This window comes from Xyrauchen texanus, chromosome 34, assembly GCF_025860055.1.
Source record: "Xyrauchen texanus isolate HMW12.3.18 chromosome 34, RBS_HiC_50CHRs, whole genome shotgun sequence".
Classification (NCBI taxonomy): Eukaryota; Metazoa; Chordata; class Actinopteri; order Cypriniformes; family Catostomidae; genus Xyrauchen; species Xyrauchen texanus.
In genome coordinates, this window is record NC_068309.1 from 32153140 (window position 1) to 32225228 (window position 72089).

A 72089-nucleotide genomic window follows, 5' to 3' on the forward strand; every position below is an offset into this window, starting at 1 on the left:
AAATACGAAGGACAAGCACATCACAATGCTTAATGCCGAGCCCTGAACTAACCTAAAAGCTCATTTAAAACTTAACCATCCCATCCAGTTTTCCGAACTGGGAAATATCCCGCAGATGGAGAGCAGCGTTCCAACTTAAATTTTTGTGACATTCCAATTTTAATGTCTGAATGTTCTTATGAGTTAAGTTCATTGCTCTTTGAAAGGGTGTATTTGCAGTATTATGCTATTATGTTATCATTATATCAGTGTAGGGCTGCAACTAATGATTATTTTGATAATCGAATTCATCTACGATTATTAGAAAGATTATGTGACTATTCTGCGATTATTGCAACGATTAATCATGAGCTCTTAACCGATTATTCAGATTGTGCCTCGACTTAAAAGGTTGTATTAAACGTGCTTACTAACAATAAAGACAAAATCATCTTTTAAAAATACCTCTAAATGACATTCACTGAATTAAAGGGAAAAAAATTATTTTTATTAAGTTGAATTCAGTAAAGAAATTCACAGCAAAAAATCCTATTGTTATCAAGTATTTGTCTTGTTTTCCATTTAAAAATTTAAAAATCCTTAAAACAAGATACATTTACTTGAGAAGCAACATATAAGATATTTAGACTTGCTTTAAGAGAATGTATCTTAAATATAAGTGTATTTAGAATATTAATGCATTTTTTCACTTGGTTAAACTTCTGCGAATGCAGTAAAGACAATATATACTTATATTCAAGATATATTCTCTAAAATTCTAAATATCTTATATGCTGCTTCTCAGGTGAATGTATCTTTTTTTAAAGGATTTTTAATTATTTTAAAATATTTATATTTTTATATTATATTCAACATTCTCAGATAAAAATGTTCTTCTGCAGTATAGTTCCTAAAGTAAATGTACAATGTTTTAAATTAGTTTTAAATATTTTTATTGGAAAACAAGCCAAAACAAATCAAACACGTATTTTATTGCAGTGTATAATGTTAATAAAGCTTTGTATTGCCAATTATCTTCACGATAAGAAATGCACAGTGACACATATATTGTGATTCAATAAATCACGAGCCATCACGTTATAATCTAGCTGCATTAAGTGTACACGCTCGAGGGACGAGCGTCCCCGCGACAGTGTTCATTAGCCGTGTGCAGTTTCAATCTCTCCCCCTTAGATCGGGACATTCACACAACTCATAGAAGAGGCGCTGAACACAGAGAAATGCCAGTTTCAGAGTTTGTAGTTCTTTACATGATCTGCTTCCCTATTAATTGAACTTTAATAAAGCTATAATGCATTCAATATAACGAATCGGTTACCTTACGTAACCTCGGTTCTCTCTAGAAGAGGGAACGAGTATTGCGTAAGTTAGCTTACGCTACGGGAAAGATTAATCTTTTCTGAGATATTGAAGCCAAAAAATTATCCTTAATTTTGTATCCATTGTCAACGCAGTGCAGCAACTGCATACCTTGAGCGGGCTAGCTAGCGAGCTCATAGGTTGCTCTGCGGCAACTGCTGCAGCCTATAGACGAACTTGAGTGAACTTGCGTCCAATGACAGGCGCCCGCGCCGTCACTGCATCAAAGCCCGCCAAAATGGGCGTGGCAAGAGTGCATATAAGCGTAAGTTCAGTAGGCTGGAACCCTGGTTTTCATTGAATGAAGCGAAAATCGCTGCGTGGCGCGAAGCACGGCCGGCTACGCAATACTCGTTCCCTCTTCTAGAGAGAACCGAGGTTACGTAAGGTAACCGATTCGTTCTCTTCACGAGAGGTTCTCTCGTATGCGTAAGCTAGCTTACGCTACGGGAACCCATTGTCAACGCCGTCGCGCCAAGCATCCACTGCATGAGCCCCGGGGTGGGGGGACCCGGGGAGCCCTTGTGAGTGGGGAAATAACATTTGGCCGGCAAGAGTGCGGGCCAGTGTGTGTGTAATACATAAGCACATAGTGGGAAGGAAAAGACAGAGCGGCGGTGCCGGTCTGTGTGGAATGTGTCCCATCAGTGCAGCTCACCAGGGGAGCTGTAGCGTATTAAACCGCTAGTAGTTTCGCCTGCAGGGCGGGCACTTCCAGATTGTAAAATCTGACAAAGGTGGAGGGGGAAGCACAGCCCGCTGCCACACATATGTCGTGAATGGAAATCCTGCTGGACCATGCCCACGAGGAGGCCATGCCTCTAGTGGAGTGAGCCCTAATGCCTAACGGGCATGGCAGGTCTTTTGACGCATACGCGGCAGCAATAGCGTCCACTATCCATCTAGACAGTGTCTGTTTCGAGGCGGCGAAACCTTTGGTGCGCCCTCCGAACGAAACGAAAAGCTGCTCAGAGCGTCTGAAAGAGGTGGAGCGCGCAGTATACAATCTCAGTGCTCTGACTGGGCAAAGGAGATTGGCGTCGCATTCGCTATCGGATGCTGGCAGCGCCGATAGGGAAATAATTTGTGCTCTGAAAGGAGTACCGATCACCTTGGGGACATAGCCGTGTCTAGGCTTTAAAATGACCTTGGAGTCACTTGGTCCAAACTCAAGACACGCAGCGCTGACAGACAGCGCGTGAAGGTCTCCCACACGTTTAACTGATGACAGGGCAGTCAGAAAAACGGTTTTGAGTGAAAGGTTATTTCAAATCCACGGATTGAAGCGGTTCGAAAGGGGAGGCTTTCATAGCTTCGAGAACTACGGAAAGATCCCAGATAGGAACTGAAGGGGGGCGCGGGGGGTTCATCCTTCTAGCTCCCCTGAGGATGCAGATGACCAGCTTGTTTTTTCCCAGTGACTGGCCGTGCAGGGGTTCAGCGAACGCCGCGATGGCCGCCACGTACACTTTGAGCGTGGATGGGGATCTGCCCTAATCCAGCAACTTTTGTAAAAACACGAGCAGCGACGACACCCCACATGTCCGTGGGTCCAGGTCTCTGTCGGTGCACCATTTTGAAAACACAGACCATTTGGACACATAGAGTCTTCTCGTGGAAGGGGCTCTAGCGTGTATGATAGTGTTTATTACTCCTTCTGGCAAAGCGACGGGTAGTCGTTGATCACCCACGCGTGCAGTGCCCAGCGCTCTGGGTGGGGATGCCAGATCGTGCCGCGAGCTTGAGAGAGGAGATCTGCTCTCACTGGAATGGGCCACGGGGCTGTCAGTGACAGCTGCGTAAGCTCCGGGAACCATGTCTGATTCTCCCAGCGCGGGGCTATGAGGAGCACCGAGTGACGCGTTTCCCTGATCCTCTGTATTACCTGTGGCAATAGCGAGACGGGAGGGAAGGCGTAAAGCGGGCGGTTGGGCCAGTCCTGGGCCAGCGCGTCCTCGCTTTTCGAGAAAAATACTGGGCAGTGAGAGTTCTCTTCTGACGCAAAGAGGTCTATCTCTGCTCTGCCGAATATGCTCCATAACTTCTGGACTGTTTGAGCGTGCAGGGACCAGTCCCCTGGGGAAATATTGTCTCTGGACAGTCTGTCTGGGCCGTCATTCAGGTGGCCTGGCACGTGCGTCGCCCTCAGCGAGCGCAGGTGGCACTGGGACCAACTCAGTATGCGTTTTGTCAGATGGAAGAGGTTCCTGGATCTGACACCGCCCTGACGGTTTAGATAGGATACCACAGATCTGTTGTCTGAACGGACCAGGACGTGGTGACCCTGAATGACCGGGAGGAAGTGCACGAGCGCGTACTCGACCGCTATCATTTCCAGACAATTTATGTGAAGGAGCTTTTCCTGAACTGACCATAGGCCAAAAACCGGAGAGCCCTCGCGAGACCGCTCCCAACCCGTGTTGGACGCGTCTGTCGAGATGACTTTTCGGCGAGATACAGCTCCCATCATCACTCCCCGCTGATACCATTCGGCCACTGCCCAGGGCTGCAGAGCTGAGATACAGGTCTGAGTCACTCTGATCGGCTGGCGACCCGTGGCCCAAGCCCGGCGAGACGCTGGGTGTTTAGCCAATGCTGAAGCGGGCGATGCACAGTAAGCCCAGCTGAAGTACTGCTGCGGCTGAGGCCATGTAACCTAGCATTCTCTGAAATTTTTTCAGAGGCGTGAGGCTGTTCATCTGAAAGGACGCGGCTAGTCGCTGAACACGGCGCCGCTGTGTAGATAAGCGAGCCGTCATCGCCATGGAGTCTAGTTCTATTCCAAGGAAGGAAATTGCCTGACTGGGCTGTAGTGAGCTCTTGGTCCAATTGACTGCAAGACCCAAACTGTTCAGATGACTGAGGAGAACTGTCCTGTGAGACAGAAGCTCCGTATGTGACTGTGCCAAAATCAGCCAATCGTCCAAATAGTTCAGAATTCGCAAGCCCTGACTCCGCAGGGGTGCGAGCGCCGCATCCATGCACTTCGTGAAAGTACGGGTGCTAAAGACAGGCCGAACGGAAGGACGGTGTATTGATAAACCTGGCCGTCGAAGGCGAATCTCAAGAATGGCCTGTGACGGGGATTTATCTGAATCTCAAAGTAGGCATCTTTCAGATCGAGAGAAATAAACCAGTCCCCCTGGCGCACATGCGCGAGGAGTTTCCTGATTTTAAGCATTTTGAACAGTCTTTTTGCGAGCACCTTGTTCAAAACCCTGAGATCTAATATTGGTCTGAGGCCGCCGTCTTTCTTGGGGACAAGAAAATAACAGCTGTAAAACCCCGACTCGCTCAGAGAAGGTGGCACTCTCTCTATGGCCCTTTTGCACAGAAGGTTTGCTATTTCTGAAGGAAGCATGCAGGCTGCTTCCGTGTTCACAGTAGTTTCGAGCCGCGCTCTGAAGCGGGGAGGGCGGCGATCGAACTGTAGCAAATAACCCTGTTTTATTGTGCTTAACACCCATTTGGATATCCCTGGGATAGCTTTCCACGCTTTGAAGCGTAACGCTAGAGGGTGAATGGCCAAGTCACCCTGATTGCCGCACACAGCAAGCTGAACAGAATGTGTGAGCGCGCTTACTGTGCTTATGCATGACTGCTCGCAGACAGCAGGGACAGGCTGTTCTGTGAGTGACTTCCCGATTGAAGTGAATGGGGAAAGAGTCACATCTGTGAAGTGATGCACGAGCATAGTCACGGGCATGGGACTTACATACAGAGAGGTGTTTGCTGGCCGTGTGACAGAGCGGGCAGAGAAGGGGCGCGCGCACGGATTTGTGGGCGCGTTTATTGACTCTAACACTCGAGCTGGCTGTGCCTGCTTTATGTGAGTGGGCTCTGATAGGGACACGGGAAGTGTAATGCTTGTGTGTAAGGGGTGAACACTGGATTGTGGGCACATTTTCTACACATAAGGCATGTTTGCTTTTCACAAGATTTCTTTGGGTCGCCGTGAAAACGGCATTTGAGTGCAGGCAAGTGGGCAGTATCACCGGCTTGTTGGCTGCTGAATCCACCAGTGCAGTAGCCTGAGAGAAGGGGACTGACAGGGGGCGAAGCTTTGACGGTGGTCCGGCCGCGGCGGGACTGAGCCGTCGTTTCCTTAACAAAGCTAGGAGGACTTCGGTTGCTCAGGTTTCAACGCAATCTTAGGCCGAGGCCCGCGGGGGGGGCGGCGGTCTGCGGCGGCTGTCTGAGCGCGTTCTAGGGCGGCCGCCCTGTCGACGCTGAGAAGTCTGGCTTTGCTGAGCTGGGCGCTGTGAAGAGGCTCGTGCAGGAGGCTGGTCACGTGGGCGGCCTGCAGAGGAGCTAGTGCGACGAGGCAGGAAGAGATTCATGGCTTGGGTGGCTTTCTGGACTTCCGAAAAACGGTCAACAATGCCACTCACCGCGGAACCGAAGAGACCGGACGGAGAGAGCGGCGCGTTGAGGAACGTGGAGCGCTCGGCTTCTCCCATATCGGCTAGTGTTAGCCATAGGTGTCTCTCGGTCACAGTCAGCGCGGCCATGCACTTCCCTAGGGCTTGAGCTGCAGCTTTGGTGGCGCAAAGGGCGAGATCCGTCACGCTCCTTAGATCTGAAACAGCCTCTGGGTGCCTGCCTTTCTCATCCCATTCTCGGAGAAGGTCCGCTTGGAGGATCTGTAAAACGGCCATGGAACGCAGAGCAGATGCGGCTTGGCCGGCGGCGGCATAGGCGTGGCCAACACAGGCGGAAGTAGTTCTGCAGGCCTTAGACGGGAGCACTGGCTTAGACCGCCATCTCGCGGAGGGCGGGCAAAGGTGTGCTGCTACCGAATCCTCGACCGGGGGGATGGAAGAGTAGCCACTCTCGGTGGCGCCATCCACCAGAGCAAGAGAGGTGGAGACGTGGGATCGGTTCCTGGCCGAGAGAGGCGCGTTCCACGATTTAGAGAGCTCGGCGTGGAGTTCCGGCAGGAAGGGCGTGGCCCGGGCGACGGCTCTGAAGAAAGCAGCCGTCGAGTCTGTTGGGAGCCTGCTCAGAGGGCGGTGACCACTCGAGCCCGAGGCGGTCAATAGCATGTGTGAGGAGGCGCGTTAGTTCTTCCTCGACTCCGGCGCGGGTCCTGCTGGATTCCTGGGCCGAGGAGGAGGCTTGGGAGCCTGACCACTCCTCGCTGTCCGAAGCCATTATGGAACAGCAGCCCTTATCCTCCGCCTCGTCATCCGAGATGGCAACAGTGCGGCCGATCGGCGGCAACTGCACGTCCCGGGAGGGCGGGGAGGGTGAAAGCGAGGCTCGAGGGAGAGGCGCCGGCGAGGTAGTCGCTTCTAACACCGGTTCCGGCAGCCTTTGGGAGCGGCGCTTCTTTCTGCGCGGCGAAACGAAAGGCGGCACGGCGGCTTCGGTTTTGAGTGCTTCGAGTCGAGCCCGCAGGGTCGACATCGGAAGCTCCTCGCAGAGGTCGCATCCGCCGTCAGCGAGGGCGAGCTCTGCATGTTCCAGTCCCAGGCAGAGAGCGCAGATGAGGTGGCGGTCTCCGGCGCTGAGAGGGGCGCCGCATGAGGCGCAGGTGGTGCGAGGCATCTTAAAAAAGACGCTCGTTGCTCTTTTTGTGAAGTTCGCTGAGGAACTTGCTTGCTCTAAAAAGGATACGTCGCCGGATGGCGTAGCTCGCAGGACGGCTGAAGGTGGCGAAGACGGCCGGCTTCTTCGAGCGCTGTCCAAGCTTGCTAGATGCCCCTCGAACGGCGACGTGGCTTCTGCAGTTCAGAGATGCGAAGAGCTTCGCTGAATAGATGAAAATCAGGGTTCCAGCCTACGAACTTACGCTTATATGCACTCTAGCCACGGCCATTTTGGCGGGCTTTGATGCATTGGACGCAAGTTCACTCAAGTTCGTCTATAGGCTGCAGCAGTTGCCGCAGAGCAACCTATGAGCTCGCTAGCTAGCCCGCTCAAGGTATGCAGTTGCTGCACTGCGTTGACAATGGATACAAAATTAAGGATAATTTTTTGGCTTCAATATCTCAGAAAAGATGAATCTTTCCCGTAGTGTAAGCTAGCTTACGCAATACGAGAGGACCTCTCGTAAGAGAACTGCATTTAAGATGTAACACAGGGGTGTTTCCTTTAAAGAACTCCAGCTCCACTTATTCCACAACGAGAGTGCTTCTGTATTTACTTATTTTGTATTTTGTACAATTTCCTCATACTTTGCGATCTAAATCACCTGAAGCTGTTTGGAAAGTTTAGAGTGCTGGACTGTGATCTGTGTAATTCTTCCTCTCCTCAGTCAGTCGTGAACTGCAGTGCTGCTCTTGCGTGTCGTCATTAGAGTTTCATATGATCTCATGTTACGTTTAATGAGATCAAATGACTATTCGATAATGCAAATTTTTGTCGACAATTTCTTATTTCGTTGTCGATCACGTCGACTAATCGTTTCAGCCCTATATCAGTGGCATGAAATGGTCTTAAAATGACCAGCGTTTATCGCTATTATTTCTGGGACAATATATTGTCCAACAGAAGTAGTCATCGTGACAGGCCAATCCGCACCTTAAAACATCTGTCAACCAATCATAATCAAGCTGTGGCAGTTCAATGGAAAGGTGGAGGTGAGAACCGGCTTGATAATATAAATAATAGTTTATTTGGTAAACTGAAGCAAAAGACAAACACACACATGACGGACATCTCTCTCTTGTCACACCACCGTCTGCCATCGGCCTTTATCCCTCTCAGAGGCTTAATTAGCCTGATAAGGGACCGGGTGTGTATAATCACGACACGGCCCCGCCCTCCGCCCTGCCACACAAGCATTCAACAGACCTGTGCTATAAGCGATATTAACTTCTTGTTTATGGAGCTGTCGTATAAATGTATAAACTCCCTATCATGCTGTTGTACTGAATATCACAGCCATGCTGAAATAAATAGTCCAGCAGTCTGAATTAAAAATCCCTTTTTTTCATATGATAATTGATTTTTTTAACAATAACATAAACTTTTAAAAACAAACAAGTGGCAGGGCTGAGGGCGGGGCCGGGTCGTGATTATACAGACCCGGTTCCTTATCAGGCTAGTTTATTATTAAAATATTATTTATATTATCAAGCCGGTTCTCGCCTCCTCCTTTCCATCGGCCTTTATCCCTCTCAGAGGCTTAATTAGCCTGATAAGGGACTCCCCAAAACATGGACCTTATATGGCCCCCAGCTGAACAATTTGTTTCTTCTTCTTGGGGAAAATAATAGAGAGAAGGCTACGTCTGGTCCAGCCAGTCCTTAAACGTCTGAGCAGTTAGCTCAGAACAGAGGTGTAGGGGACCTCTTCATGCCTGCCAGTGTATTGGGGATAGTTACGCGACGGCATGCTGCGCTGGCTACGAGTCACACAGATTTCTGCCCGTCTCACACTGCCAGTCTGCGTAACCCGGTTAAGTGGCGTTCTCCATTGGGACCCCTAGTGTCAACTCATCTACACAACGTAGAGTGAGTGACAGAAAGGGAACGTCTCGGTTACTGATGTAACCTCCGTTCCCTGATGGAGGGAACAAGACGTTGTGTCCCTCTTGCCACAACACTGAACTAACCACTGAATTGGCCAGGTCTTTGGCTCGGCTCCTCAGTGTGAAACCTGAATGTGTGTTGGCAAGCGACACTCCTTTTATTCCTGTATGTCCAGGGGAGTGGCATGCAAATCCCACATGCCAATTCCCATTCCCATTTTCTCAAAGATCAGAGATGTCTGGGCTCCCAAGATTGACCCCAAGTGTCAACTCATCGACACAACCTCCATCAGGGAACGGAGGATACATCAGTAACCGAGACGTTGCGTTTTGCATTTTCCCTATGCCGACATTACGCTGTTAGTATGGAGAAAAGTTTACATATTTAGCTTGGCCAGCAGGAGTGCATTTATACTTGACCGAGTTTTGGGGTGGTTTGAGTGATTTAATTTATTTCCGTCTCAAATCCATCTTGGAGGGCATTTACACTTGTTCTTTTCATAATAGGATAGCAGTCAGGTGACCAAGTTTAAAAACTCCCACAGTTTTAACTCTTTTTTTGGTTTTTGTATAGCTGACTCTATATATGTAAGATGTGATATGAGAAACTATTTTAACTCAGATAAAATAACATAACTTTTTCCTGAGATAAATGTGTGCTAATTAGGGCACAGTAGGTGTTGATGTACTTTGAGCCTGTCAAGTGGCAGGGTTTCTGTGCAGAAGTTTTTCCAAGCCTTAATGTTTTATTCACAATTTAAACCGAATCATGTGAAGTTCTCTCAGATTTATGGAAGGTGATATCAGTAGAGACAGGCAGTACAAGACACAGTGGATCTTTTCTTCAATTTGGTGGGAGGGAGAAGCAGTGTGTAACAAATTGTTTCATCATCTAAAAACTGCCCTTTTGCACTGCACACATTTTTTACCCACCTAATCCGTTTTTCCCTTTTTCTCATCTCTCATAGGTTCTTCTTAGCGAGGTCTAAAATCCAATGGAATACTGAACATGCTTGCCTTTTTTTTGCTTCAATGGATGTATATATGGATATATATATATATATATACATACAGCGTCTGCTGTGCTGGGTAGATTACTTCTGAATTGTAATCTGGTACTTATTATAAATTACATGCCTAAAATTGTAGTCAGTAACATATCCCTTGGATTACATTTTTAAGATAAAATAATCAGATTGATTTTGAATTACTTTTGAATTATTCTGACCAACAATAATTCTAGTTTATTTGATGTCACATGCATTTGAGTTGGAAAGGCTTGTACCATTTTGATAATGTTGCTTAAATGCATTAAAGGAAAAATACTTAATGGATCAAAATATTAGAATTTATTTGATTTTGTGTGTGTTTACTCGCTATTTGTCTGTTTCTGAGTGAAATAAAAAGACTTGAAATGTTCTTCCCTGGAAATTTTTGCATTACAAATGGCATCCATATGTGGTAACAAATCAGACTAGTAATATATGTGAATTAACTTAAAATAAAAAAAGTTTGCAAAAGCACATTCATGTACATTTTTGAAGCAAAGTGCAAAGCAATTAGCAAAATTAAACTAACTTTACCACACTGATGCAAACGGTTTGTCATTTATGTGTGGATTACTGCTCAATCTTCAGTGTAATTATGGCTGGTGTCTAGTATCAGGTTTGTATGTGCAATTTACTGTCTTTGCCTGATTAATATATAATCATGTAATCCATAAAAAGTAACTGTACTCTGATTCTGAGTATTTTTAATATAATTAAATATAATTACAAGTACCTTATTTTTGTAATATCATTACGTAATTCATAGTACATTTAATCTGTCACTACCCAGCACTGAGCATCTGTCTGATGCAGATGTACATTGACGCATCCTCAGAAAGTCCCTTGTACTGACTGACGAATTCAATCCAACATGAATTGATGTGAACTATAGGCCAATGATAGGATTATGTTCAATGAAATGGAAATAAACAATACATTGGATTCTAAAACCACTTTTTGTATTGTTTTATCAATGCTCATCTGCCATAATAATGTAATGCATTTTAATGATCTGAATTATTTTTGATTATATGTATTATTTGTAATTATTCAAATATAACCATATATAATTATTTCATCATTATATATGAATTGATTCTAAATGAGAAAATGTCCCTAAAGTTGTTAACTGGGGTGGGGTGGGGTGGGGTGGGGTGGGGTGCCGCACCACCGCCTGAGCGACTGCACATGTCGCCCATGCCTAAATCCACCACTGGTTCCCATATCCATGAAGATTAGTTTAAACCTTGGTTCATGATTCAAGTAGTAATCTGACATGCCCACAGGCCCTTTTAATGCTGCACAGCTTACAATGCCATCTAAGAGAAATCACTTTATGATTAGCATACATTATGTGTATTTTAATGTTCTCAATCTAGAATAAATCTAGTGGCAAAAGATCTTGTGTTGTAGGTTTAGGGGGTGGGGGAATAAAAAAAAAACATCTCAGGATAATGTCGATTTTGTAAGCACACCTACAGTATATTGTAGCTTAAGTTAATATATTCAACATGGGTGTGGACTTAAAATGACATTGAAACTCTGTAGCAAAGGATTAGCTACACAGTTAAAGAGTGAAATATGATAATTCATATATAAATGTTAACATTTTGCACAATTGCACTTTGCAGTTCCAGCATATACTAGCAGGGGCTAAGGGGATGATGCTAACCATTCAATTCTTGGCCCCAGGTCGGAGCTCATCAATATAAAGGATATTTCTTTAGCCTAGTAGTCAAGAAAAATGGGTCAGTGGTAAGAAACTCTGTGCTATGCTTCTGTGATTACATCTCAACACTCTTTCCCAGCCTGATGAAGAGTTTAAATCTGCTGTTTCTAATTGTAGTCCTTCCAATGCCCAAAATATACCCTGTTCAGCAGGAATCTGTGATGCCCATCAGAGTTCAAGAAACTGCACATTAAAGAGATGATGAAAGGTTGATGTTTGGTAAAATGCTGTATTTTCACACACAAACTCATATTTCACCATCTTTAATCCCATCAGATTCATCTCCTATATTGATGTGCAGGTACAGCGAAGGATGTCAATGAACATTGTCCATTTTTCAGAGATTTAAACACATTTCTTAGCAAATTCTCCCATGACTGTACTCTTACTCTTGTCAACACTTGTCTAATTTTTGTCTATTTCTCTTTGTCCTAAGATAATGAGGAGAAACATCTAAGTTGAGGCTTATATGAAACATAACTGAGATATAACCATTCAAGGCCATTGTCAGATAATTAAGATTTGATGTATTAACGTGTGTCTTGATTGGACTCCTTTATTAAATAATACTGTGTCACATGTGATAACACTTGAGTCACTACATTTACATGCACTTTAAAAGTTTGATTTCAATCACACTAAAACAGTCATTCGTCTTTTTAAAGTTTAAGGTAAACATTTTAGTCAAACATAAATTGAACCAGTCTGATTTTTGTGATTTCTTTATAAAAATTTCAGTTGAATTACGGGAAACTCGAGTTGCCTTTACTGGTGAATATACCACATGTGCCATTCAACACATGCGACAACATTGTTTTTTTTTTTTCATTTGGCTAGTAAAATTCACACATCAGCACAAATGTTGTTTAACTCTGTGACGTCATTTGCCGGAAAATGACATCTATATGGCTGCGCCAGAAATGTAGGCTTCTTGTTTGAAAACATGGTGCAGAAGTATATTGTATCTGAACATATGCGGTCGGTAATGTTGGTGATATTTTACATTTTTGGGAAAATGTTCACATTTATGCAGTTGCTCGAGACTCAACGACATTGTGTCAGGCAGGTGATTTTATCGTACGTAACAGAATCGCTTACTTTTCCTTTAAGTGATCAAAAAATGTCTTCATACAATTATTTTTAGTCTTGTCATTATCTGGTTTGTGTATTAATGCTTTGGCAATATTGTATGTAAACACAATAATGCTAATAAAGACAATGAAGCGCTCTTGTTTCTTCATCTGACCAATTTGTTGTCTTTTTTCTTACTTCTGATTCACCAGTGTTACTTACTTACATCAGAACTCTCTTTCATTAGCGTTTCCTGGCCTTGTACGTACTGAAACAGGTCATTTTATTGCTCTGCTCACACATACCATCAGTATGGAAATTTATAGGTAATGATACAACTTCTCATTAAGGGAAATGTCCAGATTTCTAACTTTAGTAGAACATTATTTAAGATTAAGAATGATACAATTTTCCATTAATGTTTTATTTACAACATTTGTTCTGAACCTTAAAATAATGTTAGCCAGAGTTGTTGGAACATTCCCTGTTAGGTGGGACTGTAAAGATGGCCATACACACTTGGTAACATGATTATCTTTTAAATGAATATGTTGTTTTGGGTTACAACATTACAAAAATACTTTTATTTAAAAAATAGTCTTTTTCTTCCGAGGATACTTATAGATACTTAAAAATATCCTTCAGATAAGGGTAAAAACACCTTGACACGATGATGTAATTGTTGTCATGTGATGAAGTCATGTGATCCATTCAACCCAAAACAATAAAGATGGCAGTCCATGGGGTCCTGGGTAGCTCAGCGAGTATTGACGCTGGCTACACCCCTGGAGTCACTAGTTAGAATCCAAGGCATGCTGAGTGTCTCCAGCCAGGTCTCCTAAGCAACCAAATTGACCCGGTTACAAGGAAGGGTTAGAGTCACATGGGGTAACCTCCTCGTGGTCGAGATTAGGGTTCTCGCTCTCAAAGGGGGCGTGTGGTAAGTAGCTTGAACCTTCTGTGCTCTGAGTCTCTGCGGTGTCATGCACAACAAGCCAAGTGATGAAGCGCAGATTGACTGTCTCAGAAGTGGAGGCAAATGAGACTTATCCTCCACCACTCGGATTGAGGTGAGTAACTGTGCCACTATGAAAACCTCTAAGTAGTGTGAATTGGGCATTCCAAATTAGGAGAAAAGGAGATAAAAGAAAAAAAGAAAGAAAAAAAGATGGCGGCCCATATATTCATATTGATAGCGTTATTAAAGATAAATGTTACTTTGTACAACCATCACATTGTATTCCTTCAAAGGCGACAGGAAGTTTACTCGGAATTGCTGTCCAGCGACAGAACACGAGGACAATTGTGTTGTTTCAGACCGTACATGGAAAGGCAATTTTTCGCATACGCAGTAAGGAGATTGTGTTGCACCACACATGTTGTGTAGCATTGCTGTTACCATTATCACTTTTGGGAGGTATGGAGCAGATCTCCCTTTTATTGGTTATTGTACCTAAAGCGCAGCTTCCAAGTGTCTCCTTATTTTGTGCTCCGCAATAACATTGTGAACCTCGTTATATTCAATTAATGCTTGTCATTAGCAGGACTATACACAGTGTCTCCGCTGTCTTCACTGATCTTTGGGTCCGCTATCTTCACTGAGCTTTGGGAAACACACGTAAACAATTACGAATGTACATAAAATCACTCGTAGAAAACATTCTTAACCGCTAAGATCAATCGTTATTGGGAATCGCAGCCCAGTTTGTTACAATTGCGTCTATTGAGGAAGATGACAAGTGTGTTGCTATGCCAAAAAAAAGAAAAAAAAATCTCTACAATATCTGAAAAAAAGGTCTCTACCCAAAATGCACTATAGCACTGAAATAATAATAATAATAATAAAAACATTGAAACAAATTGTAAATGGAAAGACAACACATGATGTAATTACTGTAATTACTGGACAATTTGTTTTCATTGTTCAAATTGATTACCATTTCTTTCATTTACTAGTTATAGTGCTATTCGCACAATATCTTAGTTTATTTGACAATTGCTACTTAAATGTGGCACTTTTCTGATGTCACCATGAGTTAATTAGCGTCTGTTTGTTGTGGTGGTCTAATTAACATAAATTAATCAGTTTAATTAAAAGTCTTTTCCACTGCTAAATCTCCTGCTCTCTTAAACTTTCTAGATTCACACCTCAGAAGAACAATCTGACAGCGTGTGCACCGTAACTTATGTCTAATTACATGAAGTAATTAGTGGGTTTGTACAGACAATGGTACTACTGGGAAATTTGCAATTCAAAGTAAAATAGAAAACACTAGCAATTAACTCGTCGATGACACAGAAGGCATTGAAAACACATTGCAATCAGTCTGTGGAATTAAGCATAATAGAAGAGCTCGATTGATCTTATGGTTGAAAGCAAAACTCCACACAACATTAAAAGCCAATGCGATCTCATTTGTATTTTAAGATATTTTAAAGTGTAGTTCTTGCATGTTTAATTATTATAATATTTTTTTTTTTTTTTACTGAGACGTACAATTTCAACATACAAGTAATCTGTGCAATTCTCTCAATCAGACAGGAAAACATTTGTCATTTCACAGTAGTATAAACACACATTTTATGTTATTGCATTGATTAAGGAGGTTTTAAGAAAGGAACATACTGTAATCTTAAATCTGATTTAATCTCTTATCTGTTCTGCTCATTCTGGCTAAGCAGCATAAAAAATATGAAGGCACTTTGATCATATCGCCTGACATAAAAGCAGCTTTTAACCCACTTCTGGGAATATTGAAGAGTTTTGAAACAGAACATTCATTAAAATACATTTTACAGCTGCACTAAAATGACTCAAAAGGCAGATTTTACTGATTGCCTCCCTTGGATTCACATTCTGAAAGATTGAACCTAATAAAGGCTTGAACACTTTTTGTTGCTCTGTATAGACTCAGTTTTCAAAAGCTCCTCTTGAATGTGATGGTTCTGTTGTTGTCGAGACCTGCTCATCAGAGCATAGTTCGAATTACAGGGGGTACTGGGGGGTACTATACCCCCCAATGAAGACCCAGTACCCCCCAAAGGGACAGAAATATCAGTTTTGGGGGGGTCAGATAATTTTTCTGATATTGTGAAAAAATATATTTACGGTTACAATATAAGTCAACTCCTATTTTCACTGTAGGAACATTTTAATGTAAAGCGATTTCAGACACCCCTATAGTGGACCGTACCATTTTTAACCACCGTGGCGGCTAGAAGCAATGGAGATAGAGAACGGTTTGCTGCTGACGTGCATGGATAATTGTAAGTTGCTAGCTGACGTCTAGCTTGTTGATTTTACAACCTTCATTTATTAACGTGTTTTGTTCTTTCATAGCTCATGTCACGTCTTCATACATTGAATTACCGGCTACTTACCTGTAGGGATGGGACGATTACGGTTTCACTATAAACCACTATAAAATGTATTGACTACATATGGTTACACGTCGGCCTTGTTGACATGCCCTGCTTTTAACCTTTAGTGACACATCTTACTGGAAACAACAACAGTTTACTTTGCTCACCCAACAACAAAACGAGTCATCGCCCATATTTCTGCTTGCATCATCTGATTGTGGAGAACTATGTTGTGGTTTCTCTCTTCAGGTATGTTTCCACTCAAAAAAATTTCTCTTGACCTTTTTATGCTCAAAGCGCACATAACAAAACAGTTGGAATGTAAGGGCTGGCATATTGAGGTAAACTCATAACAATGTTACCGTGAATAAGACCCTCGGTCATTGTCCATATTAAAACAGAACATGTAAAGAATAACCTCCATGTGTTGACTGAGCAAATATAAATGTGCTTAAAGGAATAGTTCACCCAAAAATTACAATTCTCACATCATTTACTCACTCACTTTGAAGGAAAATCTTCATTTGAGCTCAACAGAAGAAAGTCATGTACATGCACAGCTCTGTAGGTCCATACAATGCAAATGAATTGGTACCAAAAAGTTGAAGCTCAATAAAGCAAAAAGGTAGCATAATAGTAATCCATACGATATGAAAGGTGTACGTGAGAAACAGATCAATATTGCAGTTGCTTTTTACTATAAATATCCTCCCTGGCCAGTAGGTGGCGTTATGCATGAAGAATTTGAATCGCCAAAAACAAAAGAAGAAAAAAGTGAAAGTGGAGATTTATAGTAAAAAAGGACTTAAATGTTGATCTGTCTCTCACCCACACCTATTATATAACTTTTTTATCCCTTTTCTACCAATTTGGAATACCCAGTTCCCACTACTTAGTAGGTCCTCGTGGTGGCGAGGCTACTCACCTCAATCCGTGAGGCGCATGACACCACGGAGACTCACAGCATGTGGAGGCTCATGCTATTCTCCCATGATCCATGCACAATTTACCACTCGCCCCAAAAGAGTGAGAACCACTAATCGTGACCACGAGGAGATTACCCCATGTGGCTGTACCCTCCCTAGCAACCGGACCAATTTGGTTGCTTAAGAAACCTGGCTGGAAGGAGCAGTATCCCCCAATTATGGTGGGGTAATTCGCACTCTGCATCAGAGTACGATTCCAGGCCGAGACAAGAGTAGGTTACATCCAAGACAAGACAAGAGACTGAGTCTAAAACAAGACTAATATAGACAATATGCAATCTTAATAAATGTGTTAATTGTACAACGTAAATAGCTAAATTGACTCATATAGCTCATACTGTATATCAAATATAGCTCATATATAAGTTACTTAGGCTTTTGTTAATTTAAACAAATCTAAATAAATTAGGTTAATTGAACACAATTTTATTACAATTATGACATGCCAATTTTAACAATGTGATGTGGTGATGGTGTAGTGGTCTAAAGCACATAACTGGTAATCAGAAGATCGCTGGTTCGATCCCCACATCCACCACCACTGTGTCCTTGAGCAAGGAACTTAACTCCAGGTTGCTCTGGGGGGATTGTCCCTGTAATAAGGGCAAAGTCTGTCCAGCATCAGTTGAATGGTACTGCATTTTGTTAAGTCGCTTTGGATGAAAGCGTCTGCCAAATGCATAAATGTAAATAAATGTAAACAAATTAAAGGTTTAAAGGTCATCTGTGGCTTAGCATGGAAATATAAACTACCAGCTTCAGTGTACTATTATGTTCCTTAAATTTTAAGTCAAGTAAACATTTCTGCTCTACAAAAAAATAGTATTATTGTACAACAACTAAATAGAAAAATTAAACAAATCTAACAGGAATGTATTAAATATGACTGTAAGTGAACCTACAATTTTAATGTAATCTTTTTGCAATTTCCTCAATTGCACAGTTGTATTCCATTCATAATAAACAAAGTAAGCATTTCTGCTGTACAAAATACAGCATTACTGTACTGTAATGTCAGGTCTTGACAGCTACAGCAGTGCCTAATTACTTTTCAAAAATATGAGAGAGGCGACCAATCTGTTACTCCAATATAGACCAAAAAGCAAGTAAAAGCAAAGGTCTGTCCAGCATCAGTTGAATGGTACTGCATTTTGTTACTTTGTAAAAAATATAATACATCTTTCAATTATATATTGACTGATTTGTTTTTCTTTCCGCAGCTGTGAGCTTATTATATAGCATGGCTACAAATGAAAGGAAATCTGAAAATGTCTAATAGGAATTCTTAAATCTGTCACAATTCTTGAGTTCCCTTCCGAGGGAACTCGCACTGCGTCGTTGAAAACGACTCTTTGGGGAACGCTCCTTAGCGTGCGCCTCTGAATTATGAATGAAACTATTCCAATCTTGATTGGTGTTGCGTCATGACGTAACATGTGACGGCATAACCGGATGCATAAAAGTGACGCCGGTACACATACACATTAGCTTTCGCTCTTCAGCAAAGCTCTATGTTGAAATTGTTTGTCTTATTTGGTGTTGTTTGTCTGATTTAAAAATATTATGGCCACCGAACAGTTCAAGAAGTGCGTGCACTCCTGCCCTCGTTTCATTACGGGTAGGGACACGCACGCTTTATGTGTGAACTGTTTGGGAGCACAGCACGCACAGGCAGCTCTCGAGGGATCTGCCTGTGAAAGTTGTGAAGCACTACCCATGAGAGTGCTGCGCTCCGGTTGGCGTGCTTCGATGAGCACGGTCAGGCTCGCGTTCCCCACGGTTTTGGTCCCGCGTCTGTTGAGGCAGCGCGGCGATTGAAATCGCGGGGTTCGCAGCGGGATTTTGCAGATGAGAATGAGACTGCTGCGGCACGTTCTCATTCTTCGTTTGAGGATCCCGAGCCTACTGTGAGTGGTGCAGAAGCCCGCGTCGCGGCTTCTTCTGCCCATGATCAGGTCCCCTTGCTTGAGCTCACTGCTTCGAGGAAGTGGATATGCTCAGCATCGATCGCGGACGACCGTGATCCAAGCACGCCAGTTTTTGGCCAAGCTTATGAGGAGCTGATTGAGGTTGTGACGCGTGCGTGGCCAGACTGAATATCAGCTGGCCACAAAATGAGCAGGGAACGCAAGTTGAAAGCAATTAGACGTGCGTTTCCTGCGGCACAGATCACAAACTCAGCGCCGGGGTTTGCCGTTTATCCCCGATCTCCACAAAGATATCTAAAACGAGATCGTGGGGTAAACCGCATTCGTCCCGTATCTCCAGCCCCAGTGTTTGATTACAGATGATGTTTTGGGGGCACGGTATATGGGCTAAAACCCGGCGCTGCCTAGTAAGCCCTGCAGAGATACATCTGCTTTAATAAGTAGGGCTTACATGGCCGCACACAATCGGTGTTGGTTTCCGCCGTCTCTGACGCTTCGGGCCACATCAATTTCCAGCGAACGTACAGCGAACGTTCGGTGTAAAAAAAATAATAAAATAAATAAATAAATAAAAAACAACAAGCATCAATTGTGGTCACAAGAACCGTATCGACTAAATCCTGCCGGTTTCCCGCTTCAGGAAGTCGGGAACAGTGCTCGAAAAACACCCGAGACCAGCCTCGAGAGGCTGGTTCCCGTAGTAGATTTTGTAGAGGCATGGAATCATCTTCCCAACATATCTGCATGGGTCCTGCATATAATAAAATCAGGGTACAAACTGCAGTTCGGGCACCACCCCCCCAAATTCTCTGGGGTGGTGCAGACTACAGTGGTTCCGGAGCAGGCTCAGGTGATGGAACAAGAAGTGCAATCTCTGCTGCTGAAGGAGGCCATAGAATGTGTTCCTCATTCATTTCCGGGAGTCCTGGAAAGGGTCCGCCAAGAGGGCATCAGTCTACTTCTGGTTGCCCCCATGTGGCCGGCCCGAGTATGGTTCTCAGACATAATTTCACTCCTGATAGCTCCGCCATGGCAGATTCCTCTGAGGAGGGATCTGTTGTCTCAGGCGGGGGGCACAGTCTTCCACCCTCGTCCAGAGCTGTGGAAACTGTGGGTCTGGCCCCTGAGGGGGTTCAGTACCTAAATGCTGGTCTATCAGCGGGGGTGGTTGAAACCATACTTAGCTCTAGGGCTCCGTCTACTAGGAGATTATATGGCCTCAAGTGGAATGTGTTCTCCACTTGGTGTAGAGAACATGAATTGGATCCAGTTAACTGCCCGGTGGCTTCAGTTCTGGAGTTTCTTCAAGATCGTTTCTCTGCGGTTCTCTCCCTTCCACACTTAAGGTGTACGTGGCTGCCATTTCGACGTTCCATGCACCACTGAGTGATGGGCCTCTGGGGAGGCACCAGCTGGTCATTCGTTTTCTCCGTGGTACATGGAGGATGAGACTGACAACCAGGTCCAGGGTTCCTGCCTGGGACCTGGCGGTGGTTCTCGAAGGGTTATCCCTGGCCCCTTCGAACCCCTTCAGTCGGCTTCAGCCCAAGGACCTGACGTTCAAGATGGCTTTTCTCTTAGCTATTACCTCTCTAAAGAGGGTGGGTGATCTTCAAGCCCTGGCAGTGACGCCAGCTTGCTTGGAGTTTGCCCCTGGCGGAGTTAAAGCCATTTTACACCGAGACCTGGCTATGTGCCTAAGGTGCCGTCTAACACGGCACGGTCTACGGTCCTGCAGGCTTTTTATCCTCCACCTCATGTGTCGGCAGAAGAAGAGAGGCTCCATTTGCTCTGCTCTGTCAGAGCTTTGAGTGTTTACCTCGAGAGGTCCTCTTCTTGGAGGAGGTCGGACCAACTGTTAGTGTGTTTTGGGTCACCTAAGAAGGGGCTCCCTGCCTCGAAAAAAACCATTAGTAATTGGATTGTTCAGGCTATTATCTCAGCCTACAAGGTGCGCAATTTGCCTTCACCTTTGGCCGTGAGGGCTCATTCAACTAGAGGCATGGCGTCCTCTAGGGCTCTCTTATCGGGAGTACCCCTCCAGGAGATCTGTGAGGCAGCCGGTTGGGCTACCCCGCACACTTTCATCAGGTTTTACAGTCTGCACCTCCCTAGTACGCCTGGCACACGTGTGCTCTCGTCCTAGCTGAGTGCCTGAGTTCAGTTTCACCCTAGGGCAGGCCTTTTTTCGGTGCGTGGCCTAGTGGGCATTCGTTCCCCAAAGAGTCGTTTTCAACGACGCAGTGCGAGTTCCCTCAGAAGGGAACGTCTCGGGTTATGACTATAACCCTTGTTCCCTGAGAAGGGAACGAGACACTGCGTCGTCCTACCACGCCCCTCAAGGCCTGAGAGCGGCTTGCTTCATCGCTAGGCTAATGTGTATGTGTACCGGCGTCACTTTTATGCATCCGGTTATGCCGTCACATGTTACGTCATGACGCAACACCAATCAAGATTGGAATAGTTTCATTCATAATTCAGAGGCGCACGCTAAGGAGCGTTCCCCAAAGAGTCGTTTTCAACGACGCAGTGTCTCGTTCCCTTCTCAGGGAACAAGGGTTATAGTCATAACCCGAGACGTTTTCCAAGTGGGCTGGTTTTATTTGCCATTGGGCTGTCAGTATATGAAATAGACCTGCCAGCTCAGTATGGAAATATGCCATGTTATGTGACTTTGCTTATATAGCATAGATGTAAAGTCTTTTTGAGCAAGTCAGTCCACTCGGTGGCCATTTTTGGAATGCTCTCGGGCAGCTATTTTCTATGTAAACAACTGGCATACAAGTGCAGCTCCTATCTACTTGAATGGGGAAACATCTCCAAAATGGTTGGTCAAGATTACGGTCAAAGAACATATTTCAAATCAGCAGTAAAATCGGACAACAATCGTATCATAAATTGTGCTTCATTACCTCATATTATGCTAATGGGTAAGCACATTCTCGAGTTGATTGACAGGTGATGTCTGTATCTAAAAGGGGATTGGCTCTTTTACTGTACTGTAAGGCGGGACTTTCTTTTCTACATCTGTTGAATGTAGGGCAATCCAATGTCTCCCATACATTTTAATAGAAGTGGCCCGTCTCTTCTAAATAGTCTCTGATATAGGGCACACTATGATATGAATTGAGAATAGTGTACTACACTGCAAATGCTACCATTCCCTGACATTAGCCCCATTATAACTAGGCTAATACCTGAAATCTTAGAATCAGAGTGCGATCTTAGAAACTGCGAGCAAGCTTTTAACTTGGATATAGCCCTCTGTTTTTTACTTGCCATTGCTTTAACGTTTCCATGCTGTCATGCATGTTTTTTAGTTGTTGTGTTTTTGTTGTTTTGTTTTTACACATTATCAGCTTTGCAATCCCCTGTTAATAGAAACCAATGCAATAATGATATATAATAGCTTGTTTAGTTGTTTAACTACATATTTGGGCGCAATCTCATGTTATGTGAATTTCAGTAGCACAATTAATGGTACATGCATTGAGTTTGCTGCTGCAGGGCTGAAATGAGTTGACATCCAACAGCTAGTACAGAGAGTGGCAGTACAAGGCCCATGGCTTGCTCAAGGGAATGTTTATTGGCTAAATAGATTTTTGGTCAATTTTAAGAACATGAAATATAATTTAGCCTTGCTGCTAGACATGCATCATCAAGATACACATATCAAAGAGTTCCTGTAGCACATCTGGTAGAGCATGGCGCTAGCAATGCCAAGATCAGGGGTTTGATTCCCAGGGAACATACAAACTGATACAATGTATACCTTTAATGCACTGTAAGTGGCTTTGGATAAAAGTGTCTGCCAAACGCATACATGTAAATGTATATTGTTCCTTGGAGGGTTGCATGAGCTATAGGTCTACAATCTGACACAGGCCCGATGGGACCCGAGAAACTGTTGGGTTTTGGGCTGGGTTTGGGTCGGATCTGGTTTGTAATTAATGATAAAATAACCAGGCCTGGCTAACTTGCTTCACGCACATGCTCTCAATCGCAGACATGTACGAACTGATGAGTTAGGGGCTACCTGTGCTGTTTTTCCATTGTTTTACTATGCCATTTTTTTTCTTAATTAATCAACAAAATTAATCAATTCTACTCAAAAACTTAAGTGCCCATTCACTCTTTTGTTTTATATATTGCTTCACTCATGTGCCTTCTGCATCGAAAGCCATTCACTCATCTGCCAATAGTAAGGTATGCTTATCATCGTTCTTTTGCCTGTATTCTTCCTATTGACACTCTTTTATACATCCATCTAATACAGCCATGTATAGTGTGTTAGTGCATTAGCGTCATAAATTCAGAATGTAAAATTGTGCATTTTCTACTGCATATAGTATATATACGTTACTTTAAAAAACAGCTTCTTTTACTGAATTTATGTGAATTCTCCTCATAGACTGAGGTGTAAAGTCATTGATAACACATTTTAATGTCACATTAGTTCATGTTTTAATGAGTGTCCTCATATTTAAATGTACTTCTAAATGCCTCCCACAACAGTGTGACGGGTGTCTGAATATTCTCAAACAATATACCATTGCTCGGCTGTTGTGAACTTCGTCTTACCCCTGAACGAAGAAGAACTTCTCTGGAAGTATATTGGGGCCTTTAGACACCGTGTCATGTTAAAAAGAACTTCAAGTTTCAAAAACGCATGTCGAGACACCACATTGTTTTTTATTTGTTGTGCTGTATCTATCTTGTTTTAGTTCAAAAAGGTCTTAATGTGACCATTACATTGTTACACATAATTCCAAATGATTCTGCACCAAGCAAAAGTTTTGGCACTTGATAGACGGTAAGACAATGTTCCCCTTCTGTCACTCACTCAACGTTGTGTCGAATGTAGTGACACAAGGCGTCTTTCTTAAGAGCCTTGCATACCTCTGAAATTGAGAAAAGGCCAATGAGAAATTGGGAGACAGAATTTGCATGTCCCACTCCAGGACATACGGGTATAAAGGGAAGCGGGCATGCGTCTGTTAGTCAGATTTTTTCTTCGGACCGAGCGGTGGTGCAGCAGCAAGCTGAGTCTCAATACTGTTCCACTCACCTCTATCAGCGCATTTCTGTTGGATCTACCGTGCGTTACCAGCGGCTTTCTCGCTCTCTGCACGCTGTGCAGTCCACGCCCCTGGGCGCTTCGACAGCGCTTCTGTAAAAGAATGTATACCTCTAAAAGAGATGCATCTTTTTAAAGATGTCTTTCCGCCTCTGTGTAGTTCCTGGATGCAGCTGTTTTCTCTCCTCTCCTGATGGTAATAAGCACTGCCTAGCATGTCTGGGCTGCGATCATATGGAGGCAGCATTTATGAATGATTTATGTTCTCATTGCGAGAACATAGCCATGGCAACGTTGGGATCGCGGCTTTCTCCCTTCTGAAGGAAAGCCACTTCAGCCGCCCCCTGCTCTCCCGGGCCGCCGTGAGCGTGAGGCTGGACTGGAAACTTCCGCCCCATTCACCCCTCACTGCTAGTCGATTGGTTCCGCGGGTCAGGCCGCCGCTCACTTCTTCCTGGAAGTGCATGATGAGCTGACAGGTCGTGGAAGGCATATTTTACTTCCCAGATCCGACCTCCTCGCTCGTCCGCTCTCACTAGAGCGGATGGTGGGGTGGCCCAAGGGTACACGGAGGCAAGGCACTTAAAGATCTGCACTTGGGTAGTCCTGACCCCGACGTGCTGCAGGAACTAATCTCTGCCACTGTCCCCGCTCTCAGAGCCACGAAGGTCACAGCGCAGGCACTTGGGCAAGCGATGGCCACCCTCGTGGTCCAGGAACGTCACCTATGGCTGAACATGGTTGAAATGCGCAACGTTGACAAGGCTCGCTTTCTCAACGCCCCATATCCCAGCTTGGCCTCTTCGGCCTCTAGAGTTGCTAGCGATATTCCTTGCCCCGCGGAGGTTTATACCGCTGATCCAGGGCAAGCACGTCTTGAGCCATTCAGACAGCACCGCGACGGTAGCGTACGTAAATCGCCAAGGCGCCGTGCACTCTTGTCATATGTCACAACTCGCCCGCCATCTCCTCCTTTGGAGTCAGCAGCGACTCAGATCGCTGCACGCCATTCATATCCCGGGCAACCCCAACACGACAGCAGACGCGCTAAAGATCACCTTCCCCGATGCATTTCATAGCGTTAAGACCCCAGCTGCTTTATGCTCTATGACAACAAAACATAGAGAGAGCAGAGGCAGTGGCTGGCAAGCTTGCTCCCATGATAGTCATGTCACATGTTCCCCCATTAGGGGTGCTGGGAACCTAAGGTCTGTATATGACACTGTATGTCCGGGGGCGGGACATGCAAATTCTGTATGCCAATTTCTCATTGGCCTTTTCTCAAGTTCAGAGGTATGCGAGGCTCTCGAGAAAGACCCCTTGTGTCACTACATTTGACACAACATCTCGTTCCCTCCATCAGAGAACGGAGGTTACAACAGTATCCATGACGTTTTTTCCCTTCTGCTCTGGTGTGCTGAGGGGCAGCCATGCCTTGTTTATACTGTGTATGTTTACTGTTGCTTACATAATATTATCTGGTACTGGTCGGTTTCAATTTTAAGGCCTGTGCAGACCTCTAACAAGAGTACTTGTACTAGAGTAATTCCAAGTAGATTCTGTACTAGGAAATATGTATTGATGTACATTTATTTATGTATAGATGTATGTATTTTGTTTGATGTTTGAACTGATGTCAGGAAAACAAATAAAGAAGCCAGTTATTTGATTCCAGCTGCAAGATCTCCTAAAAATAAATATACTACATATTTAAAATCGTTGAGATTTTCGGGTGCAAATTGAAAAAAGAAGACTGTATTGTAAAATGTTTTCTACTCTGGAGAGACATTGATTGCTGCAGCATCCACTGCACAAGCTGAAGGCAATCAGACATTCAGACTGTGACCAGCTGAGAAGATTTAACATTGGATGAAATTGAGCATGGAGTGAACCTGAACTCTGCTCTTCATATTTCAGCCTTGTATTATTATGTGTGCTAAATAAACACACACACATACACGTTTATATTACTAACAGGGGACTATTGCTCTACACTGGCCAAGAGGGGACTACTGATTCTGGTCATTTTGAAGAAACAAAAATGACATACAAAATTTTCTTTTAAGGTCTTTTTTTCATGATATAACTTTAAATATAAATTTTTTTTGTTTTTTAAAAAACATGCCAAGAGGGGACCTGACCGACTTCTACCTTACTAACAGGGGACTCCAATAGCCTGCAATGGATCTCTCTGTGTGTGTGAAGTGAAGTGAACTGGCAGTGAAGGGTGTCTTCATTGTTTAATATATATATATATAGGTCCCACAAGACCTCAAATATGCATTGTCTTTTTTTTTAAACATGTCAAGATGGGACCTGTGACTCTGAACGATGTTTACCTTACTAAAAGGGGACTCCTATAGCCTGCAATGAAACTGTGTGTGTGTGTGTGAAGTGAACTGAGTTGGCAGTGAAATCTGTCCTCATTGTTTAATATATATATATATATATATATATATATATATATATATATATATATATATATATATATATACACTACGGTCAAAAGTTTTAGAACACACACAATCTTTATTATAATTTTTTTTTCTCATTTTAGAATAATAATAAAGTCATCAAAACTATGGAATAACATAAATGGAACTATGGGAATTATGTTGTGACTAAACAAAATCCAAAATATATCGAAACTGTGTTATATTTTAGCATCTTCAAAGTATTCACCCTTTGCCTGGAATTTGCAGACATGTACAGTTGACATTTTCTCAACTAACTTCTTGTGGTATCACCTTTGGATGCTTTTTAAACAGTATTAAAGGAGTTCCCATCTATGTTGGGCACTTATTGGCTGATTTTCTTTATTATTTGGTCTAAGTCATCAATTTAAAAAACTTTTTTTTTTTTTATTAAATTTGAGTTTTATAATGAAATAAATTAATACGGTGCCACAAATACATTTTTGTCTACAAAACTAATTTCAATCATTTAACAATATGCCTTCAAATCAATATATTTTCAAGATCATAAGAAACATTTCAGTCAAGTGTTCTAAAACTTTTGACCGGTAGTGTGTAGTGTGTGTGTATGTGTGTGTATATATATATATATATATATATATATATATAACAATGAGGACAGACTTCACTGCCAGTTCACTTCACTTCACACACACACAGTTATATATATATATATGTGTGTGTAATGTTCAAACAAGCATCAGAGGTCACAATATGCATAGATAAACATATATGATATATAATTAAAAATGAATAACCAAACTATCAGTTATCAAAAACTGAAACTGGCTACATGCAGTCCAAAACAATTTACTTGCTATTGTTACCACTTTTCTTACTGACTTCTTCTGTTTCTCAGTAGCATTTCCATAGCAACAAATAATCCAGAATATCATAACACTTTCGATGAAAGCACTATAAAACTCCAGAAGCTTTCTGTTGTGGACATCACAGGAAAGTTATTGCTTTAAGAAATGCATTATCTGTTGTGGCTTCATACTTACAGTAGATGATCGGTCCACATATCCCATTTAACTTTATTGTCAAGCACATTAAGATATTTATAATGTGAGTTATAGTATTGGCTGCCTATCAATTAAAACATAATTAATTTCTACTAATTTCTACTCTAATAAAATCAATTGACGTGTCCTTTTTTGTTTCTTTTTTTCTAGGATGTTGTTGTACAGAGATAGTCAGTGTTTGAAATTTTGCTAAATTTAAATACAACCAAACATTTGTCACTCCTTACCATCTATTGCAAAACAAAATGCAAACCTACAGCATGTTGAATGAAATCAAGTAAATGTTTATTCAAGGTCCATACACTCCTAAACTGAAGGTTTCTTACTTGCTCTTGCTGCACTCCTGACAACGGAAATGGTTTTTCACATAATAAACCATTAAGTTTATCACATAGAAAATCCCATAAGCTCACTAAAAGAGCCCCCCCTGCGGTAGTGCAGACTTTCCACCCTCAGTGATGGGTGCCTAAATGTATACCACAACATCAATGATAATATCATTATATATTGCTTTTCAAATAAGTTTCTTTGCTTTATATACAATAATTAAATAAATAAAAGGGTAACACCAAATATATTATATTAAAAGTTACAAAATGCCATTAAATAAAACATCAAATATTGAGTCTTTAAAGCACCTTAAAAAAGACAGTCTCTGTCACTTAAATAGTTGGGACATAGTAGTCAATTATTTCAATGTTATGACACACTGACGCTCCATTTACATGAACTACCAATGTTATGACACACTGACGCTCCATTTACATGAACTACCAATGTTATGACACATCGATACTCCATACGCAAGCTCCCAGTATTGTGACATGAAACATCGATACTCCATACGCAAGCTGATGTAACAGTATTGTTACATCAAACAGCGATACTCAATACGCAAGCTCCCTGTATTTCTACAGGCTCAATACTGTTTACACAAATTTCTCTTGATAGAAGTTATTCGGTTGTGCACAAAGTATTTTACTGCTTTCCAGTCTCTTTCATTATCATTTAAAATCTCTGGTTTTCATTTAAGAATCTTTCACAATCCACTTTTCCAGGGATTTTCATTTCCTTTAGGAAATTCTTGAAATGGTGTTCAATGGTTTTACTCTCCTTCTCTGTCCAGGCCTTTCTGGATTTTCCTGTTAAAATAAACACAATCTCAATAATGTAGATTTTACGAAGCTGAAGAGCACAGTCAATTCTTAAAATATATGTCAATATGTTTCATGTAGATACAATTATTTATGGTAAGTTTAATAACACACCCTTTTTATTTAATGGCAGTGGCGATATACTCAAGTATGGAACTGCCTCTCTTGAGGCTGCAGACTTTATTGAGGTGGCAGCCCTTTTTTCAGAATGATCATTCTCTGGCATCCTTTTTTTAGATTCACTATCCTCTGTATCTGAGCTGCTGGAGTCCCCTTCAACTATAACAAAATGATCATTCACATTTTTATAAAGCGCAGACACTTTGAATTGTTTTACAAACACATATACACAAGTCATTTACTTACAGTTGATGTTTGGTGTTATGTCCTCCAGAGATTTTCCTTTAAATTTGCCTATTCCACTTTGCAGGGCAAAAATAATTCTGCTCACTTTTGCCACTTGCAAGGTTTCTTCAGGCAGTCTGTAAAACTCCCTATGGACTTCAATATTGTGACCCATGAAAGTTGCTAGTTGGTCTAGTTCATGTGTTTGTAGGTTAAGTAGCTGAGAAACTGTGGCTACATGTTTTCTCAACTTTGTAGACGTAATGTTTTCTGGATGTTTAGCCCCACAGCTTTCTGCAAATCGCTTTAAGCAGTCACACCCACGGATGCTCTCCTGTGATTCATAAAAAGGACGAGCAAATATGTAGGGATTGCTAGGGGAAATCCCAACATCTTCTCTAGTTTTAATCAGAAGTTCCACAGATTCTGTGACATTTGCTGGAAATAGTACTGGTACTTTGCAGCCTCGTTTCCCCCGCACCTCTACTCTGGTGAGATTCTTACAGAGTTTCTTCTCAAAAGGTGTCAGACTCTCCATAATTTCATCCTGAATCATTTGTTTATTTCTCTGCAGGTATGTTTTGACTTCCATCCTAGAAACCTCACCTTCTCGACGCCGATTGAATAATATCAGCTGTGCTAGAGTCACCTGAGAGAGATCACTCCATGACCTTTGTGATGTGTGGTCAATGTGTGCTTTTTTGTTGACCTTCTCAAGGCACTTTAGATGATCCTGGAGCTTCTTTATGTCTTCTGCTAAAGGCAGCATTTGTGGACTGTTCCACTTTTTTTGGTATAAGATTTTCAGTGCATTGGATGAAACATGAATTGTCCATTCCAGTTCAATTAATTTACTGAATTGCTCTGCTCTTCCCTTCAAGGCATCATCCTCTTGACGTAAAGCCTCTCCCTGCAAAATATATGACAGTTTCACAAGGGAATGGCGCAGTTTTAGTGCTGTTGAAGGGATTGAGAATCGGTTTGTTGAGTTATCAAATCCAGTCATCTTTTTTACTCCGTCAAGTACTGTGTTGAACTTTCCTGGGTTGATCAAGTCCTTAAAAGTAACAATGTCTTTGTCAATAGTTCTTGTCACTAGAAGAAGTCTGGCAAGTTCTCTCATCTTATTTCTAATGTCTGCCCGGTGCCGTGAAACTTCTCCGTTTTTGAGGAACATTCTTTCACCCAGTGCCAGAATCAACGGGTCAGATTTTACTACTTGAGTAACAGCGTCATATGTCATGTCTCCAATAATTTTTTAAGTCCACTGGAAACTTCAGAGTCCATGGGCAACAGCAGAGAACAACTTGCCTGAACTTTTCGTTTCACTGGCATATTCTCTTTTACTTGTAATTTGCAACGTTTGTGATGTCTCCAGAGATCTGTTTTAACATACATAGCAAAGCAAAACTTGCAAGGCAGATAGTCCATTGCTGTTGATTCATATGTTGCTTGTCTTTTTGGTATGATCTCTCCTTTCCCAGAGGTTAGGACTGAACAGTTATGGTGGTAGTTTCCCATGTTCCTTACTTTGGATAATAAAAGAGCACGCATGGTTGAGCCTCGGATGTGTGCTAGTGCCTTTGCAACTTCAACTTTTTCAGAATGTTTCTGCTGTAGATGTCTTGCAATTTTTGAATAAGGCTTCTCACAGTAAAGACAGTAATTCTTCTTGTCATAGATGCGTTGATGTACACTGTTTGAGGACATTTTCACTTTGATATTATGTTGTTGAGAGCAACAACCATGGGTACTTTCATGTATTTTCATAAGTGGTTTTCCTAGGATGCCCTCTGCTACTTGTCCTTCAGCTTTTCTTGTTTCTTCTTCTGACATTTCCAGGGAAAGGGAAACCTGTTGTTCAGTGTTGTTCTGAAATACAGAAACACACAACTGAAATGTCAGAATGGGTAACTTCGCTCTTCAATGTGAATTTGTAAATAATAACAATGGTATAAATTAAACTTTTCCCCCATATTAATAATAGTCTATGCATTATTCATCACCAGGTCATGTAATAAAACCTCTAATTACCATTTCAAATTCATATAAGTCCTCCTCAGTGTGAGAAGATGAATCCATCACGTCACTACAAACTCTTTCTGGCAAATCACTGTCAGTACTCTCTAGGATGTCCATCTCATCTGATGTTTGGGGACAGCAATCCGCTGTATGGGTTCTGTCCTGTAAAAGAATAACAGTGTATGAATCCATGTAACAAATAAATGTCCATGTTAGTTTTCTATCTATAGGCAGCTGTTTATCTCATAACACTGTGTTTTAGAATCACTGTAGTCTTTTTAGTATTCAACTGTTTGTTTGGTTTTTTTTTATTTAAAATGAAAATGAAAAGTACTTACTTTATTTTCATTCACATTGCTAAAGTTGTTTGTGGTTCCAGTGTAATCAGACTGGTGTTTGAAACCTGTAAATGCACAACAATTGTTAAGTATACCCAATCATTTAAGGATGTTTTTTTTTTTTTAACTACATTCTTGTAAATCTACAATGTTTATTAATGAGGTGAAGAGAAGAGTGTAAGTTTTGGAACATACATGTGAAAGACTGAAGGCATTCCTCAATGGTGGGACGTTCTTCAATCGATTTAGACAGCATTCTGCTAATAATATCTTTTTGTCTTATCCATCTTTCTTCACATTGAAGAGCGAAGTTACCCATTCTGACATTTTGAGATAGTCCAACTGGATCCTTGGAGTAGGGTGTAGTTGTCTGATAGGGGTGTTGCCCGTCCGTCAGGATGTAATGCACCAAGCATCCTGCTACCTACAAAATAAAATATGATTTCAAAAATGATTTCAGTAATTGTCACAACTAAACTGCAGAATGAATAAAGATGATTGAAATAATGAGAAAATGCTGCTGTGCTCAAATGAAGGGTGCTCTGAATATTAGCATTCAGGACAATTGAACATAGAACAAATGTATGCATTTTTGGCAGAACTGATGACTAATATATATATATTTTTTTTTTTGTGATAATTCATAGTGGTCAAACACTAAAATAGTATTATAACTGCATACTTGTAACCTGTTAATCCCTTTGAACCCAAACACAAGAAATGTCATCCCCAAATTAAATAGGGGATGCTCATGAAGTCCATTGTTCATTACGTTTTTGGAATAGAAGCATATTGTAGTCTAATTTTAAAGACACAGTAACACTTTACGGTAAGGGTACATGAATTATCATGAATTCATGTATAAATTAATGCACGAATTATGCATTCATTCATGCATTAATATCTCATGAATCATCAGGAACTAACACAAGTTCAATGTTTTTTTTTCATGACTTCATGGATGAACAACACCTTATTTAAAACATTAACTAAGATGAGCACATCATCATAAATTATGATTTATTACATATGACCATGATGTTTTCTTTTGTTTTTTGTCTAGGTCGGTGACCTTGGATAAAAAACACATTATATTTAATTAAATGTTTTATTTTTATTACATTTTTACTGTCGACGGTGGGTCTCCTTTCCAAGCAATTTACTAGCGTTGCCATACTGAATGCTTCGGTTTCCACCGGAAGAACGTCTATTACTGGTTTGATGTCATGGTGAATTGACGTATAGGGCGTTTATGTATTTTTTAGGTCTATGGCAGGGTTCCTCAAACTCGGTCCTGCAGAGTTTAGCTTCAACCCTGATCAAACACACCTGATTACCGTATTTTTCGGACCATAAGGCGCACCGGGTTAAAAGGCGCAATATCAGTAATCGACTGCTAACTGGTCTATTTTCGTACATTAGGCGCACCGGGTTATAAGGCGCGTTAAATGAAACAAAACTATAATGAGAGTTAGTAGACATGTAGGAGCAACGTTACTTATAGTCAACATAATGTGTTAAAGGGACCATCAAAATAAAGTGAAACCGAACGTTGTTTAGCCAAAAGCTTTCATGATGAACATATAGCAGATTTTTTTTTCCTGACACAAATTAAGAAATTAAATTACTGTCACCATGAGATATTTATAATAAAACAGAGGTAAAAAAGTTAGGCTTGAGTCTTAAACCTTTTAAATAATGTATAGTTTGCCAACAATTACTATTTACTTATTTTTTACATTAAAAAATAAAGTTATTTTTATCTAGTGTAATTAAAGAACACTTCAGTGTGTTGGCATCCTACCACAAATTAACAGGTTTTAACATGATCTTTTCAACCCTTACCTGGATATCTGATTCTTTCTTGTACTTGTATTGCATGCCTCCAACATCTTCATAACTTGACCAAGAAAAGATCCAGCCATTTGAGAGAGCAGTGTGGTTTGTGCCAGATCCAGTTTTCTGCTTGCTCCAAAGTCTGCGATGTACAGTTTATTGTTGATATCTGTAGAAAAGTAAAAATGCTCATAACAAAATTAACACTTAAACAATTGACATCCACATTATCATATGCTCATGCATTTTAAATATAAATTTCTGCTTATTTTACAGGATAATTATAGCTATGGCTAATCCAGAGACTGCTCTTACCAAACAAAATATTTTCAGGCTTCAGGTCTCTGTGCAAAATTCCATATGAATGCAGTTCCTGAAGTCCTTGCAGCAACTCCTGGCAGATCTCTAGTCTTCGATTCTCTATCAGGCTTTTTCTTTCTGGAAAATCCTTGTTTTCAATCAGCTCCATCAGACTATATTCACAAAGAGGTGAGACAAAATAGGCAAAGTAAGAGTCTTCCAACACTGAAATGGTTTGCAGAAGGTGCTCTGTTTGTAATTTTTTTGAACTCAGGAAATTAGCCATTTCCATTTCAGTTTTGGAAACATGTTTGGCAACTCGTTTCACTGCAACTTTGCAGTTGTTGAAGACTCCTGGGAAAATCTCAGCAGCATTGCATTGCATTAATTTAGTTAAAATTAACCTATAATGAACTGCACTTTTACAGCATTTATTAATCTTAGGTAATGTTAATTTCAACACTTAGTAATGCATTATTAAAATCAAAAGTTTTATTTGTTAACATTAGTTAATGCATTGTAAATTTACATGAACAATGAATGAACAGCTGTATTTTTATTAACTAACATTAATAAAGATGAAAAAATATTGTAACAACTGTATTGCTTTTAGTTCATGTTAATTAATACATTAACTTATGTTAACAAACGAGACCTTATTGTATTATGTGTTACCTCAATCATTCTCTTTTTAAAGGTAAAAATTGTACAGCAGTATTGTTGAGGATAAGAGGATTCGGTAACACTTAACAATTAGGTTACATTAGTTAACTACATTTGTTAACATAAACCAATAATGAACTGCACTCATACAGCAATTATTCTTCAAAAATTAAGTTTGTTAATGTGATTTTCAGCATATACTAGTACATCAAAAGTTGTATTTGTTAACATTGGTTAATGCACTGTGAACTATGAACAAACAATGAACAGCTGTATTTTAACTAATGTTGACAAAGATGAACAAATACTGTAACAAATGTATTGCTCATAGTACTAATGTTTACCAATGAACCTTATTGTTAAGTGTTACAAAGTTTTCCTCACCACTTGATAAAATAATGAAAATAAGACACAAATATATAGAAATAGAAGTAGAAATACCTGTCTCCATGGGCAGTTAGGATCTCCGTAGTCATAGATAATTTCTTCTCCTGCGTTGATTTTTGTTAACGCAAATGCACACAGATGTGGTCTTTTCTTTTCATCCATTATCTTTTGGTCACAAAAGCACACAAACACACAATTGAAAACCACAACATCAACAAAAACATCATTTGAATAGTCGCATAGTTTGTAATAATGTCAAATAATGCTACAATCACTATGAAGCTGTATTACATGTGTAATTAAAACAAAGAATTAGAATACATTAAAGACACACTTACTATTTTAATTTTGCTGTTTGGCTTGATGTGATCATCATTTATAAATCTTCCAAGCCTTTCTGTATCTTTACTGCCATCAACACTGTGTGGTGAAATATTTTAAAAACACTTTTGAAATGTCATAATGTCATTATATGTCATTAGAACATTCATTAATTTGATCTTACCAGTAAGATCGTCCCAGAAAGGAGTAGAAATACAAAAATAATACTGCATCTTCAGCGGAGTAGTCTTTGGACAGGGTCTCTCCTTCAGATCCAGTGATGTGTCTTCCAACATACTCCAGCAGGAACTCTCCTGGCTCAATGGTTTTTGTGGCAATTACTCCAAAACCTAATGAATAGAGTATAAATAAGAGTAAATTAATAGTAGTATAATAAGACAAAAGATTCATAAAGTTGATTAGGTTGTCTACATTTTGTTAAATGGTAGCCTTGCTTCTAAAACAACTACAGTATCTAAATCTTTATAAAAGTGCAAAACTACAAAACTCACATGTATCATGGCACTAAATATTCATAATTTCCATTGTTAAACAGGCCCCTCACATCCTAACAAACAAGTTACATAAAAATAATATCAAGACCACTCACACATCTACATCTACAGTTTAATTCAGAGACATCTGCAGCTTATCTAACATAAATACTGGCAGAAAAACAGATGTAATCCACCTTTTACTGATGAAGGGTCAAAGCAATCATGTTTTTTTTCTCTTGTGTTTTGTTTTAACTGCCTGCTCTTTCTAGCTTCATATTTTAAACCCAAACCCTTAGACATTAATTAGTGACCAAACTTAGCTTTTAATTAATGCTTTTTTGCAAAGTAATACAGTATTGATTTATAATTGTATGTAATAACTTACCTTTCTCTTCACTCATGAATTTTTTCTCAAATGTGTCTTTATCTTTCCCAGAAGCAATGAAGTACAAAGCTTCCTTTTCAGGAAAAACTCTTCTGGGTCTCATTTTCCTGTGAAATATTTATGAATATTTTATCTAGGATCTACTGCATATGCCAATAAAAATTAATTAAAAAAACTCTTTAGAATTTCATAGACAGTAAATTGTTGAAAAGATAACAACTTGGGTGACAATATAAAAAGATTAAATGAAGTATTTAAAAAAAAAAAACATTTTACAAACAAACTGAATATCAATAATACTAATCTACATGCACATTTACATTGTCAGAGGATATAAATACATTTTATAATGTTAGCATTTAAAAATTAGGCTATCATAAAATGAAGTTAGAATGTGCAACTTACCTATTACTTCGGAAATAAACAAGTGAGATGAGAAATGGCTCAGTGCGCTTTTTCCCAGTATCTTTTAGGTAGATACAGTCTTTAAACCTTAACAGAAAGATAACTCTCCAATGTAGGACACAATCTCGTAGAAGCTTTTTGTCTTCCAAAGTTGTGGTCTTCCAAATGGCAAAAAATGAAGAGTTAGTTAAGAACCCAGAACAGACAGATATACATGCTGGTCTGAGCAGTGATTGGACCTCGGATAAGCCACAGTTAGGCATCATTACTATTGGTTTTGTTATGCAAATTTCCCTGTGAATTAAAAAACAATCTGCACATTTAATGTAAATCAAATGATGTTATAGGGACGTATTGCATATTACCATGGGCATTCATATTAATGTTGGTTTAACTTAACCTTTATACCACATCTGAAAAGAAAGCTGGTACCACTTACTTAATGGTACCTCATGTTGAATCACTCAAAAAGTGCATGCAGAGTGCTGCCTCAATTGTTTTACATAGATAGGATGACTTATTTTTAGGTCTAAGGTAAAACTTTCACAGTCCGGCCTATGTTTCTGTTACATGTTGTCCTTTTAAGCCCTTCTCCATAGAAATGCAAATTGGGGGTGAGGAGTGCACTGTAATCCCAAACAGTTGTACTAGCTCATAACTAATAAGGTCATAACAGTCAAATGTCGTTATGCAGTTGACCAAACTATAAAGTATTTAGCTCTGTTGAGATTTATGCCACTTTAATTGAATAGGGCTCAATATTTTATAGCTAATTTGTGTGGAACACTCAAAACGTTTAGGAACCATACAGTAGTGTCATGACGTTATCGACGTCATGGCGTTCTGGTGGGTGGGTCTTATCTCTCCCTCAGGAAAGCTGAGTCAGCCATCTTGAATTTGCCTTGATGCGGAGAAGTTTTGGCCAGCCCCACAGTTTAATTTATTTTTATTTGTTTGCATCAATGCGACTTTTATCCCTCGCTTCAAACCACCACCTCAGTTTTTTCATTAGTATTATTGCCCTCCTTTTTTAAGCTGCCGTCTTATTATCAGCCCTGATTTGGTAAGTAACGCTAACTTTTTTGTTGTTGTTGTGTTTTAAATTGAATTTCAATAAATAGTCTTAAATTTGGAACTGGGAATATATTTGTACAATGTGCACAGTGAATATTTGTTGTAAATAGTTTACAAATCCAAGTAATTGTAACTTTAGAAGTTGCTGAATCTTACAACAGTGTAAAGTTATCAGCGGGTTTCCTGGAAGAACTACATTTCCCATAATGCATGTTTTCCCGGGACACTGACGAAAGGCATAACGTTAACTTATCCCTGCTTCCCGATTTCTGCCGGTTCGGTTGTTGTTTTCGCTGTTCGCTGGTAATGCACGTGCGTACTGTGAGTAACGTTATACTTATTTCAATAAGTGTCCGCGTTACACAGTCAATATTTTAGGTGGTCAAGCTGTGTGTATTTGTGTGCTAGCGTGAATCGAACAATGCTAAACAACATAAAGTGAGTGTGTTATCATGATGCTAACAAGGTCTGTGTTTGTACTGTATTTCTTTGTAGGCTCAAGTGTGTGGTTGTAAGATCATCTAGAAATCATTTTAGGAGTTCAGGTAGGATGTATTATGAAATAGTGTTATTAACAATTGGTTTTATTTTATGTGTTTCCACAGTCATTCTTTTGCCATTTCTTTAAATGTTTTTATCTCAGCTGTGGGGTCCACAGTTGATCACTTGAACCCTTTATTAATACTTTGTTAAAAACAAAAACATCAACGGAAATAGCATATATAAAAGCACACAACTTTGATGCTTTGCTTGTTAATAACTAACTTGCTCATCTTTTAACATTTTCATTTTACTATAATTAGTGTACAGTGAATGTTTTTGATAGATTTGGAATCATTATGTATTATTTTAAAAATGTTTTTGAACATTAACTAATCTTTGTAGCATGTGTACAGATATTGGACTTCAAAGAATGCTACAGAGAGTCAGCTTTTCACCATCTGACAGTTGCCAATAGGTGAGTTTTGTAAATTGTGTACTAATATGAATTAAAAAAAAAACTAAAGATTTTCGCCCTGAATTATTCACAATGTTTTGATTTTTTTTTGCAGCAGCAGAACAGACTTAATCAAATTACTGATGTGTTGTCAACTGGTTGGCATGATCGTTTTCCCCCTCATTCAAAATTTTACACACATTTTGACTTTTTAAAAAATAATCAATTTTTGAATAGCCTAAAGTGCAAAACAGTGCTAAAATGGTTTAGACTTTAAATTGAAAATATTTAAATTGGAGTTGGCCCAATGGAGTGGAAGTGCAAGTTGTGTTCTGCAACTTCAAATACCCGGGGACAATTATTTTGGCACTGTACTGTACTGCATAGCCAATATTCAAGAGTGTCCCCCCTGCCATGTCTCCATGACAGTTGCATTTGTACTTTTCCATCATTCGAAGCGATGAAAGCTCATCTGTCAAGATCTCATAATGATTCTTGTGGAGTAGATGCAACTGAAGGAACATGTGGTTTTTTTACATGTCCTCTGTGTAACTTCAAGCAGCCCTTTACTGAGATAATTCTATTTGGTCATTTGAGAAGTCATTTACGAAGTCATGAGATGGTAGCATGCCCATTCAAGAACTGTAATTACAGAACAAATAGCTACTCAGCGTTTAATGCACACAAAAGTAGAAAACATGGTGGTGATTCAGACTTTGGTGAATGTGTTGTATTGGCAGACAATGATAGTGCCCCAGTTGTAGTTGCAGCAGAGGGTCTTGGGGGAACCTGCTGAAAGTCACAGTGCAGGGTCTGCGGACACATTTGATCTCGATGAGGTAAACAGTCAGTGTGACACAGACACTTTAAGAGCCCAGTTGAACCATAACTTGGCATCATTATTCCTAAAGATGCAATCTATTCTTCACGTATCTGACATGGCATCTCAGGAAATAGTGGAACATTTGACTCAGATATTTTCCTTGTCCCAACCGATACTCAAACATGACATAAGAGAGGTCTTACAGAGTCATGACATCACTGTCAGTGAAACACTTTTAAATGAGGTTGTCAGTACTGTTATGGACAGTAATGTTATTGTCAGTGCTACAGCTAAGGGGAAGCAGTTATCCTCAACCAAGAGAAGGAAAACCTTTATCGAAAATAATTTCCCGGTGGTAAAGCCTGTACAGTATCTGCTACAGCCAGGACACACAGCAGTGCATGTTCCTATTCTTGAGATGATACAAAAAATCTTCAATCATACAGATGTTCTGGACAAAATTAAAGAAACAAAAGTGGCACAAAACAGTCATTATATAAGCCACCAAGATGGTTTGTACTTCAAAGAGAACACATTCTTGTCTTCAAATGAGTTAAAGATAACACTCATTTTATACATTGATGATTTGGAAATAGCCAATCCACTTGGCACATCACACAAAATACACAAAATCTGTTCAGTATACTGGACGCTTGCTGATCTTCCCAGTAAATACCGATCAGCCCTTCATGTTATTCAGCTTGGAGCTTTATGTAAAGTGGCTGACATACAGACATTTGGCTATGAAAAAGCACTTGGTCCTTTGTTGAGAGACCTCCGTACCCTTGAACAAGATGGGGTATTCATTGAGTCTATTGGTAAGGTAGTTCAAGGAACAGTCATGTGTGTGGTGTCTGACAATCTTGCAGCCCATGATTTGGCAGGCTTTTCAAAGTCTTTTAGAGCAGAATATTTTTGCAGGTTCTGCACAGCGACACAAGCTAAACTTCAGACTCATGAAGTTGCAAGTGGCGAGTTCAGTCTTAGGACAAAAGACAGCCATAATAGTGATGTGCATGCTATAATGCATGGGGATAGTCAGAGTCAGAATGGTGTTCAGGCAGATTGTGTCCTGAGCCAGCATCTAGAGCATTTTCATACCGTCACTGGCTTTCCACCTGATGCCCTCCACGACCTTTTTGAAGGCATTGTGCCCGTAGAGCTCGCCCTGTGTATCGGAGAGATGATCCGGCACAAATACTTCACATTTGAATATTTGAACGAGAGAATTCTATCTTTTCCATACCAGCACACAGACAAGCTTGACAAACCTCATAAAATACCACAGACCTTCGCTGTAAAGAAAAGCATTGGTGGTAATGGCCATGAAAATGCCACATTGCTTAGACTGCTCCCTTTGATTATTGGGAATGCAGTTCCTGAAGAGGATGAAGCATGGACTGTGCTAATGGACTTAAAAGAGGTAGTAGAATTATCACTGTGCTCAGAATTCACAGAGAAGTCCATCCAATATTTACAGTCCAAGCTACAGGATCATAGAGAGATGCTGAAAGAAGCCTTTCCAGATTTCAAACTCCGTCCTAAGCATCACTACATTGAACACTATCCCGACCTTGTACGCCGTTTTGGGCCCCTTGTAAACTTGTGGACAATGAGGTTTGAGGGTAAACACCGTTTTTTCAAGAGAGTTGTACACGACACACAAAACTTTAAAAATGTGTTAAAAACACTTGCAGACAGGCATCAATACATGGTAGCATACCATCTCAGTGCCTCAGGATTCTTCAAACCTCACCAGCAGACATCAGATGTCTCTTCTGTACTGGTATCAATGCTTCCAAATGTTGCCAAGACATACATTGAACAAATAACAGCAAGCAATGTTATTTACAGCACATCAAAGATCTGCATTGATGGAACTGATTATGATGTAGGAATGTTTTTGTCTGTGGGACAAGAGGGAGGACTGCCTAATTACTGTAGAATTGAACAGGTTCTCCTGGTTAACAGTAGTGTTGTCTTTCTTTGCCAAGAACACACATCACACTACATTGAACACCTTAGATCTTACGAACTTTTCCCAAACAATTTGGCTGTTCACACCCCATCAGAGCTAAATGACAAAACACCTCTCTGCGCTTACAGCATAGATAGAAGATTGTTCGTGACACCCAAACGTTTCATATTATTACACTGAGGATTTGTTGAAGCAGGTAAACAGATGACTGCAACATTCTCTTGTAGCTGTTCCACAAGCTGTGTTCTTTTTGTCTTTTAGGAACCAAAAGATGGCTGCTGCCCAGAAGCATGTGCTGCGTGTGTATGTTGCACAAGACACCGCCCTGAAACTTACTCTACTTGAGCGACCAAAGTCAGTGGAAGAGCTGAAAGAAATAATGCAAGAGAGGTTCAAGCCGAGACTGGATGGGGACTTTAGCCTACACTATGAGGATCCGGACTTTGATGGTGATCTTTGTCTTCTTTTGGACATCCAGGAGTTACCAGAGAAGGGTACATTGAGAGTTGTTAGACCTGAAGGTGACACCTCATCTACTGCATCTTCTGACACAGACATACTCCCACATGTACCTGCGTTACAGCGCCAGAAGAGTTGGCCTGATCTCTTTGTTGTTCCTGGTTTTGGTTATGAAATGGATCTTATACTAGAAGAAGGAAATCGTGTTTATGAGGAATCAGCAAAATTGCTGAAGTTAAACAGGTCACAGAAGAGTGACATCCTTAAAAAATGGCAGAAACGATCTTCAGTTTTAAACCATACCCACATGACAAGGAATTGGCAATGGCTGCTCAAGCTTTGATTACAGCTCATCCATGTCTCAGAATGACGGCTGGTGAAGACGGGGAGTTGGGATGGAAACGTCACATAGGGTACAAGGTTGCATCTTACCGTAACAATCTGGCCAAAGCAGGGGTTGCAGAAGTAGCCATCAACACAGGGAGGCGGAGCCAAAACAACCCCGACAATGATCATCCCCATCGAAACATAAAGAAAGCTCGAAAAGCTGAGGTCAACTACATCATCAACTTACCGAAGGATCAAACCCCAGCCACTCTGGAAACAATGAGAGAAGAAATCATACATGAAGTCGAAAAGACTGAGAGAAACCAATTAGTCATAGGCAAGCTCATGAACACAACCTATGCCCTTCGTCGCCAAGAAATCGTTGCAGCTGTTGTAGCTCCACGGGTGAGAGACGTCATGGACAGATGGCCAGCCCTACTTATGGAGTCACAGGTAAAAAAATAAAATATTATTTTATTATTTTACTGTTCTCCCTGTTGAGAGCAATTAATCAACATGACTCTTTAGTATGCCCATTTTGAACATGATTGATTTTTCATATATTCAAATGACTGTTTTAAAAATCTAAGTTATCAAAAAATTCACCAAATGGCAGATGTAAAAGTAGACAACACATCATGCTGTGACACATTTTTGCCATTCACAGTAATCAAAGTATACAGAGATTTATTTTAATTTCCTTTAGATAACGTTTTACAGCCTGTTTTAAATTAAAGAATGACAATTAACTTTCTATTTTGAACTTGGTTCTGACTCATCCCTAGTAGAATTGCCCTTGGTTTTGCTACCTGGCAACTGAAAACTTCTTAAAATGTTCACAATTCTGTTCCTAATTCATCTTTGTATATTTCTGTGTAATTCTGTCCATGTACAGGTGTTTGCAGAGTTCCACCGAATCAACAATGTTAACCTGCGCAATCAATTCTACAAGGAGCTGGACAGACACACGCCTAAACTCATCACCTTGTTCAGAGACAAGGCCACCAAGACTGGCAAGACAGCGGAGGAGCTAGCCAAGCTCATGAGGATTTATGATCTTCAGGTAAATTTTAAACTTTACATGATCCAGAAACAGATTATTAACAGATTATATTCAGACAACTATAAGAAACCATAGTGTGAATTGCCTGGACTGTGCCCTGAGGTTAAGTGATTATTCCATGAACACAATATTGTCATCTCATCAGAGATAGACATCTTGACAAGATGTATTCTATCAGAAAGAGGTACCTTTAAAAGATACTTTATCAGCTTCAATTTGAAGAAGTCCAAATAACTACTGTTTTCGTGAAATTTTATTTACAATTTTACATTTTTTCCTTTGTGTGTTATTAAAGTATTTACAATAGAAAGTTATTAATTTGAAAAATGTTTTACTGAAGAAATGGTGACCCAAAATACTGAATCTACCATCTATAGCAATGACCACCATCAGAATATGGAGCTATTTAACACTTTGATTTGTGTAATTACTGTTGTAATGGATATTTTTTGTCCATCTAGGAACAACGTGATGTAAATATGAGACGGGCCCTCGTCCTTCGTGCACTTCCTGTGTACCTGCGTGAAGATGCCTCCAAGTTCTTCAGGACCTGTAATGTAAGTGTACTGGCCTCACTATCAATCCCTTTGCCTAGCTATTCAGTCAGCTTAAACATATAACATCACTCAAAGAACTCTAGGAGAACCAGGGGGGTATTTCAGAAAGCAGGTTATGTGAAAACTCAGAGTGAACCCTGAGATGAGGGAAACTCTTGAGTTATCCATTCCAGAGGGTAATTCCAGAAAGGAGGTTCAACAAACTCTAAGCCTAACCCTGAACTCTGAGTTGACTTACCCTGAGTTTTCAGTTCCAGAATAGCAAATCTGAGTTAGGTAATTCGACTCTGAGTATCTTAACTCTGAGTTGAGCTTGTGCCTGACGAGTAGTATAAAGCCATCAATGGAGCTCTGATACTGTGATTCTCCATGGCAAACAGGATGCAGAGAGGTAACTTAAACTCTGGGTCTGTTACTGTGGTAACTTACTCTGTGAACCAAACCTGCCAGTGAGCTGGTTAACCTGAAGAAACCCTGAGTCTGGCCGGAGCTGTCTGACAGCGGCTGTCCTTTCCTTCTCAGTCCGATCATGTTAAAGCAGAAATAATTCACATAGTTTTACACCAGGAAGAGAATTTTGATTCATTTAGATGAGCTCTCACTCCTGACAAGGACTGAACCGAACAGTAGACCGCTTCTCATCAGTCCGTAATTTATATACTCGGCCGCATGGCGAATATCAGACTACACGTCATCGCTGACGTGCTCTCAGATCAGAACAATCGTCTTTGTTTTAGCTTTTTTTTATCACTTTGCAGGTTTAATCAATCGCCTTCCATCAGCCAGAAAAAGATAATTAACTAATAATACTATAATAATAATATTTAGAGTCGAATTACCTAACTCAGATCAGCTGTTCTGGAACTGAAAACTCAGGGTAAGTCAACTCAGAGTTCAGGGTTAGGCTTAGAGTTTGTTGAACCTCCTTCCTGGAATAGCCCCCAGGACCTGTTTATGAAGTTTACTTGAGTTGTTATTCTGCAAACTGACATGTAGAAATTACATAAATGAAAAGGTAAGTAATAAAGCATTCCACTAAACAAAAAGTATGCTAACAGATAGGTGTGAAACTAACATAAGATATAAGCAAGAAAATAGTTTAAACATGTAGCTTAGTTGCAGTCTAAGTGCCAGTAATGTTTAGAGATCATTAGCATGATTTGTATCCTTGAGGGGCTGAACTCATTATTATTTGTGTTTTATAGTCAGCAGATGGTCCAGAACTCACTGACACTCCAGTGGCTCTCCTGACAGTCGTCACGGATAACACTACTGATGCGGCCCTCTTCAGCCCTGAGAGCATCTGTATTGTCGTGGAGGATGAAATGCTTGTGAGTGGTCCCACAAATCTGGCTGACTCATTTCTCCTGCTCTTTGGGTACGTCTATGCACTAGACCTACAGTACCCAAAGAATCTCGAGCTTACCTTTACATTTATACAAAAAGTTGTAATGTGTCTTGAGGACAACAAACCACTGAAAGGGCGTCTACTGACGCTGAAGAATGATTTGTTCAATGAGTGAATCACTCAGAATGGACTATTTGTTGAGCTGAGTATTGAGGAAGTTTTTTGTTGTTTTTCTCCTCTTTACAAATGTAATCATTTGCCTGTTCTACCTCACATTTAAGATGACACTGTTTGCCTTTTCTACCTCAGATTTAAGATGAGACTGTTTGCCTCTTCTACCTCAGATTTAATTAATTGATTGTTAAAAGATAAATATCACAACATTGACGCATTGCCCAGCCCAAGTTTTTGCACTTAATAACGCACATAATAACTTGTGGGAAACGACTGTTTCATGCACTATACATGTTTAATGTTCTGTTGGCTAATGCCTACCTTGATGTTGTCAGTTGAATGGCAACAGTTGAACTTCATTTGAATTTTAAAATAAAACAAAGTGAGTTGCAGCCTTCAAGGTACAGTAAGTGCCTAAATGTTTTTAAACAGTATTGAAGGATCATGCTGACTTTTTGGGATTTTAGGTTATTCACCGTATCCCCCAGAGTTAGATAAGTCCACACACACCTTCTCATCTCTGTGCGTGCTGTAACTCTGTTTGGCCTTCCACCGCTAGCCTAGTTTAGCACAAAGACTGGAAGTAAATGGCTACAGCTAGCATACTAATCCCAATAAGGGACAAAATAACGCCAACATTTTCCTATTTATATGTTGTGATTTGTATAGTCACAGTGTGTACAAATAACAAGGTCATATGAGACACAGGCATCTTTTAACCTTATACATAGGTTTAAAGACGGTTAAAAGATGTCTGTGTCTCATATGACCTTGTCTGTACACAATGTGACTATACAATCATCAAGGTCATATGAGACACAGGCATCTTTTAACCGTATACATAGGTTAAAAGGCGGTTAAAAGATGCCTGTATCTCATATGATCTTGTTATTTGTACACACTGTGACTATACAAATCACAACATATAAATAGGAAAATGTTGGCTATTTGTCACTTATTGGGAGAAGTATGCTAGCTGTAGCCATTACTTCCAGTCTTTGTGCTAAGCTAGGCTAGCGATGGGTGTGTCAGACACGCAGTTATGGCACGCAGAGATGAGAAGGTGTATGTGGACTTATCTAACTCTGGGGATACGATGAATAACCTAAAGTCCCAAAAAGTCGCTGTGTTCTTTTAAATGGCTCCACATTCTAATAGTTGTCATTGCTGTTGAGGATGGATAATACTTAGAATCTTATTTAATTTTATCATGAATCCCTTGTGAGTTTTTATCATAATGTTTACTGAATAATGTGAGATGGAGACCTAAAATACTGAATCTACCCTCTGTAGCAATGACCACTATCAGAATATGGAACTATTAACACTTAATGTACTTTTTTTTCATGAAATCATTTCCTTTTATTTTATGACAAGCACTTTGTTTTGACTGAGCTCCTTCGATTTGTGCCTTTTAAAAAGCACATTGTGTTGAATAAAAAAAAAGTTGCTAAATTGTCACTGTGGTGTCACTTTCATGTTTTCTGACATTATTAGCTGATTATAATTGTGTAGTGGGCCGACATCAGTATTTTAGTTTAGAATAAATTTTGATTATGAGTTGAAAATTATAGAAAATTGAGTGAATTTCCCACATTATATGAGTTGAAGAATATTTAAATTATTTAGTGAATTACTCACTTATTTTAAGTTGAGGAATATCAATATTTATAAGATAACCTTGAGATAATTTAAGGCAACTGTAAATATAATTTTTATGTAAACTTAAAACATTTAAAAACATCACTACAATATTTTTGTGTAATCTGTTACAAAATAATTTTTGAGTTCTGTGAACTTATTAGGGTTTACAGTGTGGGGGTGGGGGTTCAGGTAGCAGTCCACTCAGGGACTGAAAAACACTGCAGTGAGAAACTGAAGTGCTACTTATTTTACAATGACGTCCCAGTTGTTAAGATGAGTTACCATAAACTATAAATAAACGGTTGTATTTTTATGAGCTCATTTGGATAAGTTATATAAATACACTCTTAATTAATGTATTATGTGTTATGGCATTGGTTAGTTCAGGTAACTTTAAGACCACTACTAGACCATGTATTGTTTATTTGGAGTTTTGCATACTTAATCTAGTTCACTGTTTACACCAATACATTGCTATAACCCCATATGATTTTCTTTCTTATTACTTATTTATTTTAACCTGTTAACCTTCACCCCCACTACGTGGCTCACAGCTGAAAATGACATACCTGGATTAAAATAAATACAGCTCCTGAGAACAGTGTACCACAGGCACAAGTAAGGTCTCCTTGGAAAGAAGACAACTGGGACTCTACTAACAATCAATCAGGGTTGATAATGCTCAAACAGATAAAATTTTATAAAATTTGAAGTGCCTTAAAAATAATGTGTGCTACAAATAATGTTTCATTATTTCATGTACAAATATATAACAATAGACCTGGAGGAATCCAGATAGGTAAAGGATTGAAAGCCACAAGTCTCATCTGTTTATATTTCAAATTTGAGGAAGATATAATGAAAAATGGGGTTTCTGCAAACTTTTTTCCAAGACTATGTCAGTTACCCCCACCCCCCTGCCTGAGGCACATCCCCAGAAACGGCATCCCCAAACTAAAATAATTGCAGTTGCTGAACTATTTGCACTACATGCACAATTTAGACATTTTTAAAAAGAAGACACTTTAGAGGTTATTACCCAAATGTTAAAGTTGAAAAAACTTACACAGACAAAGTTATAGAATCTGAAGTGTTTTGAAGATAATTTATACTGCAAGTAATATTTTATTATTCCATGTAAAAATAAATGAAAACAAACCTGGAGGAATCCAGATAGGTAAATGATTGAAAGACATAAGTCTCATCAGTTTATATTTCACATTTGAGGAAGATATTATGAAAAATGAGATTACTACAATATTTTTTCCAAGACCATGTCCAAGAAACCTCTTGGATAATTCAAAAGCAACCTAATGACGAAATGTTTCAAGCTACTTTAGGCAATTCATAAAATAATACACAGCCATAAGACAGCATTCATAAAAAAGATCGTCCATTCAGTCAACAGTTAAACTGATCTGCAGTCGTTTACACAGCATTCATAGTAATGTTCATCTATTCAATCAACAATCACTGTCTGGTGATGGCCAATTATACAGACACTGGCGCATTTTTCCCCCACTAGTTTAATGTTTATGAATGGATTTAAATTGAAAGAAGATCATTAATTCTGGCAAACTATATATAATTTTAAAGGTCCAAGCCTCAAGCATCGATGATAGAGCACTGTTTTTCGATGGAAAGCTTATAACAAATGTATTTCTTGCATTCAGGTAAGCAGTACAAGTCACAAAACACGAATTCACAACCGGAGTACTCACCATTATTGTAGTAATAACGAGTCATACGCGCATCCACCGCAAAAATTTCCAACTTGAATGGAAAGCTGAGGGTCCACTGAATAACATCCCATAGAGCATTTGTTGTCCAAAGAAACAATAACGTTGTAATATCGATGGTTATTCCTTTGTTTACATCGCGTTTCTTCAGTGTGAATTGTCTTCCAGGGGCCTGTACCATGATGGTAGTTGAACAAACTCGGGGTTGCAGGATTGGTTTAGAGTTGACAAAACCAAATCGATGCAATCAGGCTTTATTGGTACCATGAAGCAGCTCATCAACTTTCTTTGTCAACTCAGGCTTTGATCCTTAAACTATGATTACTCCACGGGCACGTGCACATAAAAGAGTGACGTCGGCGGCGAACAACCAATCGTGTTTGATATGGATAGAGCGCGAGATATATATTTTCTGCGGAGGAGCAAGAGATTATTATGCATTAAACAAATACATTCTATAGGTCATTATGTAAAATTACGTATACAATCATATTAAAAATGTTTTAAATAAAATTAAAATGTGTGTATTCATGTTAATCTATAAAACATTTATGTACATTTATAAACAAACATGAATATAATATAATATATGTATATGTGTGTGTATGTAAAATGTGAATGCATTGGCATGACATCCTAAGAAAGATTTCATCACACATTTTATCACAAACACTTGTTTGCAGCAAACAGAAAAAATGTGAAATACGTTAAACTGGGGAGGACCACCTTGCGAATGGTTCGACAAACTGTGTTTTCCTCTATGTTATCTGCATCACCGACCGCATACACGTATGTTCCACTTGCAAAAACACAACGCAATACAGACCATTTGCGGTACAGTAAGAGCATATCTTCGACGGGTCACATTTGTTACGTGCAGCACAAGAAGGTTGAAAATATATTACTTAAATGGAAAATCTGTATCTATCATACAAGTAATCAGCGAAAGTCAAATGGATTTTGTCTGTCCCTAAAAACACTTTACTAATATTATATTATATTATATTATATTATATTATTGTTATTATTATTATTATTATTATTTATCTTTATTACTCTACGAAGTGCTCGTCTAACAACTTGCGCTGAGATGTCCACAGGATTTGGGAGAAAAGGTGAAGCCATTGCAACAGAGAACAGACGCTGGGAATTAGTTGTCATCTATATGTTTCTTTGCTCACAGCTGATTGGTGAAACTTCAGTCTGAGATCTTGAATCCAGAACATAAACTGCCCCGGAGCAGGTTAGCCGTGCAGCGTAAGATACCATTGCAACGAACACCGATTAAAGCCGAGCTACTTTCATAGTTCCTAAAACCCAGGGTTGGCGGAAGCTAAATTGGAACATAGCTGGCTAGCCACCTAAACCGGCTTCATGGTACATGCCTCGGTCGTTATGCAATAAAACAATGCATATAAAACAGACTCCCGGTAGCAGACTGTTATAACCCTAACAAAAACCGAGAATCTTGTAGAGATTACCATATTGTTGTTTTACTGTCTACTTCTCAGAAAGAAATCTATAAAAAAATGAGTGATTGAATATGTGTGTGTAAATATTCACTGATTCTAAAAAATAAATAAGGTCATACTTACATTTGGTATTAACTTGCATATACAATCATGTTGGGACAATGCTAAAAAATTTAATGTTTTTTTCTTCTTTGGGACATTTTAAATAAATATATTTTATTAAAACTAATCTGAAGTAATAAGATCTATTTTATGTGGCTTTCAAAAATTTAGATTATAAGTAAGTCTTAAACGTACTTTTTTTTTTGCAGTGCACTAGGTCATAATTAAGTGTTATTACAGCAGCATAATTTAACAGTGAAAGCTAAGTAACAACCACCCCATTGTGCATATTTGGAGGCGGCCATTTGTTTCCAATGTCTGAGAAATTAGCATTTCTATAGCAACAATAATCTGGAGACCTAATCACTGTCCAGATAGCTGGTTGGGGTTGTGGGATATAATGACAGAACATTCACACTTTCGTGTCTTTTAGAAGTGTTGGTCTCTGTTAGAACCTTGCGTTTTTCAAGGGGAGAACATATTCTACAACATGAGGTAAGTTCAGCATTTTGATTGGTCTATTTATAAAGAAAATAAATAATTACACTGTTACAATTCAGAATTTCAAATTGTATTACTTTTTATTTGTTACTCTAGTAATTTTAAGTATTTTAATAAATTTTCTTTTTGATATGTTTGCTGACAGTTAAAATATCTTCTATGCAGAGACGGAACAGCAAATTTGAAATTCAGAATAATCCTTATTAAAGACTTGTCGTAAATTATATAGTGTATATTTAAATGTGTGATTCAATTTAATTATGATCAATTTAACAAACATGAAAACAATGTTTTACCAGTTATTCTACAGATGTTGCAACTAAGGTTAAACATGTTTACCACACTTTTTTTTTCTTTTTTTAGAAAAGTCAAGTCAACAGTTCACGTTGTTCAACCTAGACAACAATTACACTTGTTAAGAAAATCCACTGCTCAAACGAAAGGTATGTTTCTGCTCAACCTATTTTGAAATATTTTATTTAAATATATTTTAAGACTTACAAATAATGCATATAGTGGCAATCTCATTTCAAAATACACAAATGTTTAGGTGTTATTGTATGTTCGTTTGAAAATTGTACATTTTTAAATCATGTACCAGCCCTAGATTTTAAGATTGTGAGCTTTGGCTTCCATGTTTAAGAAAGGCTTTGAAATGTATTAGGTTTGTTGTGATGCAGCTACTGAATGATTAATAATAAACTGAGGAATTCTTCAGCAATTGTGTGCTGCATAGTTAATCATTTGTTTTGTAATCTTTTTGTCAGCTGTGCACAGAGTCTGGATTATTGGTGACAGTTACATTCGACGTGGTGAACAGCGGGCGAACGAAACCATAGGCACCAATCTTGGAGTGGCTTCCCAGGTCCAGTGGTTTGGCAGGGGAGGGTTGTGTTGGGGAGACCTCCTGCCCTTCTTCCAACAGTGCCTTAAAGGAAAATATCCTCCGGATGTGCTAGTGATTCACTGTGGAGGCAACGACCTAGGACGTGTGAAAAGTGTGCTGCTTCTCAAAACAATGAAGAGGGACCTACGTGACCTCAACGGACAGTTTCCCCAGATGAAAATTCTGCTCTCTTCAATCAACCAAAGGCTCCACTGGAGGCATGCCCCCCTGGGAAAGGTGGACAAAGTGCGAAAGTTTGTGAACAGTGTGATGGCTAAGTTTGTTTTGTGTGTTAATGGGAGCATTGTACATCATCCACACATACTTTTTGAAAAGCCTGAACTTTTTTAAGTGATGAGGTTCATTTAAGCCCTAAGGGAAACAATGTTTTTTTAACTGATATTGGCCAATGTCTCAGAGACCACAACCCTTAAGATTGGTCTTTCATTACAGAAGAGGGTCTCCACTTTGTTGCTAAAGTGAAACATTTGTAATTGCTGCTAATATACAGTATCAAATCATGTTACATCATTTTATAATTGTATTAAAATGTATACCTTTATAAAAAGAACTGCAACAGGTTCAAAATTGAAACCAAAGGAAGATATAAAAGCATTCCCCTGACTTACTGCTGCGGTTGCATTTTATTTATCTAGAGTCTAGATAAATGTGTATATTGTAAATTAATTATTGCTCAGAATAATAATACAATAATATAAAATAAAAACCTCCAGTGATTTCTGTTAGCAGCAGTTTGGAGCTATATTTTGGAACTTTACATAAAAATAAAATGCTGCCAATAGAGACAATGTGCTTGTGTCCTCAGTTTCTATTAGAGGTCTAATAGACAGTATAATACACAGTAACACAGAGTATATATATACAAGTTAGTGACAGTGAAGTGAACTGGCAGTGAAGTCTGTCTTGTTTAATATATATATATATGGGTCCCACAAGACCTCGCATATGCATTGTCTTTTTTTTTTTAAACATGTCAAGATGGGACCTGTGACTCATCTTGACATGTTTAAAAAAAACAAGAAAATGCATATTTGAGGTCTACTTATCATATTTGAAGTCTTGTGATATATACAGGTATATATATATATATTAAACAATGAAGACAGATTTCACTGCCAGTGCACTTCACACACACACAGTTTCATTGCAGGCTATTGGAGTCCCCTGTTAGTAAGGTAAACATCGTTCAGAGTCACAGGTCCCATCTTGACATGTTTAAAAAAACATACTTATCATATTTGAAGTCTTGTGATGTGATATATATATATATATATATATATATATATATATATATATATATATATATATATATATATATATATATATATATATATATATATATATTATACATATATATACAGTGATATGTGATATATATATATATATGAAGACAGACTTCACTGCCAGTGCACTTCACACACACTCAGTTCCATTGCAGGCTAGGAGTCCCCTGTTAGTAAGGTAAACATCGTTCAGAAGTCGCAAGTAAATTGTTAGGTACTGCATAGCCAAGCATTGAAAAAATCTTTGAAGAGAGAGTGTTAAATAAGACAAATAATATTATGAATGAGAAGAAGCATCTTTTCATCTCTGCTTTTGAACTGTTGATGCCTGGTCGACGGTATTTTTTACCCCGTTGTATGAAAATCAGATTCAAATCCTCTTTTCTCAAGTAATTCAAATATTGTAATTTTTGATAACTGATGGTTTGTTCATTATTTTTTAATTATATCGTATATGTTTATTTATGAATACTGTGACCTCTGATGCCTGTGTAAACATTATATAATTACCTATATACACACACACACACACACACACACACACACACATTACATAATGAAGACAGACTACCTGTCAGTTCACTTCACTGTCACTAGCGATATATATATATATATATATATATATATATATATATATATATATATATATATATATATATATATATATTAAACAATGAAGACAGATTTCACTGCCAGTTCACTTCACTGTTCACACACACACAGTTCCATTGCAGGCTATAGGAGTTCCCTGTTAGTAAGGTAAACATCGTTCAGAGTAGCAGGTCCCATCTTGACATGTTTAAAAAAACAAGAAAATGCATATTTGAGGTCTACTTATCATATTTGAAGTCTTGTGATATATACATACAGTGAGGAAAATAAGTATTTGAACACCCTGCTATTTTGCAAGTTCTCCCACTTAGAAATCATGGAGGGGTCTGAAATTGTCATCGTAGGTGCATGTCCACTGTGAGAGACATAATCTAAAAAACAAAATCCAGAAATCACAATATATGATTTTTTAACTATTTATTTGTATGATACAGCTGCAAATAAGTATTTGAACACCTGTCTATCAGCTTGAATTCTGACCCTCAAAGACCTGTTAGTCTGCCTTTAAAATGTCCACCTCCACTCCATTTATTATCCTAAATTAGATGCACCTGTTTAGCTGCATAAAGACACCTGTCCACCCCATACAATCAGTAAGAATCCAACTACTAACATGGCCAAGACCAAAGAGCTATCCAAAGACACTAGAGACAAAATTGTACACCTCCACAAGGCTGGAAAGGGCTACGGGGAAATTGCCAAGCAGCTTGGTGAAAAAAGGTCCACTGTTGGAGCAATCATTAGAAAATGGAAGAAGCTAAACATGACTGTCAATCTCCCTCAGACTGGGTCTCCATGCAAGATCTCACCTCGTGGGGTCTCAATGATCCTAAGAAAGGTGAGAAATCAGCCCAGAACTACACGGGAGGAGCTGGTCAATGACCTGAAAAGAGCTGGGACCACCGTTTCCAAGGTTACTGTTGGTAATACACTAAGACGTCATGGTTTGAAATCATGCATGGCACGGAAGGTTCCCAGCACATGTCAAGGCCCGTCTTAAGTTTGCCAATGACCATTTGGATGATCCAGAGGAGTCATGGGAGAAAGTCATGTGGTCAGATGAGACCAAAATAGAACTTTTTGGTCATAATTCCACTAACCGTGTTTGGAGGAAGAAGAATACCATCCCAAGAACACCATCCCTACTGTGAAGCATGGGGGTGGTAGCATCATGATTTGGGGGTGTTTTTCTGCACATGGGACAGGGCGACTGCACTGCATTAAGGAGAGGATGACCGGGGCCATGTATTGCGAGATTTTGGGGAACAACCTCCTTCCCTCAGTTAGAGCATTGAAGATGGGTCGAGGCTGGGTCTTCCAACATGACAATGACCGAAGCACACAGCCAGGATAACCAAGGAGTGGCTCTGTAAGAAGCTTATCAAGGTTCTGGCATGGCCTAGCCAGTCTCCAGACCTAAACCCAATAGAGAATCTTTGGAGGGAGCTCAAACTCCGTGTTTCTCAGCGACAGCCCAGAAACCTGACTGATCTAGAGAAGATCTGTGTGGAGGAGTGGGCCAAAATCCCTCCTGCAGTGTGTGCAAACGTTTGACCTCTGTAATTGCAAACAAAGGCTACTGTACCAAATATTAACATTGATTTTCTCAGGTGTTCAAATACTTATTTGCAGCTGTATCATACAAATAAATAGTTAAAAAATCATACATTGTGATTTCTGGATTTTTTTTTTAGATTATGTCTCTCACAGTGGACATGCACCTACGATGACAATTTCAGACCCCTCCATGATTTCTAAGTGGGAGAACTTGCAAAATAGCAGGGTGTTCAAATACTTATTTTCCTCACTGTATATTAAACAATGAAGACAGACTTCACTGCCAGTGCACTTCACACACACTCAGTTCCATTGCAGGCTATAGGAGTCCCCTGTTAGTAAGGTAAACATCGTTCAGAGTCATAAGTAAATTGTTAGGGACTACGTAGCCAATCATAGGAACAATCTTTGAAGAGAGAGTGTTAAATAAGACAAATAATATTATGAATGATAAGAAGTGTCTTCTCGCCTCTGCTTTTGAACTGTTGATGCCTGGTCGACGGTATTTGTTTATGAAAATCAGATTTTTGAAAATACTTGAAAGTTCGGCAACACTTTATAATAACTGCACACTATAAATCATCAGTTAAGCATTAGTAAACAGTTAATTCATAATTTATAAAGCATTAATAGACTTTAATAAGCATTCTATAAATACATCTATACATGCTTTGTTCTTGATTTAGAAGCTCTATCTATCTATCTATCTATCTATCTATCTATCTATCTATCTATCTATCTATCTATCTATCTATCTATCTATCTATCTATCTCTCTCTCTCTCTCTCTCTCTCTCCCTCTCTCTCTCTCTATATATATAAATATATAATGTGTTTAATAATTGTATTTTCATACTTTCTTAATAATTAATTCCTAATTTATAAATTATGCATTATTTACAAACCAGTTATTTGGGAGTTTTCAGTGATTCATAAGATCACTTACATGTTATTATAAAGTTACTGAAAGTCCCTTAAAGCAGCCAGTTAAACAGCAGCTCTACAGTCTCAGAGCCTCTGGGACAGCAAGCCATTCAGACAATTGAGAAGTGTGAACGACATGTGTTAATGGGCCACTGCAGTTCCTGCTCCAGCCTACAGGAGCGCTGCTGAGTATGGACTTACACACACACACACATGTAAGTCCCCACTTGGTAAAAAATTCACCAGAGCGTTTTTTAGCTGATTTAAACATGTTTTAAAGCATGTCAAACAGGGGACTTGAAAAATGTCCTCACTTGGCTCGACGGTCCCCTGTTGGTGAGTGTGTAACGACACCAAGGTCCCCACTTAGATAGGTAGACAAGTACACACACACACACACACACACACACACACACACACACACACACACACACACACACACACACACACACACACACACACACACACACACACACACACACACACACACACACGTGGTCATTTAACTAAGAAATAAGAAAGCAATGCAAAATCAAGAATTGCATCTATTTGATGTCTGTATGAGTATGTCTGGTTTTGCCAATGTGATCTAACGAGTATTCATACAGTAAGAACGCGTACTAAAGTGTGGTTCTGTCAAACATTCAATTTTGTACATTTGCATAGACACTGAAATATATAGTATTGACCTTGATAGCACACGTTCATCATCAGACATCTATTGTATGTGTGTGTTACATCTGGAAGATGTATTTTTTAGGTTGTTTGCTCATCTGCAATACGTCTATACAACGTTTCCTTGGAAGATATTTAGTAGATGTCTTTGAGATGTTTATATTTTGAATGTTTGTAAATCTGATCTTTTTAAGTTGTTTAGTAGATGGTAATCAGATTGTGATGCTTTCCAGATGAAAATATCTAAAACAGACATCTCAGAGATGTACGTGTGCTATCTGGGGGCGTATCAACAGCATCTGAAATGTAATCTCTGTTAAGTTTTTACAAGTGTAGAGAGATACAAAGGTTTACGAATCCTTTGGGAACAATTACGACAGCACACATCAGGAAATGACTGAAACACACTTTAATGTTACACATTACATTGACACTGTTTCACTTATATATCTTACTTGTTGATATTAAAATCAGCTATACAAAATTTTATAAATGATTATGCTTTTATTAGTCCCATCTAGATTCTCTGATTTATACAAAAATATTGCTTTAAAATGTCATTTTTTGACCAAAGTCAAACCTTATTTATAAAGCACATTTAAAAACAACAGAGGCTGATCCAAAAGTGCACTACAATTTACAAATAAAACAAATAAAAATCAAATGTATATAGTACAAATGCAACCTTTACATTATATGTATATAGAAAAATTATCAGCAAACAGTACATTAAATAGTTTCAAAAGTCAATGAATAAAAATACGACTTAAGGGCAGATTTGAATGTAGCTAAAGATGGTGCAGACCTTACGTGAAAGGGCAGGCTATTCCAAAGTTTTGGAGTAACAACATAAAAGGCCCGATCACCATTTGACTTGCAGTGTGAACAGGGGACAGATAAAAGAAGCTGATTACCTGATCTGAGAATTCTTGGAGGAGAGTAGGAGTGAAGAAGGTCACTAATGTATTTAGGTGCAAGGCCAGAAAAGGCCTTGTACACAAAGACAGCAATTTTAAATCAATTCTGCACTTAAAAGGAAGCTGCAGGTGAAATGTGATCCCTCTATTTATTCCCAGTTAAAAATCTAGCTACTGCATTTTGAACAATCTGCAGACGAGATACTGTATAGCAGATCGAGGCAGACTGATATACAGAGAATTGCAGTAATCCAACCATGATGTAATAAAAGCATGGATCCCAGTTTCTAGGTCTTTTTGAGAGAGAAACTGTTTTAGTTTAGCAATTGACCTTAGCGGAGAAAAAAAGACTTCCCTTAACATGGGTGCTGATTTGTTTGTCAAAAATTAAAGATGAGTAAAAAATAACCCCAAGATTTTTTACATGCTTTTGAATGTTGGAGGAAAGAAAACTTAACTGTGCTTCAAGGGCAGGTGGGGGCCTGGAATAATAACTTCATTTTTGGAGGCCTGTACACTAATGCACTTAGTACAGGATCCATGATGTAAATCTTTATTAACTGAACCTCAAAACTCAAAAACATGTCTGTCCATGTCCAGAATTTTACATTTTATTTTATTTTTTCTAAAAATACCACCACCATATCCAGGAAGCCTTGGAGAGCTGAAGAAAGCACAGTCTTGGGGGGAAAGTTCACCAGGTCTCAGTAACAATTAAAAAGTCTAATGAGTGTGACATAAAAAATCAAGGATTTGTTTAATATCGATTTTGCATTCACTAAGGCCATCTTGACTGTGAGAGGCTCTGTAATCTTAGCAGAGAAAGTAGTTGAATACTTCAGCAAACTGAGATATTCATGATTCATTCTCTGATTCTCAACACCAGACCAGGCGACAATGTGACGAGATGAAGACCGGTACCGGTATGTTGTAACAACAGACTCCCTCTTGCTCAAATTATGCAGAGATCCTTGATGTACATACTGTGGATGACGTGTAATTCCCAGGGCAGCACACTGATTATAAATTCCAGCAGGAAGACGATATGAGGAATTCAAGTGATGTAAATCCATGGATGAGTAAATAAAGTCCATATTGATAAAAATAAGACAGCCTGTGTCTGCAAAGCAGCGTGTTATCAGCTGCGGATGGTGAAGATCATTCAAAACTCCATCAAGCCAGAGCGAGCAGCAAAAAATAATCCATCATTATCAGCCAATCTGCACACTCAGATTTAGTGTCCGTGTTAGCCAGCACACCCAGAACAGACGAGGGAGATATCAAGCAGGCAGTTTAGGGCTCCAATCTGACATGCAAAACAACTGGCGACACGTGAGAAAGTGTCCAATTACTCACAGGTAAGCCAGAGTTTGGCGAGTAACAAGGAGGCAAGGGCAAGTTAGGCTGGTGGAGTCCTTTTGCCCAGATGGAGATAAATACTCAAACCAACACTGAAGGCGATCCTAAACCGATGACAAGACAGCAGTTCATAAAGAGACAAAAACTTATTTCACAAAAGGTTGCTGCAAGCAAAAAGTATAAAAATATAAAAAAAAACACAACAAAGAGACCAGAGAGCAGCAGCAGACAAACACGTCAATGTACACTCAACCGGAAGTAAATGTGACCTGATGTAGTCAGAGTGTCTCTAACATTCAGTGAGTCCTGCTTTGGGATTGCATCTGTGTATTGAACATATGTTGCCTTCACATGATATCAGAATTATCGTAAATATGAGTTTCCTACTCAGAATTTAATGAAAGACCCCTCAAATCATAATTACAAAACTTTTTAATTTTCATATCAGTTTCAGAATTGGAAGGAGTCTTAAACATTCAACATGGTGGAGGAGAGTATCGTTTTTGTAGTGAATATTTATTTTATTCTAAATACATATAATAGTTAGTGCTTGCTGTTTCACAAATTCATCCTCATAAAACAGTTTCCAAAGACCAACCAATGGGTAGTGCTCTGATGATTCTGATAGCCGCTGTGCTGTTTTCTGGTTCCAGCATCCAAAAGACTGTAAAACTACCAAAACAAGCAATCTAGACAGAGAACAACAACCATTTTAAGAGTCTGTTTTTTTACAAATTGTATGTGCTAAACATCACATTATCTGCTAAGAACCTCAACGATGTGAGTGAAAACACAGCAGACCGGAAAACAGGCTTCCAGTAAAAATCACTTTCAGGAAAACTGGATAATGCTTCATTAGTTTCCATCCAAGTTGCAAATGTAATTTATGCGAAAAACGCATAAATTATCCTGATGGAGGGAACGAGACATTGTGTCGAAGAAGCGACACTAGGGGTCTCTCTGGAGAGCCTCGCACATCTCTGAATTTGGGAAAATGCCAATGAGAAATTGGCAGACAGAATTTACATGTCCGCCCCTGGACATATGGGTATAAAGGAGGGAAATTAGTCTGTCCATTCAGGTTTTTGCTCTGAGGAGCCGAGAATGAGGTTCGGCTATAACAGTTCAGCATCATGGCAGGGAGGACACAACGTCTCGTTCACTCCATCAGGGAACAGAGATTACAATAGTAACCTAGACATTCCTCGTCTGTCACTCACTTCGACGTTGTGTCAAAGAAGCGAAACTAGGTGTTCATATTTAATCACGCCATGCGCTGAACTGTGTACGTACGCTGCTGACACAGGTGCGGGCATGCAGTTGTGTGCCAAACGACAGGCCGCGTCAGACTGCACGTACCCTACCCCGACGCCCCATAAAATCATCATAAACTTCTGGTTCCCGACACCCCGAAGGGGGGAACAAGGCGACGTGCCAAGCATGGGAGCAAGCTGCACCAGCTGCACCTTTTCTCTCTCTATGTTTCTCGCATAGAGTTAAAGCGGCTGGGGCCACCTTAACGCTATCACATGCATCGGGGAAGGCGTTCTTTTCCAACTCCTATTCTTTCAGGGGGAAAAGACCCCACGGAGACCACACCTGCCCAGGCTAGGCGAGGTAAAGGGTGGCGAAATACAGGGTGGCGAAATACATCACATGGGTTTTCAGGCCACATGTGGAAAATGGCAAAATGGAGAGGGAGGAGTTGCTACAACATGGCAACCAGGGGGCAGCAGGGACTGAGCAAGGGCTATGCGGGTCCGCTCGTAAAGGGACCGTATCGCGGAAAATACACACAGGGGGATTAATCCACACAGGGACCAGTCCTGTGGAGCACCTATTCCAGTACAGAGTAGTTTCAGTACCCATAGTGGGTCTGGTCAGGGAAATCCTCGCGGACCATAGGGCTAGGGAGGCGTCATCCAGGGAGCCGAGCTAGTGGGATCTCCTGGGATAAGAGCACCAAGAACACCAATTCGCAAACAAGCGCCACTTCAGGGTGTAAAGTTGCCTGGTAGAGGGAGCTCTGGCTTGGTTGACCGTATCTACGATGGCAGGTGGTAGACCACTTAGATCTTCTGCATCCCATCCAGGGGCCAGACGTGGAGGTTCCAGAGGTCCTTCCTCAGGGGAATTAGCCAGGGAGGGGCTGTCACGAGGAGCACGAGATCCGAGAACCAAGACTGAGTGGGCCAGTAGGGGGCCACCAGAATGACTTGTTCCTCGTCCTCCCTGACCTTTCACAGCACCTGCTCAAGTAGGCTGACTGGGGGAAATGCGTACTTCGCAGCCCCCGGGTCCAGCTGTGTGCCAGCGCGTCTGTCCCGAGGGGAGTAGTCTCTGTTAGGGAGTACCAGAGCTGGCAACGGGAGGTCTCTTGGGACCACCTGGGGGGTGGAGCCGCCACTCTCCGCTGAGCGTACCTTGTTGTGACAGTGCATCCGCTGCCATGTTGAGGTTGCCCGGGATGTGAGTGGCGTGCAGCAATCTGAGTTGCTGCTGAATCCAAAGGAGAAGATGGTGGGTGAGTTGTGACATATAACAGGAATGCACGCCACCTTGGCCATTTATGTATGCTACCGTCGCGGTGCTGTCTGAACGGATCAAGAAGTGCTTGCCCCGAATTAGCAGGAGGAACCTCCATAGCGCAAGAAATACAGCCCCATGTTTGGAGGCGTCTGTTGTGATCAGAACGTGTCGGGACACTTGCTGTGAAGGGACTCCTGTCCTCAGAAAACAGAGGTCTGTCCAGGGGTTGAAAGTCTGGCAGCAGGCGGGGGTGATGAACACATGGTGTGTTCCGCGGCGCCATGCCCATCTTGGGACCCGAGTCTGGAGCCAGTGCTGAAGCGGTCCCATATGCATCAGCCCCAGCAGTGCGACCACCACGGAGGATGCCATATGCCCCAGGAGCCTCTGGAATTTTTTTAGAGGAACCACCATGCCTGGCTTGAATAAGGTGAGGCATTTCAGCATTGGTGAGGTGTGCTATTATTGAGAGTCTAACTCCATGCCGTGAAAAGAGATGCTCTGAACTGGGGCGAGCTTTCTCTTTTCCCAGTTGACTTGAAGTCCTAGGCGGCTGAGGTGCCTGAGCACCTGGTCCCTGTGGGCCCATAGTAACTCTCGGGAGTGGGCCAGGATGAGCCAGTCGTCGAGGTAGTTGAGTATGTGGATGCCCACTTCCCTTAGCGGGACACGGGCTGCCTCCTGCGACCTTTGTGGAGATGCGAGGTTACAGGGACATGCAGAAGGGGAGGACATTGTACTGATATGTCAGGGGGTCAGTGTTGAGGCAAGATAGAGACGTGGAAGTACACATCCTTCAGGTCTACCGCTGCGAACCAATCTTGATGCTGGACGCAAGTTAAGAACACCTTGAGCCTGAATGGAAAACAGAGCACGCTGTACGCCCCAAATTGCCTTCTTCGCCAGCCATGCCGGCCAAAATCCCGTAGGAAGGAGGCGCGGTGAGGGGGGGGCAGTTGAAGTGGCTTTCTCTCTTGAAGAAAGAAAGCTGCCACCGCAACATTGCCATGGCAATGTTCTCGCACTGAGAACATGAACCATTCATAAAACGCTCGCTGCATGTGATCGCACCCCAGGCACGCGAGGCAACTCTGACTGTCAGAAGTGGAGAGAAATTCAACCGCATCCAGGAACTACACAGGGGCGGAAAGACATCTTTAAAAAGATGTGTCCTGAAAAGGACGTTCAACGGCAAATGTGTATTGCTCTTTTAGAGAAAATAAACTTTTAGAAGTGCTTTTAGAAGCTGCACTGTTGTGCAGAGAAGGAGAAAGCCACTGATATGCGCCGTACATCCAACAGCATACGCTCTGTAGAGATGAAGTGTACAGTCAGTAAATACAGCTGATCACCCAACCACTCAGCTCCGAAGGAAAATATCTGAATGGACAGACAAATTTCCCTCCCTTTATACCCATATGTCCGTGGCCAATTTCTCATTGGCCTTTTCTCAAGTTGAGAGATTCACGAGGCTCTCAAGAGAGACCCCTAGTGTCGCTTCTTCGACACAATGTCGAAGTGAGCGACAGACAGGGAACCATATTATTGCAAAAACAATGTGTGAATAAAGCCGCGTTTCCATCCAAGGGTGTTCATAAGGATGAAATCATCACTTCCGGAGAAATTGTAGCCACTATGAGTGTTTTGGTAATAAAATACTGGCGGTTTAGAGCAGGCAGACAAAATACTGTAAACACTTTGTCTCCTGTTTGGGAGCGACAGCGTGTCACACACTTCTGAACACTTTATATGTGCATTTATTCATCCTTATGAATATACTGTGCAGCTCTATAAGATATTCTTCAAACTGTCAATAGACCTTCTGTTCTGTACAGTTCAAGTTTGTTTTTGACTTATTTACTCTGCAAACTCGTTATAGGCTTTGGATTTTCTAGACACCATTATTTCAGGATGACCAGAGTAACATCTCAGGTGCAATGATTGGTTAGTGCTGGTTAGTTCAGAAATGAACAAGTGTTTTTCAGTCACATGACCTTTTTGATGCACATCTTTTATTCCTAACTAATTCATTTGGAGTTTATTTGGTAAATGTGTTACCATCATAGTTAATGCACATTTCTTCTAATCTAATAAAAATGTATCGTATAATTTTCTTTTATGCGCATTTTGGAGATTATTCTCATCCTGGTGTTTCCACCCCATATTTGTTATACAATTTCACAAAATGTGCATAAACAAAAATTTGACAGAGGCATAGCAATTGTTATATTCCCTCATCATTAAAATAATGTATTAATATTACCTAAAATAATCTAAATTTAAGTAAATCTGTTCACAGTTATTTGAGAAAATGTTCATCTCTAAAGAATACCTGTGAAAGAAATGAATCAAATTTTAAAACTTATGATTAATAAATGATAAATAATATAAATGTAAAAATACAAATATTACATATAATTTTATTATTATATTATTTAAAAATAATACATTTAATAATAAAATAAAATTATTAATAAATAAAAAGAATTAATTATAAATAACTTATGATGTTTGATATCACTGACATCCATGCTGTGCAATGGTCATCATATTTATTTTAGGAGCTGAGGCAGAGGGGAAAATTTCAATCTGTTCCTCACGTAAAGCTATTGTATGACTACAGAAGCCTTGGAATACAGAACACACATCATTCGGACCACATTTATTGTGCTTTTTTTGGAGTATGTTTTTTGGATATCAACAGCATCTTTCATTGCCTGTTCACATTCATTGTATGGAAAAAAGCAGCATTAAGTAAACAATTTCTCCTTTTTGTGTTTCAAGGTGGAAATAAATTCTGTCTGAAATGCCAGAATTTTCATCTTTGGGTGAACTATCTGTTTAATGTATCTACCAGCCAGTGAAACAGAGAGAGCTACAGAAGACGAGTACCTTTCGGTAGAATGAAAGTGTTTCTCAGTTTAATGTTGCTTGTGTCCTCATGTTCTCTAAAAAATCTCTTTATCCGGTCACTTTATCTTCTCTCTTTTCACCAGTTATCTCTTTGAGTGATTTAAGCCGAAGCTGTAAACCTGACCCCTAAGAGACAGAACTACAATTTGAAGTCTCACAGACATGAGTAATACATGGTCACTCAGCACGAGTGACACAAAAGGAATGCAGTAAGCATGCAATGTTAAACTGTTAAAAATGTTTTGTCAGGTTACCAAAATATTAGCAATTTTTTTTATTTTTAGATTAGGTCAGATCGGGTGGAAATAAGTAACAACTGGACATTTTCACTTTTTTTCATTGAATACAAAAGATGTTCAAAGTAGTGACTTCCTGTGATTTTAAAATTGTTCTTTTGTACTTTTGTCTCTCGGACATTTATAACTGTTAGGAACTCAAGCCACACAACTTATTGAAACCAGGTGCGAGAGCATTTACTGAGACTCACAGGATTTACAGGATATGCACGGTGAGATCAAACACAGATGAAATAACACAGGGGAGTAAGTAGGTAATTTATGGTAAGTAGGTTTCACTGTCAGATGAAAGAAACATAAGTTGAGTTTCCAGGTAAACTGTCCACAGAACTGAAGAGGAGGGATCAAGCAGTGAATCAGGATCAGCAATAAACAAACGATAACGAGAATCTACAGGTTAGGCACAATACAATGTAAGTAAACACTGCATGAGAGCAGCAAGGTCAAACTAGAGTCCTTTGTGAGACTTGACGGTGAACTGGAGTGAAGGTGATCTATTTAAGCAGTCCATAATGAGTGAGCTGATTGTGTCCAGGTGTGGTGAATTAGAAGTCGAGAGAAGAGGTGCAGAATACTGAGGGAGGTTTGGAACCTGAGGGAGGCATGACTATACCCCCATCATGTGCCACTCCCAAGGGCCGATGCTCCCGATGCCGTGCAGAGCTGGGCAGTCTGGGTGAACCGCATGGAAGGTGGAAATCATCGAGTAGTCCAGGATGTCATCATAAGCACCCCAAAACCTTTCTTCTGGGCCGTAACCCCTCCCAGTCCACCAGGCACTCAATACGACCCCTCCGGCACCGGGAGTCCAGGATTCCCCGCACGGAATACACCGGATAATCCTCCAGGAGTAGCAGAGGGGCTTCATCACCTTCATCAGGCTCTGTGTGAGAGGGAGACAGTGGAGGTTGGTAGGGTTTGATTAAAGATATGTGAAAGGTAGGTGCAATTATGTAGTGCTGTGGTAACTGGAGACAAGAAGTGACAAGATTAATTTGTTCTAAAATAGGGAAAGGACCAATAAAACGAGGACTTAGCTTTCTTCATGAAAGACTAAGTCTGTTATCCCTAGTAGAGAGCCAGCCATTCTGTCCAGGCTGGTATGGTGGAGGATCTGAGTGGTGGATGTTGGCCTGGCTCTTCTGCCTTCATACGACCTGCTGAAGGTGGACATGCACTGCATTCCAGACCCTCTCACTCGTCTTGAACCAATGATCTACCACCGGGAGTTCGGAAAGTTCTCCTGACCAGGGGAATAGCGGAGATTGGAAGCCGAGTATGCACTGGAATGGAGTGAGGCCGGTGGTCTGCTGGCGGAGAGAGTGCTGTGCGTACTTGGCCCAGGGAAGATAGCGGCTCCAGTGATCCTGGTGATGATGACTGTAGGTCTGGAGGAAGTGGCCAATCTCCTGGATCTTCCGTTCTGCCTGCCCGTTCATCTTTGGGTGATAACCAGAAGAGAGACTAACTGACACACCCAGGAGTGAAAAGAAATCTCTCCATACCTTCGAGATGAGCTGGGGTCTTCGGTCTGATACTATGTCCTCAGAGAGTCAAAAGTTCCTGAACACTTGATGGAAAAGGGTCTCTGCCGTGTGTGCAGGTGTGGTGGATTAGAAGATGAGCGGAACACTGAGGGAGGTGGAGAGCCCGAGGGAGACAATAACACTCCAACTCAAAATATGCCAACATCAGAGAGTAAAATTATCCTAGAACTAGTGATGTCTACTTTTGCTTTTGCAAACTCTTCATCCGCTCTGACTAGTTCGCAAATTATACAAAAAAAAAAATTATTCAGGCGCAACAGTTCTCAAGTCAACAGTACACAGAACTGAGGACCATCCCTTTTGGACATCTCTGAAAGCCAAAAACCAATGAGTGAGCTGCAATGAGTGATCCAGTCCTCTTACCGAGGACTGGATCGAGAGGGCGAAATATAATTTTTTAAATAACAAATAAAACATGCTGGAAATATGCAATCAACTAGTTTTATTAAATAATATTTGTATTAAAACAAGAAAAAATATTTAATGTTACTGTTCTGTGTTGTGCATACAGGTTAGATTTGAAGTTGTTATAAGCTGGATCATGGTTTCTGTAAAACATGCAGTTTATTCATTCTTTAGACACATAGAACATATCAGCATTTGTGCAAAACTGTCTGTATTGGGTGCTTTAGATGCAACACTGTAATGTTGGAAACTTAACCAAGATCTAATCAATATTTGTCAGTCGTATTCAATGTGAAGAATCACTGAATGAAACACAGATGACAATAAACACCCTTATTATTAAAACTTAATTGAAAAAATTTAATAATCCACAATTTGTTCTGACATATGGCTTTATGTTCATTTGTTTGAGCATGTATACCAAGACACAAGAATGTTAGAATTATTGGTGATGTATATTTCATGCTGATGTAATGCTAAATCTTTTTTTAACTGGTTCATTGAAACAAACATTAGTTTATTAGTTCAAATATTTTAATATTTAAATTACAAATATGTAATTTATTACAAGACCCGTTTGGTGAAAATGAATTTGACTTCCCATCACTAGTTCAATGTTAGGCCTATATAAGAACAATTGTAGTGTTTCCTTCCTTTTTTCCCTCTTACTTATTTATATTTATTAATATAATAATGGATAAGTAATAAATATTACAGAGTTTAATGGCTAGCAAGAGATATACATGACCGGTAAACCACCATAGGCAGGTATGGCAATATGCTCATTTTGGACCTAAGTACTAGGTCAAACTTAAAATGGATGTCAAGGCAAGAGTTTTGGCACCGAACATTTAAATTTCATGAGCATTCTGCCACTTTTTTAAATAACACATTACTTTACACATATGAACTAGGCTGGGCGATAAAACAATATCGATATTTATCGGGAAAAAAAAAACATTCCGATATCGATGCTAAACATTTGAATAATCTTTCGACATTTAGCCTATGTTGTACATCTAGATTGAACTGGGAATCCTTACAAAAAATGTAAACTAGCAGCAAACTTGCCGTTCCTTATTTTCACATGCAAATACGCATTTGATTCGGCACAAATGTTTGCCAGAAGTTTGCAACACTTTGCCGATAGTGGTGAACCTCTGAAAAATCTTTGGCAACAATGGACAATTTGCCGCAAGTTTGCCACAAAGTTAATTTGCATGTGAAAATTATCAGTGGCGAATTTGTGGCAAGTTTGCTGCTAATTTGCCATGAACTCTCAATTTTCATTTAATTATATACTTTTTAGTTAAGCGTTTTTTTTTCATTATCCATATCCAAATCCAAAAAAAAGTGTTTCTTCTTCTTGTTATGTTTATTGGTGGTTGTGCATTAGCGCCACCTACTGAGCTGGAACATCACAAGAAAGTCTTTCAGGTGGAGTCAAACATCAGCTGAAGATGATTAAATAAATTCTTGAGGTCAAACAACATGTGGGATGCAGTTCCACCCCCATTAATGGTATGAAATACATATTGTGATAAATACTGATATAGAACGATATCACCCAGCCCAAATATGAACCAAAAAGGATGAGCCTCTTAAAAAATACAATTTTGGTCTGTCATCACACATAGTGATCCTACGGAATATAGAGCACAAGTCATATTGACTATTTTTCGGTGGTTTTATGTGGCGTTTTTGTCCTTTTTCGAGCTTGAAATCCCGAGTCACCATTCACTTTCATTATATTGCAAAATGCCATTTGATGATTCTGCTTCAACCTTTAGATTTTGTGAAATAGAATCTATTAGGCATTCTTAATTCAGTTCTGACTGGAGCACAACCCTGAATGTAGGTCACCTACAGTGGCACTCCTTCACTGCCTGTCACATTTAGCTCATAATACAATCTCACTTCTCTGACTTTGTCAAGAGAGCCGTTCCTCAGGGATATACAGAGGCCTTGAACTCAGAATATGTGACTAAATAAAACAAGTGAGCAAAGTAAGGATGAATAAATCATTATTCTACCTTGATATGCAGAGAAAGGGAGAGGATGGATCGGAGGAATTGATGCTGATTAGATTGTCTAGTGTACAATAAGAAATTGAGGTAAATGGGGCTAATTTTTTTCACCTGTTCAGCTGTTACTTTTATTCTTGACCCTTTTGTCACAGGTGGGAAAAGTGGCTCTCGATGGAGCCAGAGAAATTATTAAATGATTTCTATTTATATTAAGGACTCCCTTTGTGCGATCTTAATTTGAGTGGTGAGCTATTTGCAGAATTTCTCATTTTAAGGATTCTAGTCTCAGCCAGATCTTTTTAAGACCTTGTGAAATCAAAATTGAGTTTAGTGGCTTTTGGTCCATGTTTATTCACTTTAAAGTTATCTACATGCAAGTGTACTCCTAAAACTATATGCATTTGGTACAAAATGCATTGTTTTTCCTCTGGGAAAACATATAGATGGAGTTATAGCATATCACACTGCAGGACATATCAACTTTATCTTTGTAATCATGCAAGCCAACATATTAACAGCTTGCCAACAGTTGAGTGTTAAGCTTTCATCCCTTTTCAATATGCACCTCTCACTAGTGCAATAATCATAAGCCAGACCAGCTTCAAACACTCCAAATCCACCGCCTCGCTGGCATGATCTGAAGTGCCGCCTGGTTGGATGCTAATTGCCATTTCCTCATTGCAAGCTTCCTGATTGCTCTACAGCTGTTCATGAGAACCTCCTGTGGAGAATGACATGGACAGATCCAGTTGGATCACATAGCGCTCCAACCAACACAAATATCACTTGTATGAGAAACAGGGGCTATCTGTGGTGTGGTGATAAGATGCCACATATGTTGTAAATGCTTTAGCACAATGGTTCTCAAGGGCACAACTCACAACCTGCTCAAAACTGGAGATTGGAGAAGACTGCTTCTCCTAACTGATGAAAGCAATTTCAAAAAGTGATAGGGAACACAAATTTGGCTAAAGGCAAAAAGTGGTACGGACATGTCCCACTCATAAATCACACCAAAAAAATTCAAGCTTATTTTCTGCAGGGGGCAGTCAGCATAGTCTGCAGGGGGCAGTCAACACAATTTCAGTTGTACAGGCAGCAAACCCACAGCTGCTGGATGGAGCAGATCGCATGGGCTTTGAGAAATGTTTTTAAAGTTTCAAACTGTATTTATAATGACAAGACAAAACATTATGACCACCTGCCTAATATGCTGTTGGTCCTCTGCATGCTGTGAAACATCGGCAACCTGCCGATACATATCTTGTAGAACTCTACAAGATCCCTGAAGGTGTCCTGTGGTATCTGGCACCAATATATTAGCAGCAGATCCTGTAAGTCAAGTCCTGTAAGTTGTGAGGTGGAGCTGCCATGAATCGGACTTGTTGGTCCAGCACATCCCACAGATGCTCAATCGAATACAATCTGATGAATTTAGAGGCCAGGGTGACACCTTGAATGTAAAAGAAAACGGGACTCATCGGACCAGATAACCTTTTTCCACTTCTCCAATGTCCAGTTCTGAAGCTCGTGAGCCCATTGTAGGTGCTTTCAACGGTGGACAGGGGTCATCATGGGCACTCTAACCAGTCTGTGGCTACACAGCACCATACGCATGAGGGTGTGATGCACTGTGTGTTGTGACACATTCCTCCCGTAACCATCATTAAACTTTTCTGTGACTTGTGCCACAGTAGCCCTTTTGTCAGTTTGGACCAGACGGGATAGCCTCTGTTGCCCTTGCACATCACCAACACCCTGTAGCTAGTTTGTGGTTTGTCCCTCCTCTGACCTTTGTCAGTAGGTACTCACCACTGCTGACCAGTAACACCTCACAAGCCTTGCCGTTTCAGAGATGCTCTGAACTAGTTGTCTGGCCAATTTGGCTCTTGTCAAAGTCACACATTTCTTAACTCAAGCCAATTTTTACTGCATTCAACATGTTGACTAAAATAACAGATTTTTCACTTACCATCTAATCTACCCAGACTATGTGACATGTGACTTTGTTAGGAGGTTATCAATGTTATTCACTTCACCTGTTGGTGGTCATAATGTTTTGTCTCATCAGTGTAACTGGATACAGTGAAATAAATATGATGTATTTATGACTATAGACAGTAAATATGAGTGTATCAAGAGGCAAACACAGTGAGTCTCTCAAAAAGAGTCCATCTGACACATATGCAAATGTGCTGTGTTCCATTCAAAGTCAGATGTGAGATATTCCGACTTGGCATCTCCGATCTCCGAACATAAAGGCATTTCTTTACCAGAAACATGCTAGATTGCATATTAGGAAATTAAATTGCAATGCTCCCATTATCTATATCCATTATCAAGTATTTGCTTATCAACAGAGATGTCACCTAGCAAGCAAATTACCAGCTTGGTCTCATGAGAATTACATTTCCTATCTGTCACTCACTCGAAGTTGTGTCGACGTAGAGCTGTATAGTGGCCCCTAGTGTCACTACATCGACACAAGGTCAAGTGAGTGACAAATAGGGAATGTCTTGGGTACTGTCGTAACCTCCGTTACCTGATGGAGGGAACGAGACGTTGTGTCCCTCTTGCCACAACGCTGTACTACCCGCTTAAATGTCCTGGACCCTGTCTCGGCTCCTCAGCACAAAACCTGAATGAGTGGTTAAAAGCCATTTCCTTTTATAACCGTATGTCCGGAGGAGTGGCATGCAAATTCCACTCGCCAATTCTCATTGGTCTTTTCTCAAAGATCAGAGGTGTTTGGGGCTCCCAAGAGCGACTCCTAGTGTCACTGCATCGAAACAACATCTCTTTCCCTCGTCAGGGAACTAAGGTTACGACAGAAACCAAAACGGACTGTGGCTACATTTTGAAAAATGAAATAACGTGCTTCATTACATGTTTAGCTGCAGTTTATAAGTGAAATGTCCAGTAGGGGGTGCCGAAAGCGAGTGAAATGTGGTCATAATAAGACAAGGTTATTGTCTAATGTTACTAATATTCAATTTTCAGTTGAATATTTGTTGGGGTTTTATTGAGTAAAACGTACCTCCCTAAACATAAACATTAACCTAAACCTAACCAATAGTGTTTTAACAAAGCAAATGAGAGGTGAACAAAACAGACGTCCTTACCCTAAACCAACAACTAAACCTAACCAATAGTGTTGTAAAATGAAATGCAACATAACATTTCTTTTTTTTAAACAGCCATGTCATAACCGTTCACCTCTATGCCACTTTCGCTTCACTTTCACTTTAATTTTGAATGTTCTTGTTTGAGTTTTTGCCTCGTGAGTTCTATGAGTCAAAAGGTCAAAACTCTATCAGGTAAGCTTCCGTGGATGCTAATCACATTGGAATACATATGTAAATGTTGGTGGGTCTGTCATGCAAGCCTTAAAATGTATTGTTTATCAAATGATGTGTAATAGTAAAAGTGTTTTGATATCATTACATAGCAGTGTGTGAGTAACAGAAAAAATGTGTTTCTAAAGACATAATTAGCCGTTGTAGTCCAAATTTGTGAGAAAGTGAATCAAATGCACAGTTGTTGTAGCACCTCTAGTATTAATTTCAACAGCAAACTGCAGCAAAATTTTGAATTCAGCACGTAAAAGACAGTTTGCAAAAATGCAGTTGTAGTAATATTCATATGTTGCAAATGTAGTGACAAATGTTTGGCAAAAACATGGTTTTGAACTAATTGTGATAAGTCTGTAATGTCTTTTCATACCACTGTCTTAGACAGGATTATAGAAAA

At 40.0% G+C, this 72089-nt stretch overlaps 4 protein-coding genes and 1 long non-coding RNA gene across 5 annotated transcripts; 2 read left to right on the plus strand and 3 right to left on the minus strand.

The window, feature by feature from the left end:
- Positions 1 to 27837: 27837 nt before the first annotated feature.
- LOC127628031 (uncharacterized) lies at positions 27838 to 30273 on the minus strand. The gene is made up of 3 exons (XM_052104687.1): positions 29059 to 30273; positions 28807 to 28971; positions 27838 to 28680 (listed from the first exon to the last, which is right to left on the minus strand). Exons 1-3 carry the CDS (start codon positions 30212 to 30214, stop codon positions 28547 to 28549), a joined length of 1455 nt encoding a protein of 484 aa, XP_051960647.1. The 5' UTR covers positions 30215 to 30273; the 3' UTR covers positions 27838 to 28546.
- A 3-nt stretch (positions 30274 to 30276) lies between these two features.
- On the minus strand, positions 30277 to 33342 carry LOC127627582 (uncharacterized). The gene is made up of 5 exons (XM_052104021.1): positions 33243 to 33342; positions 31593 to 31821; positions 31398 to 31462; positions 31072 to 31221; positions 30277 to 30909 (listed from the first exon to the last, which is right to left on the minus strand). The coding sequence occupies exons 1-5, from the start codon at positions 33276 to 33278 to the stop codon at positions 30277 to 30279; spliced, it is 1113 nt and encodes a 370-aa protein (XP_051959981.1). The 5' UTR covers positions 33279 to 33342.
- On the minus strand, positions 33336 to 36826 carry LOC127628036 (N-lysine methyltransferase KMT5A-A-like). The gene is made up of 7 exons (XM_052104692.1): positions 36192 to 36826; positions 35787 to 35893; positions 35089 to 35254; positions 34922 to 35003; positions 34638 to 34748; positions 33549 to 33706; positions 33336 to 33402 (listed from the first exon to the last, which is right to left on the minus strand). Exons 1-6 carry the CDS (start codon positions 36455 to 36457, stop codon positions 33689 to 33691), a joined length of 750 nt encoding a protein of 249 aa, XP_051960652.1. The 5' UTR covers positions 36458 to 36826; the 3' UTR covers positions 33336 to 33402; positions 33549 to 33688.
- A 670-nt stretch (positions 36827 to 37496) lies between these two features.
- LOC127628039 (uncharacterized) lies at positions 37497 to 41589 on the plus strand. Its single transcript, XR_007968603.1, has 4 exons — positions 37497 to 37586; positions 37761 to 37810; positions 38162 to 38223; positions 41265 to 41589. It is a non-coding gene; the product is annotated as an uncharacterized LOC127628039 (long non-coding RNA).
- A 239-nt stretch (positions 41590 to 41828) lies between these two features.
- On the plus strand, positions 41829 to 44970 carry LOC127627583 (uncharacterized). Its single transcript, XM_052104022.1, has 4 exons — positions 41829 to 42242; positions 42685 to 42852; positions 43314 to 43409; positions 44615 to 44970. The coding sequence occupies exons 1-4, from the start codon at positions 41829 to 41831 to the stop codon at positions 44930 to 44932; spliced, it is 996 nt and encodes a 331-aa protein (XP_051959982.1). The 3' UTR covers positions 44933 to 44970.
- The last annotated feature ends 27119 nt before the right edge of the window (positions 44971 to 72089 follow it).

Excerpts from the sequence above, each read along its gene's own strand:
- LOC127628031 (XM_052104687.1), bottom strand. The coding sequence starts at position 30,214 with ATGTTCCTCAAAAACGGAGAAGTTTCACGGCACCGGGCAGACATTAGA. Across the intron at positions 28,972-29,058 it reads CATAACACCAAACATCAACT|TTGAAGGGGACTCCAGCAGC; the intron begins GTAAGTAAATGA and ends ATTTTGTTATAG. Across the intron at positions 28,681-28,806 it reads ACTGCCATTAAATAAAAAGG|GAAAATCCAGAAAGGCCTGG; the intron begins GTGTGTTATTAA and ends TTATTTTAACAG.
- LOC127627582 (XM_052104021.1), bottom strand. The coding sequence starts at position 33,278 with ATGCAATACAAGTACAAGAAAGAATCAGATATCCAG. Across the intron at positions 31,222-31,397 it reads GCAATGTGAATGAAAATAAA|GACAGAACCCATACAGCGGA; the intron begins GTAAGTACTTTT and ends ATTCTTTTACAG. Across the intron at positions 30,910-31,071 it reads ACTTATATGAATTTGAAATG|AACAACACTGAACAACAGGT; the intron begins GTAATTAGAGGT and ends TCTGTATTTCAG.
- LOC127628036 (XM_052104692.1), bottom strand. The coding sequence starts at position 36,457 with ATGATGCCTAACTGTGGCTTATCCGAGGTCCAATCACTGCTCAGACCA. Across the intron at positions 35,255-35,786 it reads ATTCATGAGTGAAGAGAAAG|GTTTTGGAGTAATTGCCACA; the intron begins GTAAGTTATTAC and ends TCTATTCATTAG. Across the intron at positions 35,004-35,088 it reads TTTCTGGGACGATCTTACTG|TGTTGATGGCAGTAAAGATA; the intron begins GTAAGATCAAAT and ends TTCACCACACAG.
- LOC127627583 (XM_052104022.1), top strand. The coding sequence starts at position 41,829 with ATGACGGCTGGTGAAGACGGGGAGTTGGGATGGAAACGTCACATAGGG. Across the intron at positions 42,243-42,684 it reads CCCTACTTATGGAGTCACAG|GTGTTTGCAGAGTTCCACCG; the intron begins GTAAAAAAATAA and ends GTCCATGTACAG. Across the intron at positions 43,410-44,614 it reads AGTTCTTCAGGACCTGTAAT|TCAGCAGATGGTCCAGAACT; the intron begins GTAAGTGTACTG and ends TGTGTTTTATAG.